This window comes from Oncorhynchus keta, chromosome 24 (genome assembly GCF_023373465.1).
Source record: "Oncorhynchus keta strain PuntledgeMale-10-30-2019 chromosome 24, Oket_V2, whole genome shotgun sequence".
NCBI lineage: Eukaryota > Metazoa > Chordata > Actinopteri > Salmoniformes > Salmonidae > Oncorhynchus > Oncorhynchus keta.
Window position 1 is genome coordinate 15163892 of NC_068444.1, and position 72089 is coordinate 15235980.

Below are 72089 nucleotides of genomic sequence, written 5' to 3' on the forward strand. Positions count from 1 at the left end.
TTTTGATTCATTTTGGCTTGCTGGTGTTTGTCTCATGTATGGATGGTACCCAGACAGTGGATTAAATATTGTTGATTTTAGACAGTGAGTTGCAAAACACTATCATTAAACCTTTTCTAGCCACATACTGTATTGATTTTATGAGTTGTTTCAGTTCTGGCAAGCTACTTGAAATAGACTGGCACTTATCTGGTATGCTGAGCCTGAGGCATTGGGGAGTAGTTGGACTCTGTAGCCTCCTCTGCATTCAGATATCATGTTTGGACTTTCAAAACAACCAGGACATAGCACTAATCCGCAGACGTGTATACTCTAATATCAATCAATATGACATACTATAGATAGACAGACAGTTATGTTACTACATGCATGATGACCCCGGTCTGCTCTGTGGCTACCTCCAGAATTAATTCCATTATTTTAATCAAATCTCATGAAGGAATAAAACTACCAAATTGAGGGCTAACCCAAAATATTATAATGCTATGCTACACTAATGCAGTAAATCGCTAATGGCTTTAACCCATTTGAAATGGAGAAGTTGATACCTGAAGGAATTGCCAAATGTCAGACTACATGGAATCAATAGTGCAATATTAACCCATGGGTTTAAGAATATTTGGCCACATGATGTCATTGTGGTTAAATCTCTTCACCCCTATCACTTAGAATGAATGGAGCCATTTGGCCGAAGGAGCCCATTGCAGACTAATGTCACTCCTATCTGTGTGCCTGTTCATTGTGTTCTGCATGTTCCTGGACCTCTTTTGAGTGAGGCTATATTTATAGGCTATATGTTATTGACAGCACTTCTAAAATCAGATGCTATTGTTTAAAGTGTGCATATGTGCTATCACAGCTGTTGTATTATACTGAAACGTCATACCCTACACTTTGATTACATTGTAGGCTCGTGCGCACATTCCAAACCGCTAGCTCTCCAATCACCGCCGGCAGCTCTGTTTTACGCACGCAGCCACTGGCAAGTCTGACAAAGTGCTGTGGCCATGAAGCGCATTTCAAAAATAGCAGGAGAGCCGGAGAGGGTCCTTGGACTTCACAACACCTGAATGGTTTTGAATTGCGATTTTTGTTCATGAAGCGGACATCGGAACTAATCATTCATTGCCCAAAACGCTAAAGGGATTTTGTCTAGTGTGATATAGAGATGGCTACAACGACGTCGGAACCGGTCAACCTTTCAACAACCATACATTTTCAGGGTTATGGAAACAAGACGACAAACAATCGTTTTGAACAGCCGGGTTGGCAAGTGGCATTGTGGGCAATTGCTTATTCACTGATAGTGATTGTGTCCGTCACAGGAAATGTCACTGTAATTTGGATAATTTTGGCCCACAAAAGAATGAGGACAGTGACTAACTATTTTATAGTAAATCTTGCATTCTCGGACTTGTCAATGGCTACTTTCAACACTGTCTTCAATTTTGTTTATGCTACACACAGCAACTGGTACTTCGGGTTGGGATACTGTAGGTTTCAGAACTTCTATCCCATCACAGCAATGTGCTCAAGCGTTTATTCTATGGCAGCTATTGCGGTTGACCGGTAAGAACATACGAGACTTGCTATTTACGTGAAACAGACTGATCTAGTCGGTAGAGACCACATAATTGTCAAGGGAAATTTCCACTCAAACCATGGTGAATGTCTTCAAATTACGCACGTTCCCAAGAAGACATATAATCAATCGTATCATCAATGTCTGTATCACTCATGCCAAATGAAGCTACTTGTCATTGAAGTGGACAATAATCCAATAATTTCACATGCAGATTTTTAAATGATATTTCTGATTTATATTAATATTTTTTTTCGATATAGCCTACAGATGATAAGAGTGCAATACATTATAATTCTGATACTGTTTTAATTTGCTTAACAACACGAGATTTTTTTTATATATTCAATTTATCGCTTCACCGGGTTTTATCGTCTTGTGCGTTCACCACAGTGCATGTCTGTGCACGCATAAAAGAGCGCGCTAGCCTACCTGTTGATATCGGGACAATTCGTATATTATTCTGCATATAACAATGGATATACGCTGTTTAACTTTTGTGTTATACATTAGCTTAACATCTCTCTCTCTGTTTCTCTCCCACTCAATGTGTGTGTGTGTGTTTTCACGATATTAACTTGTTAGGGAAGTGCTCCCGCTGTGGGGATCAAATCAGCGGAAATTTCAAGTGCGCCACGTATAGTGTGTGTGTGTGTGTTTTCACGATATTAATGACATTCAATCAGATATTTCGTTGACAGCTGGTTAATTCTGGTTGTAACATCACCCTGAAATCAGCACCACATCCTGTTTGTATTAAATTATAAATATGTTAATGAGTTCAAACAACAGTTGTATTGTAGACATTGCTGTTTTCAAAGCTCTCATGAACAGAAGTTATGTCATGTCATATAAACTAACATCCCTTTTTCAGGACCCTGGTCTTTCAAAGATAATTTGTAAAAATCCAAATAACTTCACAGTTCTTCATTGTAAAGTGTTTAAACACTGTTCTCATGCTTGTTCAATGAACCATAAACAATTAATGAACATGCAGCTGTGGAACGGTCATTAAGACACTAACAGCTTACAGAAGGTAGGCAATTAAGGTCACAGTTATGAAAACTTAGGCCACTAAAGAGGTCTATCTACTGACTCTGAAAAACACCAAAAGAAAGATGCCCCTGATCCCTGCTCATCTGCGTGAATGTGCCTTAGGCATGCTGCAAGGAGGCATGAGGACTGCAGGTGTGGCCAGGGTTAGAAATTGCAATGTCCGTACTGTGAGACGCCTAAGACATCGCTACAGGGAGGCAGGACAGACAGCTGATTGTCCTCGCAGTGGCAGACCACGCGTAACATCACACCTGCAGGACAGGTACAGGATGGCAACAACAACTGCCCGAGTTACACCAGGACTGTACAATCCCTCCATCACTGTTCAGACTGGGCGCAATAGGCTGCGAGAGACTGGACTGAGGGCTTGTAGGCCTGTTGTAAGGCAGGTCCTCACCAGACATCACCGGCAACAACGTCGCCTATGGGTACAAATCCACCGTCGCTGGACCAGATAGGACTGGCAAAAAGTGCTCTTCACTGACGTGTCGCGGTTTTGTCCTACCAGGCAGGGGTGATGGTCGGATTTGCGTTTATCGCCGAAGGGATGAGCTTGACACTGAGACCTGTACTCTGGAGCGGGATCGATTTGGAGGTGGAGGGTCCATCATGGTCTTGGGCGGTGTGTCACAGCATCATTGGACTGAGTTTGTTGTCTTTGCAGGCAATCTCAATGCTGTGTGTTACAGGGAAGACATCCTCCTTCCTCATGTGGTACCCTTCCTGCAGGCTCATCCTGACGTGACCCTCCAGCATGACAATGCCACCAGCCATACTGCTCGTTCTGTGTGTGATTTCCTGCAAGACAGGAATATCAGTGTTCTGCTATGGCCAGCGAAGAGCCCGGATCTCAATCCCATTGAGCACGTCTGGGACCTGTTGTATCAGAGGGTGAGAGCTAGGGCCATTCCCCCCCAGAAATGTCCGGGAACATGCAGGTGCCTTGGTGGAAGAGTGGGGTAACATCTCACAGCAAGAACTGGCACATCTGGTGCAGTCCATGAGGAGGAGATGCACTGTAGTACTTAATGCAGCTGGTGGCCACACCAGATACTGACTGTTACTTTTGATTTTGATTACCTTTGTTCAGGGACACATTATTTCATTTCTGTTAGTCACATGTCTGTGGAACCTGTTCAGGTTATGTCTCAGTTGTTGAATCTTATGTTCATAGAAGTATTTACACATGTTAAGTTGGCTGAAACTAAACGCAGTTGACAGTGAGAGGACGTTTCTTTTTTTGCTGAGTTTATTACAGAATGAGGACCCTCCCATTCATTCAGGGTTTTCAGAACATTTCAGTCTTCAGCGGTCTAAGCAGCCAATGACATGCACTGTTATAGGTCTCGGACTGTACCTGACCTTTGCTTGGTTCTCTTCCACAGATACATGGCCATAATCTACCCTTTGAAACTAAGGCTATCCTCCACGTCTACCAAGATTGTGATTGGTGTCATCTGGACGGTGGCATTCTCCCTGGCATTCCCCCAGTGTTACTACTCTGTCACCGAGTACTATCCACCACGGACTCTCTGTTTCGTCAACTGGCCTGATGACTATGGTGGGAAACACCATCTCACGTGAGACACCCACAGTACCGTTCTCAGTAATGTGTCTGTCTAGATCAGGGATGGGCAACTCCAGTCCTCGGGGGCCTAATTGGTGTCACACTTTTGCCCCAGCCCCAGCAAACACAGCAGACTCCAATAATCAACTAATCATGATCTTGAGTTTAGAATATAATTAGTTTAATTAGCTGTGTTTGCTAGGGATGGGGGGAAAGTGTGACACCACTCCGGACCCCAAGGACTGGTGTTGCCCAACTCTGGTCTAAATGTACACTCTTAGAAAAAAGGGTTCCAAAAGGGTTCTGCGGATGTCCTCATAGGAGAACCCTTTTTGTTGCCAGGTAGTACTCTTTTTTGGGTCCATGTAGATTAGAACCTTATGTGGAAAGGGTTCTATATGGAACCCAAAAGGGTTCTGCCTGGAACCGAAATGGGTCCTTCGAAATGTTCTCCTATGGGGACAGCCAAATAACCATGTTTGGTTCTAGATAGCACCTTTTTATTGTTTTTATTTTTATTTCACCTTTATTTAACCAGGTAGGCTATTTGAGAACACCTTTATTTAACCAGGTAGGCTATTTGAGAACACCTTTATTTAACCAGGTAGGCTAGTTGAGAACACCTTTATTTAACCAGGTAGGCTAGTTGAGAACACCTTTATTTAACCAGGTAGGCTAGTTGAGAACAAGTTCTCATTTACAACTGCGACCTGGCCAAGATAAAGCATAGCAGTGTGAACAGACAACAACACAGAGTTACACATGGAGTAAATAAATATACATTGTGTGCAGAAATACCTGCTTAATTTTTTTATGTTCAATACTTCAAAGTCTCTAATAGAAAAGGATGTTTCAAGCCCAAGCCCACGTTATCACATATTTGTGTCTGTAATACTTGACCTTCAACATTTGTCTCACAGATACCAGATAGCTTTGATCATTCTGATCTACCTGCTCCCCCTGCTGGTGATGTTGGTCACCTACAGCCTTATTGGCCAGACACTGTGGGGCAGTGAGATACCGGGGGAGGCCTCAGACCACTTCCAGAACCAGATCCAGGCCAAACACAAGGTCAGCTATGTCATATTGATGCAAAGCCTTGACTGAATAGTTTATTATAACCTGTGTTCTCTATGTATCTCTATTTACTGAAAGCATTGCATCCAGTATTCTACCAGTATGGTCATTGCATATGCATACCAAACAAAGACAAACACTTTAAATGCTCGAACTGCACTAAATCAAGAGTTTAGACCCAGGTCTGGTGCATGTAATGCCATGGTATCAGAGATGCTCTGCTGTCTCAGTGTGTTGTCTCAGTGTGTTGTCTCAGTGTGCTGTGTTGTCTCAGTGTGTTGGGCTGTCTCAATGTGTTGTCTCAGTGTGTTGGGCTGTCTCAGTGTGTTGTCTCAGTGTGTTGGGCTGTCTCAGTGTGCTTTGTTGTCTCAGTGTGTTCGGCTGTCTCAGTGTGCTGGGCTGTCTCAGTGTGTTGGGCTTTCTCAGTGTGCTGTGTTGTCTCAGAGTGTTGGGCTGTCTCAGTGTGCTGGGCTGTCTCAGTGTGCTGTGCTGTCTCAGTGTGTTGGGCTGTCTCAATGTGTTGTCTCAGTGTGTTGGGCTGTCTCAGTGTGTTGTCTCAGTGTGTTGGGCTGTCTCAGTGTGCTTTGTTGTCTCAGTGTGTTCGGCTGTCTCAGTGTGCTGGGCTGTCTCAGTGTGTTGGGCTTTCTCAGTGTGCTGTGTTGTCTCAGTGTGCTGGGCTGTCTCAGTGTGCTGGGCTGTCTCAGTGTTCTATGATGTCTCAGTGTGTTGGGCTGTCTCAGTGTGTTGTCTCAGTGTGTTGGGCTGTCTCAGTGTGTTGGGCTGTCTCAGTGTGTTGTCTCAGTGTGTTGGGCTGCCTCAGTGTGTTGGGCTGTCTCAGTGTGTTGTCTCAGTGTGTTGGGCTGTCTCAGTGTGTTGTCTCAGTGTGTTGGGCTGTCTCAGTGTGTTGGGCTGCCTCAGTGTGTTGTGTTGTCTCAGTGTGCTGGGCTGTCAGTGTGTTGTCTCAGTGTTCTGTGCTGTCTCTGTGTGTTGGGCTGTCTCAGTGTGTTGTGCTGTCTCAGTGTGTTGTGTTGTCTCAGTGTGTTGTGTTGTCTCAGTGTGTTGGGCTGTCTCAGTGTATTGGGCTGTCTCAGTGTGTTGTGTTGTCTCAGTGTGCTGGGCTGTCAGTGTGTTGGGCTGTCTCAGTGTGTTGTGTTGTCTCAGTGTGCTGTGCTGTCAGTGTGTTGTGTTGTGCTCCCTGTAGGTGGTGAAGATGATGATAGTGGTGGTGACGACCTTTGCCCTGTGCTGGCTGCCCTACCACATCTACTTCATCCTGGGCAGCTTCAACATTGAGATCTACATGCAGACGTACATCCAGCAGATCTACCTGGCCATCTTCTGGCTGGCCATGAGTTCCACCATGTACAACCCCATCATCTACTGCTGCCTCAACCAAAGGTAAAGCTAGGCCACAACACTACACTCATCTTGTGGAAGTGGTATGATACTGTATCATAGATTCAACAACCTAAAACCTACATTCAAGCTGAACTTTTATTAATGAAGCAGAAATACAAGAGTTAATTCTAAATGTTTATCAAAGTTAGCTGGCTAACTTGCTGATCTTGCTTTGTGATATTCACATTGGAATCTCTCTTTTCTAGGTTTCGCTCGGGGTTCCGTCACGCTTTCAGCTGGGTCCCTTTCATCAAGGTGTCAGAGGAGGACAAGATGGAGCTACAGCACACACGGACCTTCAGGATGACCCGTAGCTATCGCACTGACAACACCAACAGCACTGTGGTCCACCACAACTCCACCTAACAAGATGACCACACCCCAGTCAAGCTCATGAAAAGCTGAGGACATGAGGACATGCTAAAGCTCATGAGCTCAGCTGCTAGGAGAAGTGAAACAAATCATGTTATTATTGTGCACAGTCCATCAGTCAGTCGCACCAAACACCTTTATCGTCACACACACACCAGATAGGTGCTGTGAAATGTGTTATTTTACAGGGTCAGACAAAGAAGTACGGCCCCCCTGGAGCAAATTGAGGATAAGTGCCTTGCTCAAGGGCAGGTTTCATTTACTGGCCCAACACTCTAACCATTAGGCTACCTGCTGCCCCAATGCGAAGGAAGAATATGAAAGGGAACTCCCATGGTATAAGCACCAAGCCTTATCTGTTGCAGTATTAAGGTAGTGTTATTATTTGTGTTGTTTTAGTGTAATATTGGGTTTTGTTGTGTGACACCTGACTTTGTAGACCATATTGTGAAATGTGCAAGTGAACCCAGGTTATTATTCCAATAACAGCACAGGCAAACAATGAGCACTTGCAGAGCAACATAGGACAAGAAACACGTAGCAGACAGACAGAGCAACATAGGACAAGCATCATGTAGCAGACAGACAGAGCAACATAGGACAAGAAACACGTAGCAGACAGACAGAGCAACATAGGACAAGCATCACGTAGCAGACAGACAGACAGAGCAACATAGGACAAGCAACACGTAGCAGACAGACAGAGCAACATAGGACAAGCAACACGTAGCAGAGAGACAGAGCAACATAGGACAAGCAACACGTAGCAGACAGACAGAGCAACATAGGACAAGCAACACATAGCAGAGAGACAGAGCAACATAGGACAAGCAACACGTAGCAGACAGACAGACAGAGCAATATAGGACAAGCAACACGTAGCAGACAGACAGACAGAGCAACATAGGACAAGCAACACGTAGCAGACAGACAGGCAGAGCAACAGCCTAAAAAGAAACAAAACAAATTGATAAAAGCAGCAGAGTGTTTCCACACCTCACAAGCTACAGACAACAGATATCATGGAAAGCTACAGACAACAGATATGGAAAGCAGAAATACACAGCTCGGGATTATGGTCACAAGTCGGGTTGTCCTATAGCCATGTCTGCAACCTCTTCTACAGCCATATAACTGTCACCAAAATCAATATAGCACAGAACTTGACTTGTTTTGAGGCAACAACTTTTAAGTAGTTTTTAGATAACTCGAATTGGAAACCGTTGAGCAGACAGATTTTGTGGCAAGCAGATTGAAAGAGTTCTCAGGGACAGATGTCGTGTCCCATAGAGCCCATGTTTGCAGCTATGGTGTAAAATTTTGAAATGAGCTTTTCAACAAGTGTTTGTCAGTGCAAGGAAGTACAATTGAAATAGTCTTGGGGAGTATTCAATGACGCAATGAAGTCAGAGAAAAAACATAAATAATTGTGTACAACATGAAAACAGCCAATCACAAAGCATGTGAATTTAAAAAGGATCATGTGATATTTGGTAAGTATTGCCTTTGTTGGATGTCACAGTGTGTATTTAATTTTAGTTTTGTACCATAAAGAGTACTTTCAATGTGTCCTTGCGATGTGCTCAAAAAAGGTAATTTACATTTATATCCCACTACATGTTTTGCTGCTTATGTCAAATGATGTAGGTTTTGTTTTGTGTAGTGTAGCATAGAAAAGTCACCCCACTGAGGAATTGTTCAATTTAAAGTATTGTAAAATGTTACACTGTGCATTATTATAATATGCTGGTGACTTTAGAAATTAATTACTGGCTGTTGATAATAGACTATTAAAGTGAGATAACTTTCCACCTTAAGATAGTAGCATAATGCCAGTGTATTTCATAAATTATTTTTGAGTGTTAAGTTGGTGTTAAGTTATTTCTTCATAACATCTTGCTCATATACAGAATGCTATTTTAACGTAACCATAGCTGAAAAATATATATAGCTTTAGACATATTGTAAGTGAAATTATTTCACAAAATAACAAAAATATGGCTGTTGCTAACATAGCATCCTTGTCCATGAGCTTAACTGTCTGTATTATATTATCAATGTCCTAACTATAACATCACTGGAACATTTCATGAACAAAAGCTCAGAAAGGAAGTCGACCTTTATTGGAAAAAAGTATTGCCATGATAATTAACATAGATATTGAAAGATAAGTAAAAGCTTCATATTTGCTTGCACATCAAAATACAGTTTCATTTAATCCCATTGCATCATTTGGACCAGCTTTAGTGCATCTCTATAATTGTACAAAATAAATGTATTCTAGACATCTGACACCAAATAAGGCAAGCATTTATCATGTTCTATCATTTATCATGTTCTATGCATTTATCATGTTCTATCATTTATCATGTTCTGTCATTTTTGTACAGTAAGACTCAAACATTCAACTGCAGTATGCAAACCTATACTCCTATTTTGTTCCCTTTATTCTGTTATAAGCATCTTTTTTTTATTTTACATTGTACACTGTTGGAATTCAAGTCATTATCTTGTTCACAAAAGACACTTTTATTGATCCAGTTGCTTTAGAGAGCTGGTTTTCAGGAGGAGTTGTTAGGTAAAAAGCATGATTTTTTACATTTACTTAATATGACTAAACCTGAGAGGTTTCACAAAGACTGCCAAAGCAATGTATTAAGGAACAAATCCTACAGGGTGGCTGTATAGACTTTTGAACAAGCTTGTGCAATGAAAATATACTCAAAGGTCAAGGAACAATGGTGCATTCATGACAACCCTAGAAATTCTATCAAACAAAAGAAAAGTTGACATTTGACATTTTGGAAATACTTACAGAAGAATGCAATGTTAAAAATAAAACTCAATTTTGCAATAGAGATCTTTAACCTTACAATGACTATCCCCTATCACTCATTATGTCAAAACATCCACACTATAAAATAAATAACAGTTAACATACCTAGGCAAGGTACAAGACTTTCAAAGCAGAAATATTCCCTTTCTTCTCTTACATTAGCCCCAAATACCTACAGCAGTGTTCTAACATCACAAATAAGACTGAATCAAACAGAGCCCAGTTCCTTCCATCCGGTACAGCAGACCAACACAAACAGGAGAAAGGCTGGTAATAGCAGGTGTAAGATTTAAATGGTTTAGAAGCATGTGATGTGTAATGTTCCGTCATTGGTGCCCACAACAGGTTGTGTCTGAAGCAGAGTGGCAGACACTTGAGCAGCGTCATCGTTAAATCAAATCATAAAATCTAATTTTATTGGACACATACTGTAGCATACCTCTCTAACCATGTGTAAGGAGAGGAAGACGAGGAGGTGGAAGAGGACGAGGAGGGGGGCAGGCCAAACAGACTCAGCTCTTCTCCTCCTGCTCACGCATGCGACATCCCACAGCGGTGATGAGGGCTGCACCCTTGCCACTCCCGTCCTCAGAGAGAAAGAAGTTGACATTGCACTTAGGGGCCAATTCTTTCACTGTCTGGTTCATGATCCCCGAGAAGCTGTGAATGGATAGAAAAAGACATGGTTGGTCTCGCATAACACACTTAACTTTGTTCATGCTATTGTTACACTGAAAGTAAATCAATGAAGATGTAGAACTTGATAAACGAGAATAGAACGAAGATGAGCTATACAATTTTTATTTTATAACTGCAATAAAACTACACAAGCATTGCTGGCCCATTCTCAACATTCACCATAATATCATTGTCAAGTCGAATAACTCAGTCAATGACTGTGATACATGTTATTACAAGTCAATTGCAATCACATCATTATTACTCACTGTGGATGAAGCTTGTAGAGCGTTCCGTCCACCCCCACGGTGATGTCCATTTGGTCCAGCCCGCGGTTCTCTCGTATTTTGTCGACGACGGCGGCCATTCCAGCTCCACAGAGCTGGGCCGCCCGGTGAGACACTGTACCACACACCTCCTTGACAATGATACTGTCATCACATGTGCTGTCCAGACCTAGCTGCTGCAGAATGGACCTCACCTGCAGTAGCGCCAAGCGGTCACTGAAGGGAAAATGAAGACATTTTGTTGAGACCATTACACAACAAAAGGTAGTTATGACACAATCAGTTACCATTTCAATCGCAGATTCAATATGGCTGCCAACCTTTCAATCTGGGAGAGGAATTTAGTTTCGAAAATGCCTCTGGTCTTTAGGGTCTCTGATATCTGCCCTCTGAAGAGGAAGCCACGCTTCGTCAAGTCGATCAGGATGTTTCGCACAATCTCCCCTAGATACATACCGCTGCACATCTTCTCATACCTGAGATGAAAGAAAAACATAATCAATTAGTAAATCTAGATCTCTAATAACAAGACAAATTCAATATCAAATCAAGAGAGAGCAGCACAGTCACCTCTGCTTGCCAGGGTTGAGTGATAAGTCATCCACAGCTCTGTCATATTCTGTCCTGATGTCATCCAGACAGCCGTTGTCCCCGAAGGCGCCCCACTCCATGTTGACACACATCCTCCCCACATCTCCCTCCACCGTCTCAATGTTCCTCATCTCCTCCATGTAACAGGCGTTGCTGCCAGTTCCTGAAACCACAAACCATACATGTTGTTATGACTGTCCTGTGATGATCACAATGGGTCAGATCAGCTTGGCAATGATTAACAATAACCAGACCTTCTCTCACCCACAGATTAGGGTAAGAGGGAACTGGGCCGGTTTGACAGGTCACACACACCTGGTTGTAAATTGCAGGAAGAAGGGGGGGGCTCTGTCTCCCCTTTAGTATCAACCAAAGGAATGTCTTTGTTTCACAGACAGTTTTCATGCCAAAATTCAAACACGGTCAAAAGTGGATACTGGAACAATATTTCTAACATAACAATGTGGGGAATGGTCAGTGATTCCATAAAAATACTGTAACTTGGAAAGTGTATCCCCTTTATCTGTCAAGTTTCCATCCAATACGTTGTGCATATAATATTAAACATTTGTTAAGATTAGAATGTGATTTTAGAGGGGATAAGAGAATCTATCTCCTATAAACTGTTCATAGTATGTAGTCACGCCCCGAATGAGGTCAGAGAGCGTGTCAGACTGACAGAACCGTCCCCTTTTGACGGGAGTGCATAAAAGGATTGGCAACAGAAAGTAACATTAGGCCAAGAAAGACAGGTAGTTGCAGCCCACGTCTAAAGTGGTTTAAATGTTGAATCTCAGAGACCAGGAAATGTGAGCCAGGAGCTACATTTTTGAAATGGTTGGAATTTTGGACCTCAACACGAGGTGAAGAAATAATCTCACGAGCTGCAACTCTTGTCCATTGTGGTCCAAATCCTGAGTACCAACACAAGGGTAAAATAAACTCCCGTCTCAGACAATCACTGTTACATCTGATTAGCTGTCCTGAGTCAAATATCTCAGCCTTTCAGAGGAGGGCTGGTTCCGACCAAACACAATAATAATAATAATGTTCTGTAGTTGTCTAGATATAGGGACATTGTTACTCTCGCAATCAGCTGTTATTCTGATAATTCCTACTTTCACTTGTCCTCTCCGTCGCTCAAATCTATATTGCCATGGTCTAGAATTAGTTTTGAAAGTACTGCACTTTGCCAGGTGGAGGAAACAAAATGTACATTGTAGAAAATAAATCGATACACCTGGACACTGTATTTGGCTGAGGTCTATATAGACTGACACAATACTTTGCGAAGACACAGGAACAGTCAACAGTGTGTGCGTGTCCATTTCCTGCCCATGCTCTATCATTAGGCAGAAACCATTTCGAATCAGCATTATGGAGGTGTCTGAAAACAGATGACCAACCTGCAATTAGGCCAACCTCACAGGTGGCTTCTTCATATGCACATGTCATCATGGTCCCAACTGTGTCGTTCACTACTGCCACTACGTCCAAGTCAAACTCCTGAAGTAAACACAGATGTAAAATCACATGTACAGGACGTCTTTGGGAAACATATGCAAAGGGGAGATGAGCAGAACTGAATTTATAGAAATACCACTGACAAATATTGTATCACAACTTTATAAATCATGGTAAAAACAAACAAAAAGAGCTGCCTCCAGCAACTTTTGATTGTCAATATATGCCCATAAGATCTCAGCTTGTATATATTATATACCCAAAGAACAGCCACTTACAGCAGGGGCCTTCGTTATATCTAGGGCCAAGAGATTTTCCTGCTCAGGTCCGGGCTGAGGTTAAAGAATCATGCCACCTCTCCACTTACCTCTCTCCGTTTAATCCCCTCTCTGAGAAGCCCCACGACATTCTCTCCTTCACAGTCAGTGGCCTTGAATCCTTTGGTCCAGGTGACCAGGATGCCCTGAACAACGACACAGGGATGTTCTATTAGTGATTCACACACACACACATATATATACATATATATATATATACATATACATATATATATACATATACATATACATATACATATATATATACACACATACATACATATATATATATACACACACATACATACACACACACACAGTAGCTGAAGTCGGAAGTCTATATAGACCTCAGCCAAATACATTTAAACTCAGTTTTTCACAATTCCTGACATTTAATCTTAGTAAAAATCCCCAGTCTTAGGTCAGCTAGGATCACCACTTTATTTTAAGAATGTGAAATGTCAGAATAATAGTTATTATTTCTTTCAGCTTTTATTTCTTTCATCACATTCCCAGGGGGTCAGACGTTTACATACACTCTATTAGTATTTGGTAGCATTGCCGGTAAATTGCTTAACTTGGGTCAAACGTTTCAGGTAGCCTTCCACAGGCTTCCCACAATAAGTTGGGTGAATTTTGGCCCATTCCTCCTGACAGAGCTGGTGTAACTGAGTCAAGTTTGTAAGCCTCCTTGCTCGCACACGCTTTTTCAATTCTGCCCACAAATTTTATATGGGATTGCGGTCAGGGCTTTGTGATGGCCACTCCAATACTTTGACTTTGTTGTCCTTAAGCCATTTTTCCACAACGTTGGAAGTATGCTTGGGGTAATTGTCCATTTGGAAGACCCATTTGCGACCAAGCTTTAACTTCCTGACTGATGTCTTGAGATGTCGCTTCAATATATCCAACATTTCCCCTCATGATGCCATCTATTTTGTGAAGTGCACCAGTCCGTCCGACAGCAAAGCACCCCCACAACATGATGCTGCCACCCCCATGCTTCACGGTTGGGATGGAGTTCTTCAGCTTGCAAGTCTCCCCTTTTTCCTCCAAACATAACGATGGTCATTATGGCCAAACAGTTCTATTTTTGTTTCATCCGACCAGTGGACATTTCTCCAAAAAGTACGATCTTTGCCCCCAAACCGTAGTCTGGCTTTTTTATGCCAGTTTTGGAGCAGTGGCTTCTTCCTTGCTGAGCGGCCTTTCAGGTCATGTCAATATAGGACTGGTTTTACTGTGGATATAGATACTTTTGAACCTGTTTCCTTCAGCATCTTCACAAGGTCCTTTACTTTTGTTCTGGGATAGATTTGCACTTTTCGCACCAATGTGGAGACAGAACACATCTCCTTCCTGAGCGGTATGACAGCTGCGTGTTCCCAAGGTGTTTATACATGAGTACTATTGTTTGTACAGATGAACGTGGTACTTTCAGGCATTTGGAAATTGCTCCTAAGGATGAATCAGACTTGTGGAGGTATACCATTTTTTTTCCTGAGGTCTTGGCTGATTTCTTTTGATTTTCCCATGATGTGAAGCAAAGAGGCACTGAGTTTGAAGGTAGGCCTTGAAATACATCCACAGGTACACCTCCAATTGACTCAAATTATGTCAATTAGCCTATTATTTTCTGGAATTTTCCAAGCTGTTTAAAGGCACAGTCAACTTTAATATGTCTGTAAACAATTGTTGGGAAAATTACTTGTGTCGTCCACAATGTCCTAACCGACTTGCCAAAACTATAGATTGTTAACAAGAAATTTGTGGAGTAGTTGAAAAACTTCTGACTTCAACTTTATGTATGCATGTACACTAATGTACACACACACACACACACACACACACACACACACACACACACACACACACACACACACACACACACACACACACACACACACACACACACACACACACACACACACACACACACACACACACACACACACACACACACACACACACACACACACAGTAAAGGATGTAAAGGATGCAGTCAGCTCACCGCATCCAGGCTGGTTTGTCTACACGGGAACGAGAAGGTGAAGCCCAGAGGCAGGCGGGTGTTCTTCATGCCCATGTAGTCCAGGAAGTCAGATATGCACTGGACAATGTGGTCAAAGAGCTAGAGGGGGGGAAATGGAGGGTATGTTTCAACAAACACATGTAACATTTACTTAAGTTACATAGGTAACAAAGGTTGGCTGTTAGAATGTGCTTAATGCGTGTTCTATTGTTTCTATGGAAATATAATAGAAGCTGTTGCGTTTACCTTTTCTAATATGTGAGAAAATGTTTATTGTTTTGGTACAGAATGAGATAAGTCCATACTCTATTGAAACTCCATAACGAACTCACCTCCTCTCCGGTCCCCTGCATCACCTCCATAGGAATGGCATATATTTTGTTATGCATCTCTACTGTCCGCCGCTTGCCACTGCGGATCTTTACTAACAGCACTCTAAAGTTTGTCCCTCCTAAATCCAAAGCCAAGAAATCACCCTTTTCTGGAAAACAAAACATAAAAATACTATCTTTAATTAAACAAAATATTATTGGATTTTCCATTTAATTTATGAGGCGATTAGAAAACATAAGTGATTATAAATGGTTCATAAAAGCTTATGACAAGTCTTACAATGCATTGTACTTGTTCACTTTATGTAAAGTGTTACCACTGTCATAGCCAATTGAAATTAGGGCTCAGACAAGCAGTGTGTTATCAGAGTTTAATCTCTCATTAGAATTGGAGTGATTTACATCAAGGTGTGGGAGTGCTGTGCAGTAATTGTGCTAGTCTCAGAAACACATTAACCTTAATCAGAGAGGGGCTGAGTCCAATAAAATGCACAATGTAATGTCCTTACATGGAAAGAGGCCATCATTATACAGCAGTGTGGCAAAGCATTAAGGATCTGTCAACCTGTTAATGTGGTTTTAAACTGCATGGGGATCTGTCAACCTGTTGATGTGGTTTTATACAGCAGGGGAATCTGTCAACCTGTTGATGTGGTTTCATACTGCATGGGGATCTGTCAACCTGTTGATGTGGTTTTATACAGCAGGGGAATCTGTCAACCTGTTGATGTGGTTTTATACTGCATGGAGATCTGTCAACCTGTTGATGTGGTTTTTTTGGAGATCAACCTGTTGATGTGGGAGGGGATCTGTCAACCTGTTGATGTGGTTTTATACAGCAGGGGAATCTGTCAACCTGTTGATGTGGTTTTATACTGCATGGGGATCTGTCAACCTGTTGATGTGGTTTTATACAGCAGGGGGATCTGTCAACCTGTTGATGTGGTTTTATACAGCAGGGGAATCTGTCAACCTGTTGATGTGGTTTTATACTGCAGGGGGATCTGTCAACCTGTTGATGTGGTTTTATACAGCAGGGGAATCTGTCAACCTGTTGATGTGGTTTCATACAGCAGGGGAATCTGTCAACCTGTTGATGTGGTTTTATACCGCAGGGGAATCTGTCAACCTGTTGATGTGGTTTCATACTGCATGGGGATCTGTCAACCTGTTAATGTGGTTTTATACAGCAGGGGAATCTGTCAACCTGTTGATGTGGTTTTATACTGCATGGAGATCTGTCAACCTGTTGATGTGGTTTTATACAGCAGGGGAATCTGTCAACCTGTTGATGTGGTTTTATACAGCAGGGGAATCTGTCAACCTGTTGATGTGGTTTTATACTGCATGGGGATCTATCAACCTGTTGATGTGGTTTTATACAGCAGGGGAATCTGTCAACCTGTTAATGTGGTTTTATACAGCAGGGGGATCTGTCAACCTGTTGATGTGGTTTTATACACAGCAGGCAGACCAGAGGAAGTGTAAAATTCCCATTGAGTTATAACGCATGCCAAATGTAATTCATCTCTAAATGTTTTGTCACAGAGCTAAACCACTGTGTTCAACAGGTAGAATCACAGCCCGGCTAACTAGTTTCAATCCCAGTTGAACTTTTCTTACCTGATCCATCCGGTGTGCTGCGTACATATGTGGGCCACATCTTAACGGTGGCGCTGTCATGGGTCTTTTTCCCCAGGCCATTCTGGATCTCCGTTCTCATCCTCTTCTTTACCTCCAGCAGCTGGTCATTGGTCAGTCTGAACTCATCCAGGGTCTCTGTGATCTGACGACGCTGGTCAGCCAACCGGTAAGCCACGGCGGTCACCATGGCAGCGCCCTTGGAGCTGCCACTCTCTGAGAGCAGGAAGCGGACATCTGACTCGGGAACTAGGCGGCGGACGGTTTTGTGGAGACGCCGGGCATATCTGAGGAGATGGGCAGGGAGATTCTTAGCCAGACCAAAATCCTGACCTTAGACTCTCACGTGTAACTCAACCTTTCATGCAACTGAACAACTCAGACTTTTTGCACCTAGTACTTAAAATATAACGTTGATATCTGTATCAGTGTCTCTTTTTTCAAAGTTCATTATAGTATACCCCTAAACCATGACAGAATCACATATCTTCAAATCAAGATACACAATAAGAGCTAGGTACATTATGCCTTGTATCCAGAGGGCCCTCTAGTGGTATAGGCTAATCACTGTATCCACAGGGCCCTCTAGTGGCACATGCTAATCACTGTATTCGGGGGGCACTCTAGCGGTATAGGCTAAACACTGCATCCAGGGGGCCCTCTAGCGGTATAGGCTAAACACTGCATCCAGGGGGCCCTCTAGCGGTATAGGCTAAACACTGCATCCAGGGGGCCCTCTAGCGGTATAGGCTAAACACTGCATCCAGGGGGCCCTCTAGAGGTATAGGCTAAACACTGCATCCAGGGGGTCCTCTAGCGGTATAGGCTAAACACTGCATCCAGGGGGCCCTCAAGCGGTATAGGCTAAACACTGCATCCAGGGGGCCCTCAAGCGGTATAGGCTAAACACTGCATCAAGGGGGCCCTCTAGTGGTATAGGCTAAACACTGCATCCAGGGGGCCCTCAAGCGGTATAGGCTAATCACTGTATCTACGGGGCCCTCTTCTGGTATAGACTACTCACTGCGGGTGCATCTTGTAGAGAGAGCCGTCGATTCCCACAGTAGTGCGAAGACGAGGATTCCCTTTGTTGTCCTTTAGCCTGGAGAGGATGCCACCCAGAGTGGCAGCAATGAGGTTGGCTGATCTGTGGGAGACTATGGTGCATACGTGCTGCACGGCGATGCAGTCATCTGCAGATGGTTCTACACCTAGGCGACCTAGGATCTCCTTGGCTTTGGTAAGGCCTTCTTTACTCCTGGACAATGACAGGTACCGAGAAGGGATGAGCTCAGTGGTGGTAAATAACATTAAAGGTGTACAGTAGTAGTGTGTAGTCTTAAAACATGATACAAGTCGTCTGGACCCGAAGGAAAATAAAATTGATTGACACCTACTTTTCAATGGCAGAAACATGTTTTGTTTCAAATGTCCCTTTGGTAAGAAGTTCAGGGGTTATCCGACCCTCAAACAAGAATTCTTCTTTGGCCATCTTGACCAGGATGAGTCGCACAAGTTCGCCCATGTACATCCCACTGACCATCTTCTCAAACCTGGAGAGAAAAATATACAATACATTACTAAACACTGAGAGAAAAGGTAACACGTAAGACAACAACTACTACCAAAACACTAGACTGATCTTTTCAAGTCTTAAAGTCACTCGGGAAGATCTACTTTATAGTTTAAAAATAACAGCAGACATACAGCTGTTTCCCTGGATTCAGAGATCCCCGGTCAATCTCTCTGTCAAACTCTGTGCGAATGTCCTCCAGCATCCCATTGTCCCCGAAGGCTCCCCACTCTGTGTTGATGCACATCCTGCCCTCGTCTCCCTCCACCAGGTCAATGTGCCTCAGCTCCTCCATGTAACAAGCATTAGTACCTGTGCCTGAGATGACATACCGAAGCAATGGTGAGGAAGAATCTGCCTTCAACTATTTGCAACACTGATACACAATGTTACAACACTGTACACAACCAATAATATAACATTTGAAATATCTCTATTATTTTAAAACTTTTGTCATGTTTACTGATTGTTTATTTCCCTTGTGTTTGTTGTCTATTCCATTTGCTTTGGCAATGTAAACACATGTTTCCCATGCCAATAAAGCCTTTCAATTGAAAGACTGTTGGGTAGCTAGAGGTAAAGACTCATAATACTGACAATGAAACAGCCATTCTGAATGAAGGCGGCAAATGAATGCCAGGCTGACCTATGACAACCCCCACTTCACAAAGCTGGTCGTCATAGCCACAGGACATCATGGTTCCCACTGTGTCATAAATTAACAACAGCCAGGACATCCACTTCAATTCCCTATAAACAGTATTGGCTGCAGTTTTAATTTACAACTGCATGTTTTAAAATTCTGTTGTATATCCAGAAATGAAGGAGAATGAGGAAACACCAAGAGACAACATATTAGTAGCGAGAGTACTACTTCCTGTATATACAGCGTAGCTTTGTATATTCATGCTCCATTCTTGTGCGTTTTATTTTATTACTTGAGTTACTCTATTTTTTTTACTTAAAAAAATAATAATTTAAACCTTTAAAAACCTTTTTTAAGCGGAATATTTGTATTTTAAGCATTTCACGGTAAAGGCTACACCCGTTTTATTCGGCGCTTGTGACAAATAACATTTGATTTAAGAGTGTAACCAATGAGCTTCATCCCGGCTTGAACATAACTGGGGTAAAAGGATGACAAGAAGGGAAACACTGAAATCCAACAGACTGTATCTGTCTGTTGGGAGGTAAGTGGATGTCCTACCTATGATGATACCAACTTCACACCGCTGGTCATCAAAGCCACAGGTCATCATGGTTCCAACTGTGTCATTGACCACTGCCATGATGTCTGCGTCATAATCCTGAAAAAAAAGCACAGGGTTACAATTATACAACCGTGGTGCAACAGATTTCTTTCTAATCATTGCTTATGACTGAACTTCATTGTCATTGCATCAGGCAAGGATGCTTTAAAACATCAAACCTACCCCACGCTTTTTGATGGCCTTGTTCAGAAGTGCCACAACGTCCATTCCCTCAACTCCACTGGCTTTAAAGCGTTTAGTCCAATTGAGCAAAAAACTCTGCAACAGACAAACAGGAAGTTAGGCTAAAGATGAATGAGCTATAATATATGAACAGTCTTTGAAACTGATACTCTTAGGTGTACTGTCCTATTGGTGTGTTCATTTTTAATCCCAGCCCCCTGTCCCTGCAGGAGGCCTTTTGCCTTTTGGTAGGCCGTCATTGTTCTTAACTGACTTGCCAAGTTAAATAAAGGTTAAATAAAAAATAAATAAATAATTCTCTCACCTCATTCAGTTTGGTTTGTGCACAGGGAAATGAAAAGGTGAAGCCAACTGGAAGCTTCTTGTCCTTGATATTCTGCTTCTCCATGAAGTCACCCAGGCACTCTGCGACATGGTCAAACAGCTGCAAAAGGAAAACAATTCAGTGAGTGATATTTATCTCAAAATCAATGTATAGACAAGGAGAGACTGCAATACACACTTTGGTTGTGTTTCCCTTGCCACTAGGCTTTTAGGGCCTATACACACTGAAAATGATTAAAATCATTGAATAACGAAGTAAGCTTTAAACAGCATTTTTTGTTGTTGTGCGAACCTGTTACACCTTATTGTTAATTTTAATCCTGCCCACAGCACCCAAGTAATCATTTTGTAATGCCCATGGTCAACTTGGTTTGACATTCAATATCACTATGGGGCTAGTTAGGGACAATCAGTAAATGACATATTGTACATGGGACAATATTTTAAAATGTCAATAGCTTCAAATGTCAATGACTTAAAAACCTCAAACCAACTATAAATTGTAGAAATTCAAATATTGAAAGCATTTAATGAGACAACTAGAAGGTGTGCAACCTGAAATGATTGTCTCATTTACATTGTGCAATTTATTGACGGTCCCAAACTATCTCCAGGGATAGGCTATCCACAGTCAAACTAATTTTCGCACCCCGGCCGGCTGAAGCTAATTGGCAACATAATTGGACTAACTCTTCCCACCTGCGAACACACACAAGAGACACCGACATCAACCAACACCCCGAATTCACCGCTGTGAAATATATTTTCAATAACAACATTTTTTCCCAGCTGTTTGAAGCTGGTGTACAAAACCGAAAGTAAAAGACGCAAAAACAAAACTTAAGAACTAAGCATAGAAATAGCACACAAAGAACCTATCTACAGCCGCTTCGACTTGCTTTCAATTCAAATTACATATCTATAACATATTTCTGTGTGAATTTGATTGGGTTACCCAAAAAGTTGCATATTGCAGTTTTACGTCTACTTATCTCAAGTCTGAATCGGGCCCTTAGACATTTCTATATGGTTTGAGTTTGAATGGTACTCCGTACCTGAGTGCCGCTGCCATGGATGATGTCCTCAGGAGTGTCATAGACCTGGCTCTCCATCTGAACCGTCTGCTTCTTCTCATGGGACACCTTTACTCGCAGGATGCGGAAAGCAGAGCCTCCCAGATCCAGAGCAATGAAGTCCCCCTTCTCTGTAACAAGCAAAAACAATATGGATGTGTAACGTTCGTCGCACCTTCAAATGCATTTTATTATTATTCTGTGTTCCTCTGTTTTATGTACAGACGGGGTATCTTAATTTGAGCCAGTTTGCTACAGCTGGAAAATAATCCTGCAGCAACAGGAAATGTGAATTATTGTGTGGATTATAATGAATCATCATTGTTTTGTAGGGGTTGATGCATTGCAGGAAAGTTCTCCAGCAACAGGGTGTTTAAATTAAGATCCTACATCTGTACGTTGTCTTTCTAAGAACACAACCACATAAATGTTACCCTGGTGGGATAATAAAGTTAATATAATCTAATCTAATGTGGACACAGCAAGAACAGATGAGCCACTGGCACATAGTACTGATAGAGGTATGTAGGCTATAAATGTAGTTCTACAGTCACATTCCACAGAGACTGAACTCCTTGTGTTGCCCATGCCTGGGTTGACTATCCTTGTGTTGCCCATGCCTGGGTTGACTATCCTTGTGTTGGCCATGCCTGGGTTGACTATCCTTGTGTTGGCCATGCCTGGGTTGACTATCCTTGTGTTGGCCATGCCTGGGTTGACTATCCTTGTGTTGGCCATGCCTGGGTTGACTATCCTTGTGTTGGCCATGCCTGGGTTGACTATCCTTGTGTTGGCCATGCCTGGGTTGACTATCCTTGTGTTGCCCATGCCTGGGTTGACTATCCTTGTGTTGGCCATGCCTGGGTTGACTATCCTTGTGTTGCCCATGCCTGGGTTGACTATCCTTGTGTTGCCCATGCCTGGGTTGACTATCCTTGTGTTGGCCATGCCTGGGTTGACTATCCTTGTGTTGCCCATGCCTGGGTTGACTATCCTTGTGTTGCCCATGCCTGGGTTGACTATCCTTGTGTTGGCCATGCCTGGGTTGACTATCCTTGTGTTGCCCATGCCTGGGTTGACTATCCTTGTGTTGGCCATGCCTGGGTTGACTATCCTTGTGTTGCCCATGCCTGGGTTGACTATCCTTGTGTTGCCCATGCCTGGGTTGACTATCCTTATGGCCATGCCTGGCCCATGCCTGGGTTGACTATCCTTGTGTTGGCCATGCCTGGGTTGACTATCCTTGTGTTGGCCATGCCTGGGTTGACTATCCTTGTGTTGCCCATGCCTGGGTTGACTATCCTTGTGTTGGCCATGCCTGGGTTGACTATCCTTGTGTTGCCCATGCCTGGGCCCATTGACTATCCTTGTGTTGCCCATGCCTGGGTTGCCATGCCTGGGTTGATCCTTGTGTTGGCCATGCCTGGGTTGACTATCCATGCCTGTGTTGGCCATGCCTGGGTTGACTATCCTTGTGTTGCCCATGCCTGGCTTGACTATCCTTGTGTTGCCCATGCCTGGGTTGACTATCCTTGTGTTGCCCATGCCTGGGTTGACTATCCTTGTGTTGCCCATGCCTGGGTTGACTATCCTTGTGTTGGCCATGCCTGGGTTGACTATCCTTGTGTTGCCCATGCCTGGGTTGACTATCCTTGTGTTGGCCATGCCTGGGTTGACTATCCTTGTGTTGCCCATGCCTGGGTTGACTATCCTTGTGTTGGCCATGCCTGGGTTGACTATCCTTGTGTTGCCCATGCCTGGGTTGACTATCCTTGTGTTGGCCATGCCTGGGTTGACTATCCTTGTGTTGCCCATGCCTGGGTTGACTATCCTTGGTATTGCCATGCAAGAGTATATCAGTTTGGCTAAAGCTCCTGGCAACTCTTGCCAAAACTCCACTCTGCTGGGAATGAAAGACATTGTCAAACTGTCTTGAGAACATGTTACAATTAAAGCAGTAGTACTTTATGGGCATGACAACTTCTCCTTTGAAAACCAACAGAACTGAAAAGTAAAAAAACAAAACAAGAGGAAATGCAACATTTGAACCCTAAAGGCCTCCTGCATATATGATCTCTTACTCCATTCACAAGCTAATACCCTGACAGTGTGATGTATGCCACATTTGCTGTGATTTACTTCAAAGTGATTGTTTGACAGGAAATGCTTTTTTAAAATGTTTTTTATTTATTTTTTACATCCAATCCTAAAACACTGAGTGCAGACAGATTATCAACCTAATTCACCCTACTGATGTCGCCTGACAACAATAAATCATTGCTAGGTTGGCTATCCGCTTGTTTTCACAGTCTGACAAATTGGTCTGCTGATAGGGGAAAGTGAGAAAGCTTCACCAACCACTCATCTCTGAATTGCGCTTTCCTGATAGCACGTTAATAGATACTTTTTAGCCGACCAGTAGTTGATTCATTAGGTAATGATTGCACTAAACAGTTGCACTAACTTCAGTCAGTGTAGCGTTGCAACATTAGGCTATGTCAAGAGGTAGTCAAACCCATTCGACTTCCTTAACTGCTTGCTTCCTTGTTAATAAATTGACAAATATTTAAAGTGTGAATGACAGCAGAATTCAGCAGTCTGGATGTTACTTATTAACACAGAAACAGTAGGAGTCTTAAAGGAGCAACTATACTGTATTTACAATATCCATCTTTATTAGTATAGTATTACTTACAAATGAAGATGCTGAAAATCACATGAAAGTATAGATAGCCTCGTGAAAACCATTGCTTGAAATCTAATTCTCGACCCCTCCACAATTCCCTATGGAATAAATGATTGAAGGAAGTACCATGTCACTGACTGTAGGAAACATTTGTGTTGCCGTAGCTAACACAACACATATAGTTGATCATGTTGACCATGCTCACACATAGCTCCCCAAGCTAATGCCTAATGGCTTCAACTCCTCTAGCTCCACAATGAAATAGGGTGCAGGCCAGGCAGCAGGCTGTTAGCCAGCCTGTCAGCATAGTGGAGTCTGCCACTAGCACAGTCAGTGTAGTCAGCTCAGCTATCACCATTGAGACCGTGTCTGTGCCTCGACCTAGGTTGGGCAAAACTAAACATGGCGGTGTTCGCCTTAGCAATCTCACTAGGATAAAGACCACCTCCATTCCTGTCATTACTGAAAGAGATCATGATACCTCACATCTCAAAATAGGGCTACTTGATGTTAGATCCCTTACTTCAAAGGCAATTATAGTCAATGAACTAATCACTGATCATAATCTTGATGTGATTGGCCTGACTGAAACATGGCTTAAGCCTGATGAATTTACTGTTTTAAATGAGGCCTCACCTCCTGGCTACACTAGTGACCATATCCCCCGTGCATCCCGCAAAGGCGGAGGTGTTGCTAACATTTACGATAGCAAATTTAAATTTACAAAAAAAAATGACGTTTTCGTCTTTTGAGCTTCTAGTCATGAAATCTATGCAGCCTACTCAATCACTTTTTCTAGCTACTGTTTACAGGCCTCCTGGGCCATATACAGTGTTTCTCACTGAGTTCCCTGAATTCCTATCGAACCTTGTAGTCATAGCAGATAATATTCTAATCTTTGGTGACTTTAATATTCACATGGAAAAGTCCAAAAACCCACTCCAAAAGGCTTTCGGAGCCATCATCAACTCAGCGGGTTTTGTCCAACATGTCTCTGGACCCACTCACTGTCACAGTCATACGCTGGACCTAGTTTTGTCCCATGGAATAAATGTTGTGGATCTTAATGTTTTTCCTCATAATCCTGGACTATCGGACCACCATTTTATTACGTTTGCAATTGCAACAAATAATCTGCTCAGACACCAACCAAGGAGCATCAAAAGTCGTGCTATAAATTCACAGACAACACAAAGATTCCTTGATGCCCTTCCAGACTCCCTCTGCCTACCCAAGGACGTCAGAGGACAAAAATCAGTTAACCACCTAACTGATGAACTCAATTTAACCTTGCGCAATACCCTACATGCAGTTGCACCCCTAAAAACTAAAAACAATTCTCATAAGAAACTAGCTCCCTGGTACACAGAAAATACCTGAGCTCTGAAGCAAGCTTCCAGAAAATTGGAACGGAAATGGCGCCACACCAAACTGGAAGTCTTCCGACTTGCTTGGAAAGACGGTACCGTGCAGTACCGAAGAGCCCTTACTGCTGCTCGATCATCCTATTTTTCTAACTTAATTGAGGAAAATAAGAACAATCCGAAATTCCTTTTTGATCCTGTCGCAAAGCTAACTAAAAAGCAGCATTCCCCAAGAGAGGATGACTTTCACTTTAGCAGTGATAAATTCATGAACTTCTTTGAGGAAAAGATTATGATTATTAGAAAGCAAATTACGGACTACTCTTTAAACCTGCGTATTCCTCCAAACCTCAGTTGTCCTGAGTCTGCACAACTCTGCCAGGACCTAGGATCAAGAGAGACGTTCAAGTGTTTTAGTACTATATCTCTTGACACAATGATGAAAATAATCATGGCCTCTAAACCTTCAAGCTGCATACTGGACCCTATTCCAACTAAACTACTGAAAGAGCTGCTTCCTGTGCTTGGCCCTCCTATGTTGAACATAATAAACGGCTCTCTATCCACTGAATGTGTACCAAACTCACTAAAAGTGGCAGTAATAAAGCCTATCTTGAAAAAGCCAAACCTTGACCCAGAAAATATAAAAAACTATCGGCCTATATCGAATCTTCCATTCCTCTCAAAAATTTTAGAAAAGGCTGTTGCGCAGCAACTCACTGCCTTCCTGAAGACAAACAATGTATACGAAATGCTTCAGTCTGGTTTTAGACCCCATCATAGCACTGAGACGGCACTTGTGAAGGTGGTAAATGACATTTTAATGGCATCGGACCGAGGCTCTGCATCTGTCCTCGTGCTCCTAGACCTTAGTGCTGCTTTTGATACCATCGATCACCACATTCTTTTGGAGAGATTGGAAACCCAAATTGGTCTACACGGACATGTTCTGGCCTGGTTTAGATCTTATCTGTCGGAAAGATATCAGTTTGTCTCTGTGAATGGTTTGTCCTCTGACAAATCAACTGTAAATTGCGGTGTTCCTCAAGGTTCCGTTTTAGGACCACTATTGTTTTCACTATATATTTTACCTCTTGGGGATGTTATTCGAAAACATAATGTTAACTTTCACTGCTATGCGGATGACACACAGCTGTACATTTCAATGAAACATGGTGAAGCCCCAAAATTGCCCTCGCTAGAAGCATGTGTTTCAGACATAAGGAAGTGGATGGCTGCAAACTTTCTACTATTAAACTCGGACAAAACAGAGATGCATGTTCTAGGTCCCAAGAAACAAAGAGATCTTCTGTTGAATCTGACAATTAATCTTAATGGTTTTACAGTCGTCTCAAATAAAACTGTGAAGGACCTCGGCGTTACTCTGGACCCTGATCTCTCTTTTGAAGAACATATCAAGACCATTTCGAGGACAGCTTTTTTCCATCTACGTAATATTGCAAAAATCAGAAACTTTCTGTCCAAAAATGATACAGAAAAATTAATCCATGCTTTTGTCACTTCTAGGTTAGACTACTGCAATGCTCTACTTTCCGGCTACCCGGATAAAGCACTAAATAAACTTCAGTTAGTGCTAAATACGGCTGCTAGAATCCTGACTCGAACCAAAAAATTTGATCCTATTACTCCAGTGCTAGCCTCTCTACACTGGCTTCCTGTCAAAGCAAGGGCTGATTTCAAGGTTTTACTGCTAACCTACAAAGCATTACATGGGCTTGCTCCTACCTATCTCCCTGATTTGGTCCTGCCGTACATACCTACGCTATGGTCACAAGACGCAGGCCTCCTAATTGTCCCTAGAATTTCTAAGCAAACAGCTGGAGGCAGGGCTTTCTCCTATAGAGCTCCATTTTTATGGAACGGTCTGCCTACCCATGTCAGAGATGCAAACTCGGTCTCAACCTTTAAGTCTTTACTGAAGACTCATCTCTTCAGTGGGTCATATGATTGAGTGTAGTCTGGCCCAGGAGTGGGAAGGTGAATGGAAAGGCTCTGGAGCAACGAACCGCCCTTGCTGTCTCTACCTGGCCGGTTCCCCTCTTTCCACTGGGATTCTCTGCCTCTAACCTAACACAGGGGCTGAGTCACTGGCTTACTGGGGCTCTCTCATGCCGTCCCTGGAGGGGGTGCGTCACCTGAGTGGGTTGATTCACTGTTGTGGTCATCCTGTCTGGGTTGGCGCCCCCCCCCCTTGGGGTGTGCCGTGGCGGAGATCTTTGTGGGCTATACTCAGCCTTGTCTCAGGATGGTAAGTTGGTGGTTGAAGATATCCCTCTAGTGGTGTGGGGGCTGTGCTTTGGCAAAGTGGGTGGGGTTATATCCTTCCTGTTTGGCCCTGTCCGGGGGTGTCCTCGGATAGGGCCACAGTGTCTCCTGACCCCTCCTGTCTCAGCCTCCAGTATTTATGCTGCAGTAGTTTGTGTCGGGGGGCTAGGGTCAGTTTGTTATATCTGGATTACTTCTCCTGTCCAATTCGGTGTCCTATGTGAATCTAAGTGTGCGTTCTCTAATTCTCTCCTTCTTTCTTTCTCTCTCGGAGGACCTGAGCCCTAGGACCATTCCCCAGGACTACCTGACATGACTCCTTGCTGTCCCCAGTCCACCTGGCCATGCTGCTGCTCCAGTTTCAACTGACCTGAGCCCGAGGACCATGCCCCAGGACTACCTGACATGATGACTCCTTGCTGTCCCCAGTCCACCTGGCCATGCTGCTGCTCCAGTTTCAACTGTTCTGCCTTACTATTATTCGACCATGCTGGTCATTTATGAACATTTGAACATCTTGGCCATGTTCTGTTATAATTTCCACCCGGCACAGCCAGAAGAGGACTGGCCACCCCACATATGCTCTCTCTAATTCTCTCTTTCTTTCTCTCTCTCGGAGGACCTGAGCCCTAGGACCGTGCCCCAGGACTACCTGACATGATGACTCCTTGCTGTCCCCAGTCCACCTGGCCATGCTGCTGCTCCAGTTTCAACTGTTCTGCCTTACTATTATTCGACCATGCTGGTCATTTATGAACATTTGAACATCTTGGCCATGTTCTGTTATAATATCCACCCGGCACAGCCAGAAGAGGACTGGCCACCCCACATATGCTCTCTCTAATTCTCTCTTTCTTTCTCTCTCTCAGAGGACCTGAGCCCTAGGACCGTGCCCCAGGACTACCTGACATGATGACTCCTTGCTGTCCCCAGTCCACCTGACTGTGCTGCTGCTCCAGTTTCAACTGTTCTGCCTTATTATTATTATTATTCGACCATGCTGGTCATTTATGAACATTTGAACATCTTGGCCATGTTCTGTTATAATCTCCACCCGGCACAGCCAGAAGAGGACTGGCCACCCCACATAGCCTGGTTCCTCTCTAGGTTTCTTCCTAGGTTTTGGCCTTTCTAGGGAGTTTTTCCTAGCCACCGTGCTTCTACACCTGCATTGCTTGCTATTTGGGGTTTTATGCTGGGTTTCTGTACAGCACTTTGAGATATCAGCTGATGTACGAAGGGCTATATAAATACATTTGATTTGATTTGATTTGCTTCAGCTCAATGGCTTACCACAATCTTGTAGCACACAGGAGACCCGGGTTCCAACCCCGCCGGACACACACATAACACAGCCTTCCACCGAGTACAGACGGTAGAATCAGACACTGACTGCCTGTAAAAATCTGGAGGTGGGATTATGTGTAATCTATGATGTAATCACAAGCTTTTGATAGGGTGCTGGAGGGCTTGAATATAGAATGCTTACACGCTGCAGCAAAGGCAGATTCTACCATGATTACATGGCAAGCTTGTCGCTGCAGTAGGCCTACAGAAATTCAGATGACAACAGTTCATTCATCATTGAATGAATGCATTGATGAACCCACTGGATGCTTCATTTGTCAATTTGAAACAGTTGATCAAAAAAATGTATCAACCTTCTGCTACTATAGATTAAGACACACCAGTTGTCACCAAATTCTAGCAAAGTTTACAAGTGTTGGACACAATAAGATGCAATTCTTCATGAATCAAACATTATTTCAACTTGCTGTATCAGGAACATCAGATAACCCTTTTCATTAAAATGGTTTGATTTGAATGTTGGCAGATCGAATGTGCTGCCAACTCATATTGACCCGCCCTGAAAGATCATAGGAGAATTGATGAGGTGAGATGTATGAGATTGTGTCCTTTAATATTGGTAAAATTAAATGTAGGTTGTACTCAGGAAATCAGATCCTCAAATGTTTATTGTGACTGTAACTCTAGCCAATGGGAGAAAAAAACTGAAACAATGCCACTTGACCATCTGGGGTGTAAATCATTCCGCCGATTCTGTTGCAAAGCATTTCTTAAACGAAAGCAAATGGAATGAAATGGGGAGGGACTTATCTGAATTTGTCCAATAAAAACTCTAATTTTAACATCTCAGGCTAATGATTACACCCCAGGATTCTTTCTCACACCTAGATGTGTAGAGATGTACGATCTTCATTTCAGCAGTTTCTCACAGCAGGAAAGTAATTCTGCAGCAGAGGAAATGTGAATTATTAATGGACATTTTTGTAGGGGTTTCTAAATGTTTTGGTTGAGCTAACCTAACATATAAGGCGTAAAAGAAATGCCTTATGGTCTTGACAAGAAGAAGCAAAAAAAACTGTTGGGGGAGGTTCTCTTCTGCACTGTTCAACCAATCCAGTAAATGTGGAGGAGGAGTTAAGATGGAGTGTTGCCTTGTTAACGTCCAAAAGCCGAAGTAGCGTCACATATCTTACTACGGTTGTTGAATTATTTGTTACTTTCTATTTTACATTTTTTACTTAACACATATTTCTATTAAAACTTCACTGTTGGTTAAGGGCTTGTAAGTAAGCATTTCACTGTAAGGTCTGCGTTTCAAACTCATAAAAGACAGACCCTCCTCCACTCACCCTCGCCTTATGCCCTTTGGGGAATCCCTGCGGCCATCTTTGTCGTTGGTCCAAATGATTAGCCAAGCAAGGGAAGTTGGCAACATAAGCCCCTCAGCCCTCGTTTTTGATCGAGTGTACAATTATGTTCACTACGGGCCTGAAACACCCCATAATTCAATTCGTGATGACTGTACATCCGCTAAGAAAACTCAGCCAAAATGTAAAACCAACATTAATATGGAGAAGTCAACATACAAGTGTAAATAAGTTTGAAATTGTGTTACTAATGCACGATGACTCAAACACGTATGATAACAGTAGATGTTTTTGTTTGGTTTAGCTTTTGGAAACGTTAACTTGCGAACATAACTTTCCCTGACATCACACTCATACATCAATTTACCCGATATAGTAGGATGACTAACATTCGATGTCTGTGGATGCGTTGTCTTCTAGCCAAGATATGCAGTGCAATCATAATTGAATGTCGCGCATATAAGGCACACACACAACAGTTCCATAATGACTGAAAACACAACAGTGGGATGAACGAGTGACAAATTTCCAGGCAAGAGTGGTCCATTTAAAATGGATTTATTCTTCCCTCGCTCCTTTCCCTGCAAGTGTCAGCTCGTCAGACGTCATTATACGTTATCAGAGGTGTCCACTTCATTTGAGGGCTGAGGGGAGAAGGTGTGTCTTAAGTGTTTGGAATGCAGCTTGTTGGGGGACTCAGCAGAGGTCAAATCAAGTCTGACATTCTAAAGTGGAAATTACGAACTTTAGAAGCCTTTTTTAAAGTTTGAATATACTACAAGTTTGTATTTCCTGGTGTGCAGTACATGTCCTGAAACTAATTAAGATCCTACACCAGTAACTGAACAAATCTTTAACATGTTACATCTTGTCCCTTTTAAAGAAAGGCATACATTTCCCACAATTCTTCTTCATCTGAATAACCATGCTCACCTGAACCGTCAGGAATGGACCTGACGAAGGTGGGCAGCATCTTGACGGTTGCTGTGGGGTTGGTGTCCTGGCCCAGCCCATTTCCCAGCTCCATCCTGAAGCGCTTCATGATGTCCAACAGCGTCTCGTCGGAGAAACGCATGGCGTACAGGTACTTATCGATCTGAAAGACATCAACACATCATCATCATCATCGATCACTCATGGCTCACATCAACACCATTATCCCAGAAACCCTAGCCCCACTAATTTGCATACCGCTCCAACAGATCCACAGATGATGCAATCTCTATTGCACTCAACACGGCCCTTTCCCACCAGGACAAAATAAACACCTATGTGAGAATGCTATTCATTGACTAAAGCTCAGCGTTCAACACCATAGTGCCCTTGTTACGCCCCTGAAAACAGGGGAGAAATAATCACGAGAGTGATACGGTGTTGTATTCTCAAGTCAACATTTAGTTCAATGAGAAAAGACTGCGAATTTCCCCAGGAATATGCGTGGAGACCAGAGCAATCGATCTCCGGCTCATTAGCTTAAGAGCATTTCGTAGATCACAGATTAACACTTTTAGGCACCACAAAATAAAGTAATCAATATAACATTTACACATTACTCTCACAATTGCACCCTTTGACAGATTTGAACTGTAACACAATTATATGAATGTTATCAATCTCTATCAACTAATACTGAATGCATCTTTTTAACCTTAGATGTTTTAAGATCCTCACATACTATGAACTTACTAATACTTTTCAATGTATAACAGGCTATGAATATGTCCTTTAACCTGTCACACTCTCCCCGACAAAATAAATGTTGTCCCAACATTACCAACATTGTCTTCTTCAACAGTTCGTATGCACTGGACCTAGAAGATCCTCTTCTGTAAGGTAGTACTTGAGCAGAAGTCACGGGTCACAGTTCAAATATAACTAACAAGTTATATTCACAGTCCATATCTGTTGACCAGCTATATAACATAAGCAGTATTTTCTCATACTATTGATCAACAGTCCATCAATTTGAATGATCTATATGCATAGTCTGTAAATTGTCTCTTTTGACAGTCTGTGAAATCTGACAGTAGTCCATGGTCAAACATGTCAACTCTGTAGCCTCATGTTTGCTGAAGCCCATACATGTAAGGTGGCTGAAAGTAACATTGCTGTAGTGATGGCAGCCATGGAACCAGTCCTGGTGCAGAGTAGACAGGGAACAACTGTGGCTGTGGCTGTATACTGTAGCAGGAAGGGATACCAAGCTGATCATAGGTGATACGTCTTGGAGGGTGTCTCTCTCTTTGTGGCAGCTGGTAGGCTGGTTCCTCAGGTTCAGAAGCATCAGTATATGAAGGAAAGGCACTTGGTGGACGATCATCAGGCAAATTTTCAGCAGGCAGGTCTTTAACTGTTGTTGTCTCCTCCAGCCGCTTTTCAACAAGAGGCTGTGCTGGTAGCGTATCAGGGACTGGCACTGCAACTGTCTGTTTCACTGTTGAGGGCCTGTGTTCCCACTCTCTCGCTGGTTCAGCATTCCTCTCCTCAGGTACTGTAGGAGATGTGGGAACCTGTAGCGGCTCATGATGAAGGTCATATTCATCCCCACTATCTTCATCAGAATCTAGAGTCTGTGATTGATGCAGGCTGGTGTCTCCTCGTTTTCTGACTTTTGTCCACTTTGGTCATTTCTGGTTGTGTCTCAAAAGGTAAGTGGTCACAGGACATGAGCAGATTTCTGTGCAGGACCCTGGAGCGTCCCCTACCCTTTTCTGGTCTCAATTCATAAATCGGCAGGTCTGAACCCATTTGTCTCACCACTGTGTGAATTTCATCTTCCCAATAGTTACGGAGTTTTCCTGGTCCTCCTCTTGGTGTCAGGTTTTTAATCAGAACTCGCTCGCCAGGCTGTAGCACTGAACTCCTAACTTTAGTGTCATAGTACTTCTTACTTCTTTCAGCGGCTTTCTGAGCATTTTCATTTGCAATGGCGTATGCTTCTTCCATCCCTCGTTTCCAGTTCTCCACGTATTCTCGCTGGTTACTGGAACCTGCCTCTGTGCACAATCCAAAGAGCATATCAACTGGAAGCCTGGGTGATCTCCCAAACAGAAGATAAAATGGTGAATAGCCAGTCACTTCGCAACGGGTGCAGTTATAGGCATAAACCAGTTTGTTCAGAGACTCCTTCCAGTTTTACTTTTGTGTCTCGGTTAGTGTCTTTAACATTTGCAACAATGTTCTGTTCATGCGTTCCGCTTGACCGTTTCCCATCGGGTGATAGGGTGTTGTCCTGGACCCCGCCATGCCACTGAGTTTCTTTAACTGATGGAACAACTGATTTTCAAATTCTCCCCTTGGTCATGGTGGATGCGGGACGGGAACCCAAACTTCAGGGCAAAATCATTGAAGATGAGATTTGCAGCAGTTTTACCTGACTTTGATGTGGTGGCGTAGGCTTGAGTGAAACGTGTAAAATGATCAACAATCACGAGGATGTACTCATATCCCCCTTTGCATCTGTCGAGATGAAGGAAGTCTATACATACCAGTTCAAATGGCTGTGTTGTCATAATGTTTGTCAGAGGAGCTCTTGTTGCATGGGCTGGCTTTTTCTGCTTGACACAGCTACACCTTTTAGTCACATAGTGCTCGATGTCAGATTGCATATATGGCCAGAAGAAGCGGTCACGTACTAGTGATACAGTGCGGTCAGTACCTTGGTGTCCCATGTTATTGTGCAACTCTTCCATCACTTTACCTTTGTACTGCTCTGGTAGAACTAACTGCTTGCGGGCTGTAGTGATTCTGTACAAAATGCCATCACTGTCTATTGTCAATTTGTCCCATTCTCTGAATAGGCATTTTGTCTTTGGACTGAATTTCTTTTGCTCTTTAACTGGCGGTTTGGAACCCGACAGTTTGAAATTGAGCACAGGACGGATGACTGGATCAGATTCTTGTGCTTCTCTAATCCCATCTTTTGGGATCGAGCTGGTTGTTGCAGTGGTTGTCTCACCTTCAGCTGATACTGACATAGATGCAGCTGAAAATGACCAAGGTACAACAGCCTCTTTCTGTACCTCAACTGCTTGTATCGTGGCGGCGATGGTGTCTGGTGGAAGCTCCTCAGAACATTCTCTCATCAGTGACTCTACATCCAGTGGCATCCTTGACAAAGCATCTGCATCACCGTTCTCTCTGCCTGGCCTGTACTTTATTGTAAAGTGGAAATCAGCCAAGTCTGCAACCCACCTGGAAGTGGTTGCGTTCAGTTTTGCAGTAGACAGAATGTAGCAGAGCGGGTTGTTATCGCTGTATACAGTGAAGGTGGGAGCATAGTACAAATAGTCATGGAACTTATCAGTGATTGCCCATTTTAGAGCTAGAAATTCTAGCTTGCTCGAGTGGTAGTGATAGTTCTTCTCAGCTGCTGTTAAAGTTCGAGAGCCATAAGCAATGACCCTAAGCTTCCCCTCTTGCTTTTGATAAAGAACTGCTCCCAAGCCTTGGTGTGACGCATCAGTGTGTACAACAAATGGCTGAGTGAAATCAGGGAAACCTAGAACTGGTGGGTGAAGCAAACACTCAATCAGCTGTTCAAGTGCCTGTTGATGCTGGTCAGTCCACAGGATTGGCTTGTTTGAGGGCACCACATGACTTACTTTCTTTGTTTTTGTTTTCCGTGGGTGGTCAGGTAATTTCTCTGAATCTGCTTTCAGGAGGTCATACAGGCAGCTGGCACTCCTAGAAAAGTCTTTGATGTACTGTCTATAGTACGTGAGTAAACCAAGCATTTTTCTGAGCTGGCCCACAGTCCCTGGTCTGATTTCTTTCAATGCTCTTACTGCTTCAAAATCGGCTGGGTCAACTCGGCTGCCCTCTGCAGACACTATTCTGCCCAAATAACGGACCTGGGGTTTAAAGAGATCACACTTACTTGGTTTGAGTTTAATGCCATACTCTCTGAGACGCTGCAAAACTTTTCGCACATCATTCACATGGCTGTTGAATGTTTTACTGAAGACTAGCGTGTCGTCCAGATAAGGAATGCAGATGTTATCCCGGAGTCCTTCCAAACACTCCTCCATACACCGCTGAAAAGCTGCAGGAGCGTTCATGAGGCCGAATGGCATACGTATCCACTCATAGAGTCCCCACGGTGTCACAAATGCTGTCAGTGGTCTGCTTTCTTCAGAGATGAACCCCTGGTGATACGCTTTCCCCTGATCTAAGAGGGAGAACCAGGAATTACCACCTAAACTGTCCATGATGTCTTGGACCCGAGGGATGGGCTGGCGGTCGGGATGTGTCTTTCTGTTCAGATCTCTGTAATCTATACACAACCGGAGGGTCCCGTCCTTCTTACGAACGCACACGACAGGTGAGGAATATGAAGAGTTTGACTTCCTAACCCAGCCCTGGACTATGAGGTCATAAATGTAACCCTTCATCTCCTGATACAGTGGCCTGGGCACTGACATGTATGTGCGCTTTACTGGTTCAGAGTCCTTTAGAGAAATAGTCATTTTCAATCGTTCAATGCAGCCAATGTCATTGTCTGATCTGGAGAAGGAGTGACACTCTTCTCTAAGCATTTGCCTAACAACCTCTCTCTGTTCTTCGGTTAGGTGAGTTAAATCTACTGGTGGATCCCACTGTTCAGTAGCAGTACATGGGGTTCAAACGCTGGTGTGATTCACTGTGGCTGAGGTGACAGTTTTTTCAAAGACTTGGGCAGGTAACACAGTCATAATGGTTTGTACTGTACCGATTATTGTGCGTCCTAGCAGGGCAATGTCGTGGTCAGTGGGGTTAGAGACATCAAGCAGGATAACTGGAAAAACACCTTTACTGACTCTGACTAGTGTGTCAAAGAACTCAAGGTCATCTGGCCACTGCGGGTTCAGGTCTGGCTGGAAAAGCATTGTCATGTCATCTTTGAAAGGCTGGGAAGCTACACGGCACTCAATCTGAATGCTACTGTGTTTTGGTACAGCAACCTTCTCTTTCTTGGTTTTCACTGCGTATTCATCTGTCTGTTCTGCGCTAACAGCCTGTATAAAAGCTCTCACCTTGTTTCTTTTGAGGCTTGGGAAAGCTGTTTTTACTGTACTGTATCGTTTAGTCTTTTCGGTCATTGTCAGGATGTGCTCGATAACATTGAAACCTATGATGGGATGAGATAGGTGACAGCCTTTCATTACCAGCACTGGGATGATCAGTTCCTTTGTTTGGTCAATTTCAGAGGCTAGACGAAAAGTTGTTTCAATCCATCCCAGGTACGGCATTTCAGTCCCATTTGCTGCAGTCAACCTTAGATCATCAGGTGAGTCCAGAATTTCTGAAACATCTCTCAGCCTTGCGTTTGGGAGAGATTCCTCTTTCCATCGTTCATCAATGACCGATACCTGAGATCCTGTGTCCCATAGAGCTTGGAGGTGGTGGCGATTCAGGTGACACTCAATAAGGCACTGTCTGCCGACTAGCGAGGTGACCTTACGGGGGTGGCAACCTTGAGCTAGGGATGGTAAGGAGTGGGCATTTTTCTCTGTGCAGGAAAACCTTTCACTGGTAGAGTCAATTTTCAGGTGAGTGCATTTTTTCTTATGTTTAGTCCAATGTTGGTTTTGACATACTTTGGAACAGTACAGTGTCTCTTTACATGATGAACATTGTTTCAGGTTCTCAAATGACTCTTCTCTGGCACAATTTGCACATTTCTGGGACTTTTTGGTAGCTACGGTTAACACTCGTCCCTCAGTGGTAACCCGTTTCCGTTTAAAGGGGCCTCCTTGATGGTCTGGCTCCCCGGATTTTACATCCAGCTTGAAAATGTTCTCCACTCCCACATCGGAAGCAGTGTGTGCAGCGTGCATCTGTTCTGGCCTGCTGGCAGACAAAACACCTCCTTGGAGCTTGAGCAGAGTGGTTGGTATACCGGTTAGGTGCATATTGATGCTGTGCAGGGTCAAGTGCTTGGGACCGACTGTAGTTGCTGTAATACTGCTGCTGGGAAACAGGTGGCTGGGGGTCCCTATCTGGCCTCCTAACTGGGGGTGGGGCATAGGCACAAGGCTGTGACTGAAACATAGGCTGCTGTAATGTCTCCTTAATCTGAGCAATCTCTGCACTGAGACCTTTTAGAGAAGCTACACCTGTCTTAAGTTCAGCTAACTCTGTTAACAGTTCTGCGGGTATCGTAGCTTTGGCTTCCTTCACAGGACACTTTGCAGATGGCATATCCTCTAACTGGACTACACTTACAGTTGTAGCAGGCTGTGGGGCATTAAACCGCTTTTTGTTTCGTCTTTCTCTCTCATTAGCACAAGCAATGTTAAGCTTCTCTAGCAAAACCTCATCTGATGTTTCGCTCTCTAGCAGGAGAGGCTGCATGTCTATCCTGATACTGTCACTCTGGAGACCCGTAAGGACTGTGTGTAAACACATGCTCTGGACTAGAGCAGGGTCATACTTAAGCCCTGATTCTGACTCCTGGGATGCAAACAGTACTTTTTGCCTCAAATCTAAAACGCGCATCAGGAAGCTTTGAGGGGTCTCCTTGCTATGCTGTGCTTCTGAAGCTAGCTGTTTGTAAAGCTCTGTTGCACTCTTCTCTTGGAAGTGGGAACGCAGGATACATCTAAGTGTGGGAAGAGTTAGCTGGGGTTTACCTTCCAAGTAGCTGCGTAGCTGTGAGCCTGGAGAAATAGCCCTGACTACTGCGTCTACTATTTCTACCTCAGGATATCCTCTGTTAAGTCCATTTTCAATCTGATGGGCAAGGCTGGAAAAATCAGTTTTTCTTTTGGCCCGGTTCACCTATCTGACCAGAAATTTTAAACTCTTTGCGCCAGTATGAGCTGGGCTGTGCATTGGGTGAGAGCGGCACGCTCCCCTGAAGATTGGCATGGTGTTGGGGCTGACGCAGAGAATCACTGACTTTGGCTGCAGTAATCTGCTCAGTTCCCGCCCCTTGTTGTGGGGTTACAGTTCTCAGTTCCTCTATTCTGTGATGTGTTCCGGCTGGTTCACTATCATGGTCAACTTGCCCTGTTTTGTTATCTCTGCCACTGATCATCTCTGTCATTTCGTCTCTAAGTAGCAACAATTCCGACATGCCGCCATCTTCTAACTCTGTGACTTCCTCTCTCTCAAGGAACATCATAATGCGAGTCATTAATGCTATGCGGGATTTGTCTTTAACATCTCTTCTCTGTTCGCCTGATATTTCAAGGAAATCACATATCTCTAGTAATTTGTCTTTAGTCAGGGTGTGTAATTCTCCTACTACCTCTTCCTGTAGTTCTTCCAAGGCGCTTGTCATGTTGACAGAACAGGAGGAACTTTTACTGTGCAGGAGTTGACTCTGAATTAGATGGTCCTTACTGTCTCTGATGGTCGATCAATGGCATCAGTTGACACGTACTTAACCACTAACTTCCAACTTCCCCCAAACAGCAACACTTTCCTCACTGCAGCCTGCCTGAGTTGTTATGTGGAGATTTAGCTGGCTCGGAATTCAGCGACCAGAGTGTGGAAACTGGACATCTGAGCAGCTATCTCAGCGGTGCCTCCAAAAATGTTACGCCCCTGAAAACAGGGGAGAAATAATCACGAGAGTGATACGGTGTTGTATTCTCAAGTCAACATTTAGTTCAATGAGAAAAGACCGCGAATTTCCCCAGGAATATGTGTGGAGACCAGAGCAATCGATCTCCGGCTCATTAGCTTAAGAGCATTTCGTAGATCACAGATTAACACTTTTAGGCACCACAAAATAAAGTAATCAATATAACGTTTACACATTACTCTCACAATTCGTACCCTTTGACAGATTTGAACTTTAACACAATTATATGAATGTTATCAATCTCTATCAACTAATACTGAATGCATCTTTTTAACCTTAGATGTTTTAAGATCCTCACATACTATGAACTTACTAATACTTTTCAATGTATAACAGGCTATGAATATGTCCTTTAACCTGTCACACCCTCAAAGCTCAACACTTAAGCTAAGGACCCTGGGACTAAACACCTCCCTCTGCAACTGGATCCTGGACTTCCTGACGGGCCGCCCCCAGGTGGTAAGGGTAGGCAACAACACATCCGCCACGTTGATCCTCAACACGGGGGCCCCTCAGGGGTGCGTGCTCAGTCCCCTCCTGTACTCCCTATTCACTCATGAATGCATGGCCAGGCACAAGTCCAACACCATCATCAAGTTTTCATATTACACAACAGTGGTAGACCTGATCACCAACAATGATGAGACAGCCTATAGGACAACAACCTCAACGTGATCAAGACAAAGGAGATGATTGTGGACTACAGGAAAAGGAGGACCGAGCACGCCCCATTCTCATCGACGGGGCTGTAGTGGAACAGGTTGAGAGCTTCAAGTTCCCTTGGTGTCCACATCACCAACAGACTGTCATGGTCCAAACACACTAAGACAGTTGTGAAGAGGGCACGACAAAGCCTATTCCCACTCAGGAAACTGAAAAGATTTGGTATGGATCCTCAGATCCTCCAAAGGTTTTACAGCTGCACCATCGAGAGCATCCTGACTGGTTGCATTACTGCCTGGTATGGCAACTGCTCGGTCTCCGACTGCAAGGCACTACAGAGGGTAGTGCGTACGGCCCAGTACATCACTGGGGCTAAGCTTCCTGCCAACCTGGACCTCTATGCCAGGCGGTGTCAGAGGAAGGCCCTAAACATTGTCAAAGACTCCAGCTACCCTAGTCATAGACTGCACGGCAAGCGGTACCGGAGCGCTAGAATCTAGGTCCAAAAGGCTTCTTAACAGCTTCTACTGCCAAGCCATAAGACTCCTGAATAGCTAATCAAAGTGCTACCCAGATACCTCTTTACGCTGCTGCTAGTCTCTGTTTATTATCTATGCATAGTCACTTTAACTACATGTACATATTACCTCAATTACCTCAACTAACCGGTGCCCCCGCACATCGACTTTGTATCAGTACCCTGTGTATATAGCCCCGCTATTGTTATTTTACTACTGTTGTTGAATTATATGTTACTTTCTATTTTACATGTTTTACTTAACACATATTTCTATGCTTCTACACCTGCATTGCTTGCTGTTTGGGGTTTTAGGCTGCGTTTCTGTACAGCACTTTGAGATATCAGCTGATGTACGAAGGGCTATATAAATAAATTTGATTTGATTTGATTTGATATTAAAACTTCACTGTTGGTTAAGGGCTTGTAAGTAAGCATTTCACTGTAAGGTCTACCTACACCTGTTGTATTCAGCGCATGTGACAAATAAGTTTTGATTTGACAACCACCTTCTTCTCGAGGGAAATGTTTCATTCAGTTTAATCCACTCATCATCAACATTCAAAACATTAAGATTATTTTATCTGCTTTGTCCTTGAAATGAAACACAAATGGTCTCACAAACGACACCAAAAGTTACAAAACATTCAAGTAATACTCGTAATTAAGCTGTCCTTTTACATACTGGGCCTAGTGACATGAAGGCCACACCTCTGACCCTTAATCTTGGGAGAGTGAGCCGTTCTCTCTAAAGCCTTTCCACATCTGTCCATGTGAATGAAGGCAGCACTAGTGAAATAAAACAGGAGTTTATTTGAGGACAGAGCTCTATTGAGCTACCTCGAGACATTCCAGTAAAGAGCTAGACAGTACCGGTCTGTAACAAGAGGAATAAAACTGAAAGGAATTTATGTGAGATATAAAATGATTGGGTTAGCACTAACTGTATAAACTTTACTATTCCAATGCAGGAAATATAAAAAGCAAGTCATGATGATTGTCATACAGTACATACAGTCAGCATTGCTATAAAACATTAGTAACACACCATACAGTGCCTTCACACCCCTTAACTTTTTACACATTTTGTTGTGTAACAGCCTGGTTCAGATTGAGGAACAAAAATTAAAACACATATATGCAAATATTGTACAATCCAGGTGTGCAAAGCTCTCAGAGACTTACCCAGAAAGACTCAAAACGGTCATCGCTGCCAAATGAGATTCTAGCATTTATTGTCTCAGAGATGTGAATACTTAAGTAAATTTTCAATAAATTTGCTGAAATGTATAAAAACATGTTTTCACTTTGTCATTATTGGATATTGTATTTAATACATTTTCAAATCAGGCTGAAACAAAATCAACATTGTGGAATAAGTCAAGAGGTATGAATACTTTCTGAAGGCACTGAATATATAAGTCATTTATGAAGAATGCGTGGGGTTCCTGTTCCAGGGGTTAAATATTACACATATTTCTAACCATTTCATCAGCCTTGAGATTAGGCTGATGAAATTTGGTAATACGTTTTTTTTTACAAACATGTAGTATTATTTATAGTAGTTTTGTAGACACAATTAACCCTGTAAGGAATGCTTGGTATTGACTGAAAATGGCTGCCCGTTGAACCTTCATTGCATTGTGTTCAGGACACCGTTTGAGAGTTTAACCTGATAACAAAATGTAATATGGGTGTGTTTCTCTAGCCACAAGCTAAAAGCCTTCGAGTATGCCAAACAAATATTTCGATATGTCAATGTTTTTTTAACTACCACAGCACACATCGCAATAAAGGAGTGAGGATATGTAAACTTAGCTTTCACTGGTGACTTTTTACAGTCATCACATTGTTTCCTGTTTCCTAAAGATGTGGAATTGGAGTGTGGCCTGTTAGCACGTAGGACATATTAATCACGTAAATGAGTCAGTACAAATACACACAATCTATGTGATACCTATGCCGCATTCCTTATCCTTGATCATATTGCACATACTGTTAAAAAAAAGTGAGAGGATATTGCACAATTAAGGAAGGTTGGATTGTACAACACCTAAATGTTTTAGATTCCTTTTTAGAGTTGCGTCAATTGAGAACACATGGGTTCTCTTTCTAGTAGTTTCCTACTTGAACTGAGTTGATGAGCAAAACAGCAGACTTAGAGGGGGAAATAACTCTAGAAAAAATGTACTTGCAGCTGACCAAACACGTAAAAGCACATACATCTTTTGATCGCTGTTTTGGCCTGTTACAAAACACTAGTTGAGCCCAACAACTTGCAACGGAATGTTTCATTCATTAGCACTACAAGTCATGCAGCAGCACATCTCAGACATCCACACAGATAACCTTCAGAGAATATATAACCTGTACCTCGCTGTAATTTGTGTACACGGATGTGCCAGAGAAATCTAAAGATGTTTGATACTTCTGAATAATTGCTGGTTTTAATCTAGTGACATTACCTTTACCACAAAGATATAGGCTTGCCAGCTAGAGTATGTACTTGCTAGCTTTTCTTTAGGCACATTTGCCACTAACACATCCTAGGCAGTAGTCCTACAACAGCCAAGAGAGGAGGTATGGGGCAGTTCCAACATGCACATTCTCAACGTTTGCATTCCTTTCTCTCTCAACAATGACAGAGTGAAATCATTACAGCAAGGGCCTCCAGGAAGCTGGTGGAGGCAATGTCATTCGGCGGCTGAAACCTGACCCTCTGCTCATAAGAGGTGGGTAGCTTTAGATGCTCCTGACCTCTCACAGGGTTAGAGTTACCACACCCTACACATTCATTCACAACAGACGTGGAAAAACCCGTGGCCCACTGCTCAGGGCAGCCCACATCCTGGTTTCAAGGACATTGCATTGGTACAGACAAGATGCCCTGACCAACCCTGTAAACGCTGCTGCACGCTATCACAACACAGGGAAACGTAACCATGACTAGTCAGAGAGAATTTACCGACTTCGGGGCACTTGATAAGCCCAGGGCTTCAGATTATGTCACATTTTGTCACATGGCCCTGAGCTCTGTGCCTCAAAGCTGTCCTATTTTTAGGAGGAAGGTAGCAACGGCTCTGCCTGCTGTAGCAAGGTCCCTACAGGGCACTCACCTTTTTGACTTTATCATCCTTCAACTCAGTGAAGAAGTAGGCCAGAAGCTGTGCTGCTATCATCCTGTCCACCGATGTGGTGAGGGAGAAATGGAGAGCTAAAAAAAAGGGAAATCCCTATAGTCTCTTCTCAATGGTGAGGAGGTTAAAACAAGCTCACAGTTTCAAACAAAGCAGTCATGTATGGGGCTCCTACACAGATCAGTACTATCGCAACACTCTCTCCCTGGGTCCAGGAAGTCAGACTATGTGGAGTAAGTTTAGCTTGCATGAGATGCACGCAGTAGGGGGGCTGGGATGGGGACTGGTTTAAGCCCTTCCTTCTGCCTGTGCTCTGATTGGCTGAACTGCTGAAGCCAGGGCCTCCCGGGCAGAACCCAGCTGAAAGGGTGGCTGGCTGGCTGCCTGCAGTACACACTCTCTTTCACAAGAACATCGGGTGGGGGAGGAAACGAGGAAGTAGAGGAGAGAGGAGGAGGGGAAAAAGAGAACCGGTCTCAATCCTTTTTTTTAAACCAACAGGCATGTTCAGCACGTTGCTGTGGTGATGGCTCATAGGGGTTAAACAGTAGGCAGGGAGGGGTTAGGTTACGTTGAATTGTCCTTGCTCTTGGGTTGAGCCTGTATCACTCGAGTGTCCTCCTCTGACCCCCGAAGCGCTTTTTCTCTTTTTCTCTTTTCTCTGCATGTTGTCAGGGAGCTCTGTAAGCTGACTAATATATTTCTCTGGACTGCCCCCACTGGAGGCTGCTGCTGTCTGTTACTGCACTGCTGCCTACAATGGGCAGTGGTACAAACTGCCTGAAGGACACTTGTAGGGTGTTGTAAAGGTTTAAGATGTGGCTTAGAGGTCCAGTTGTGTTGCAATGGCAAAGCAACTGACTGTATGACCACTACAAATTAATAATACGTTTGATTTTCAAATATACACAAAACAGAAAAAAAAGAGTTTTGTGTATTTTGGTAAGTCTGTTGTTAACAATTTAGAACGTCCCCCTGTTAAATAAGGAATTCAGGCTGAATCTAGGTTACGTTTTGTTCTCTGTCTCACACACTGTGAGTGGTGTGTATAAATGGATGTGCTTCAGCTCACGAGGGTCAGATGACACACCCCTGACGTGAGCTATTCTCTGAAACACGAGTCCTCTATCCAACCTCTCCCCCACACCTCCCTGCTCCCCTCCCAACTGCTGTAATTGAGCAGGAGGGATTGTCACTGCATTTGTCTGGTAATTGCAGAGCTACCAGGGGAAGTTAAGTCATCAGGGGAAGTTAAGTTCTCTCTTACTCACTTCTTTTGAACAAGGTTCAGGGTTTTTGAACAAGGTTCAGAGTTTGCTCACACTTTCTTTGGACACTGTGCTAACAAACCTTTAAACGAGCTTCAATGCCCTACAATGCCCTACAACACTCCTTCTTTGGCCTCCAACTACTCTTAAATGCAAGTAAAAGTAAATGCATGCTCTTCAACCGATCAAGAGCCCGCATCCGCCCACCCGACTAACACCACTACTCTGGATGGTTCTGACTTAGAATATGTGGACAACTACAAATATCTAGGTTTCTGGTTAGACTGTAAACTCTCCTTCCAGACTCACATTAAGCATCTACAATCCAAAATGACTAGAATTGTCTTCCTATTTCGCAACAAAGCCTCCTTCATTCATGCTGCCAAACATACTCCCATAAAACTGACTATCCTACAGATCCTTGATTTTGGCGATGTCATTTACAAAATAGCCTCCAACACTCTACTCAGCAAATTGGATGTAGTCTATCACAGCGTCATCCGTTTTGTCACTAAAGCCCCATATTCTACCTACCTCTGCGACCTGTATGCTCTCGTTGGCTGGCCCTCGCTACATATTCGTCGCCAAACCCACTGGCTCCAGGTCATCTATAAGTCTTTGCTAGGTAAAGCCCGACCTCATCTCAGCTCATTGGTCACCATAGCAACACCCACCCGTGGCACGCGCTCCAGCAGGTATATTTCACTGGTCATCCCCAAGGCCAACAGCTCCTTTCTCCGCCTTTCCTTCCAGTGCTCTGCTGCCAATGACTAGAACAAATTGCAAAAATCAGAAGCTGGAGACTTAATATCTCCCTCTCTAACTTTAAGCATTTGCTGTCAGAGCAGTTTGCCAATCACTGTACCTGTACACAGCCCATCTGTAAAAAGAACACCAACTACCTCATCCCCATGTTGTTTTTGTTGCTGCTCTTTTGCACCCCAGTATCTCTACTTGCACATCATCATCTACACATCTATCACTCCAGTGTTAATGCTAAATTGTAATTATTTCACCACTATGGCCTATTTATTGCCTTACCTCCCTAATCTTACTCCATTTGCACACACTGTACATAGATTTTTCTATTGTGTTATTGACTGTACATTTGTTTATCCCATGTGTAACTGGGTTGTTGTTCTTGGTCGCACTGCTTTGTTTTATCTTGGCCAGGTTGCAGTTGTAAATGAGAACTTGTGTCAACTGGCCTACCTGGCTAAATAAAAGTGAAATAAAAATAGAATTAAAATATATTTCAGAATTTAGAAATAGTGGAAGAAGAACAGGTTGACGGGGGAAAATGTGTGTGTGTGTGTGGGGAACGTTAGAGAGAGACAGAGACTGAAAGCAGGGTAGAGAGAGGGCTCCAGCACACCTGCTGAACTCAATCATCGGTTTACAATTTTAAAGACAATGAAAGCAGATCTGTTACCATGTAGTTAACGCTTCAGTATTCACAGAAACCTAAATCCACTAGGTGGATAAATAAAACAGGGAATTCATTCAAAATGTTAAAAACTTATTACTCAGCTATAGTATACTATAGAGGCTGAGGTGTGATTGTTACATATTGGATATGCATGCACAGACACACAACCAATCAACAGACTTTACAAACATAAAGTGATTTCCTGTCAGTGGCAGTTTCAGTTAGAATCACCATGGTGACAACCTAAATGATGTTTACACAGTAGATAACGGAGAGGAAATGTTCCTCCAAAGAGCTGGGATGAGTAGGAATTCACACTGAGCAATAGAATGTGATTTTGATCATGTGCAATGTATGAGTCACGTTTTATGAGGTGACCATTCAAATATTCACTTTATTTTACAGCCACACATAGAGTGAACAGTTTGAACCTGGTGGGGAGAAAATCACAATAATATGTGTCCCCCTATGCTGGGGTATTCATTTTAGATTAAAAAATATATATATTATATATATATAATTAATTATATAATTATCCAGCTCCCAACTTTTCTATCTATCACACAGCTAATGCCTTATGTTCCTGTCCAAGAATCCAATTAACAAACACTCACTACGATATTAAGCAATGGCTTCAGTTGAATTTGCTTTATTCAGCTAACTATAACGCACATTCACGATAAGCCTAGCATATCCCTCCACTTAATGAGATAGTTGAGTGATACGTACAGTAGGATGTGGTAAAATATCTGCATCATCTCTCACTTCGTCTATCTTCAATCTCTTCATGTTCTCCGTGGTTGAAGGAAAAGGGAAAGTCTTCTCCTCAATAAGATTAGGTAATCTCAAAGTAAATCAGTGCTACCAACTTGTTCCTCCAGATAGGATTGGCCGGGATTTGAGAGAGGGTGATTCATTATATAATCAAATGGTGACTATGCTACTTCGCCGGGGCCAGTGTGTCTGCAGTCCTTCAGAATCACATATCTATGCTGATTCCCCTTGTGATACTGTATTTCTAACTGAAAGCTCTTATTGTTACAACATGAAAAAAACAAGACTACTGAATGAATGCACCCAAATATCTTCAGCCAAAGGAGCAACAAAGGCTTCATTAAATCTGCCAGACAACTTGCCTCTCTTTAGAAATGCAGAAAGAAATCACAGGTTGGCCCAATGCCATCTAGGGGACCATCACAATTCTTAAAATAGCCATAATCATCCTATACATTGAGGGGGCATGTACAGTATGTCAGTACATAGTGCTGTTTATATACTGGTTTTGCGAGTGTGACCGACAGCATGCAGCAGCCCCTAAACCTGAATGAGCTGAATCATTAACCCAGGAGGCTAGGTCGTTACTAGGACAGAGAGGGATTACCGTGAGCAAGGTTTTCCCTCTACTACTGTGTATGGTCTTATGACGTAGCATGCAGCAGCCCTGGTTTAACTCTTCTATTTAATCCCACTAGGGGTCTAATTTAGCCAGCATACAGATGAAGTCAGAAGTTTACATACACCTTAACAAATAGATTTAAACTCAAGTTTTTCACAATTCCTGACATTTAATCAGAGTAAAGATGACCTGTTTTAGGTCAGTTAGGATCACCACTTTATTTTAAGAATATGAAATGTAAGAATAATAGTACATCAAAGCTGAAATAAATAATTATATTTATTTCATCACATTCCCAGTGGGTTAGAAGTTTACATACACACAATTAGTATTTGGTAGCATTGCCTTTAAATAGTTTAACATGCGGTGAGCCTTCCACAAGCTTCCCACAATAAGCTGGCTGAATTTTGGACCATTCCTCCTGAGAGAGCTGATGTAACTGAGCTAGGTTTGTAGGCCTCCTCCCTACTTTTTCAGTTGTGCATTTTCTATAGGATTGAGGTCAGGGCTTTGTAACGGCCACTACGATACCTTGATTTTGTTGTCCTTAAGTCATTTTGCCACAAAGTTGGAAGTATACTTAGGGTCATTGTCCATTTGGAAGACCCATTTGCGACCAAGCTTTAACTTCCTGATGGATGTCTTGAGATGTTGCTTCAATATACAGTGCCTTGCGAAAGTATTCGGCCCCCTTGAACTTTGCGACCTTTTGCCACATTTCAGGCTTCAAACATAAAGATATAAAACTGTATTTTTTTGTGAAGAATCAACAACAAGTGGGACACAATCATGAAGTGGAATGACATTTATTGGATATTTCAAACTTTTTTAACAAATCAAAAACTGAAAAATTGGGCGTGCAAAATTATTCAGCCCCTTTACTTTCAGTGCAGCAAACTCTCTCCAGAAATTCGCAAGGCACTGTATGCACATCATTTTCCTACCTCATGATGCCATCTATTTTGTGAAGTGCACCAGGCCCTCCTGCAGCAAAGCATTTCCCACAACATGATGCTGCCACCCCCATGCTTCACTGTTGGGATGGTGTTCTTCGGCTTGGAAGCCTCCCCCTTTTTCCTCCAAACATAACGATGGTCATTATGGCCAAACAGTTCTATTTTTGTTTCATCAGACCAGAGGACATTTCTCCAAAAAGTACAATCTTTGTCCCCATGTGCAGTTGCAAACCGTAGTCTGGCTTATGGCGGTTTTGGAGCAGTGGCTTCTTCCTTGCTGAGCGGACTTTCAGGTTGTCAATATAGAACTCATTTTACTGTGGATATAGATATTTTTGTACCTGTTTCCTCCAGTATCTGCACAAGGCTCTTTGCTGTTGTTCTGGGATTGATTTGCACTTTTCACACCAAAATACGTTAATCTCTAGAAGACTAGAGCGTTATGACGGCTGTGTGGTGCCATGGTGTTTATACTTGCGTACTGTTGTTTGTACAGATGAACGTGGTACCTTCAGGCGTTTGGAAATTGCTCCCAAGGATGAACCAGACTTGTGGAGGTATACCATTTTTTTCCTGAGGTCTTGGTTAATTTCTTTTGATTTTCCCATGATGTCAAGCAAAGATGCACTGGGTTTGAAGGTACGTCTTGAAATACATCCACAGGTACACCTCTAATTGACTCAAATGATGTCAATTAGCCTATCAGAAGCTTCTAAAGTCATGACATAATTTTCTGGAATTTTCCAAGCTGTTTAAAGGCACAGTCAACTAAGTGTATGTAAACTTCCGACCCACTGGAATTGTGATACAGTGAATTATAAGTGAAATAATCTGACTGTAAACAATTGTTGGTAAAATTACTTGTGTCATGCACAAAGTAGATGTCCTAACCGACTTGCCAAAACTATAGTTTGTTTACAAGAAATGAGTGGTTGAAAAACGAGTTAAACTGACTCCAACCTAAGTGTATGTAAACTTCCGACTTCAACTGTAATAGGGGACATTCCAATGTTGTAACACAGGATATGAATAAAAATGAATCACTTTACCTGACTGTGTAATTTAATCCTACAGGAGGTGAAAATTGAATATAGATTTGTAAACCATTGGTAAGTGTCAATATGTCTTACTCAACACATGCTAAATACTAAGAAATTAGGTTTCCTCAGAGGTTCTTTGGGAAGGGTGATGGGTCAGTGTGGTTCCACAAAGAACCCTTTGAGTACTTGAATGGTTCCTTGCAGTTCAAAAAAAATGTTCTTTCCTCTTTTAGTGGTATTTCAAATGTAGGGGTGGCGGCTCATTGGAATATTTTGGGGTATGGTTTGAGCACTGCTCGTTTTGTGCAACCATGAGTGAGCGTGTCATTCCAGTTTATCAATTCTGTTGTGTTATGCAATTATTACATGTTAGATAAAAGACAATGGCCAGTAATGGTGTCTTGTGAAAGACTCACAAATGGCCTTGTGTCTTGTGTCACTTGAAAATGGTTGACTACTGTAAATCTAATTCAATAGTTCTCAAGTATCTCTGTTCCGGAGCTAGCACATCTGAGGCTATTAATCCAGAATAAAAAAGCTTGTATTGTTCTTAAAAACGTTTTAGATTGAGAAAGGTTATTTATAGAACCATTTTCCATAAAGATTGTATAAAGTGCTATAAAAAGGGTTCTATATAGCACCAAAAAGGGTTGTAAACCATAGCGGAACCCTTTTTTGGTGCTATATAGAACCTTTATGGTTCTTTATAGAACCTTAGGTAAGGGTTATTTATTGCTCAATACAGGTTCCATTTAGAACCTTATGAGCATGGTTCTTTACAGAACCTCAAAAAAAGGTTCCATATAGTGTTACCTTCTTTCAAAATCGAACCCAAAAGCAGACCAGGACAAGGTATCCGTACAGGCATTGGAAGGGGGACATCCCAGTGGCAGATGAAGGAAGGGTATTATGGGCATACTCGACCCAGGGTAATTGAGATGACCAAGAGGTGGGATCAGAGGAGACAAGACAACGCAGCATGGACTCCATCTTCTGGTTGGCTCTCTCCGCCTGACCATTAGATTGTGGGTGAAATCCAGAAGTGAGACTGACTGTAGCTCCAATGGCCAAACAGAAGGATCTCCAGAGAGCAGAGGTAAACTGACGACCACGGTCAGAAACAATGTCACTGGGTGTTCCCAACAGAAGGGGGCAATCCCGTGACAAAATCCAGGGCCAGATGCGAACAAGGTCGCCGAGGAATAGGTAGGGGGTGAAGAAGCCCAGAGCTGGGCCGATTGGTACTTTTGTTCTGAGCACAAACAGGACATGCGGCAACAAACCTCCGGGTATCTTCTCCCATGGAAGGCCACCAAAATCGTCTGCGCAGGAGCGCCATAGTCCGAGCAACGCCAGGGTGACAAGCTATCTTGCTGGCATGGGACCACTGAAGAACAGCAGAACGGACCGACTCAGGCACGAACAACCGACCGGGTGGACCGTTACCGGGGCCGGGCTGCATCCGAAGGGCCGCCATCACATCCCCCTCAATCTTCCATGGAACGGCTCCCACGACAAGGTTCTGGGGAAGAATCGTCTCAGTCTTGGCCCCACTCTCATCCGTCTTGGAGAACATCCGGGACAAGGCGTCCGCTTTGTCGTTCTTCGACCCAGGTCGGAACGTCAGGGAAAAATTGAAGCGTCCAAAAAACAAAGCCCACCTGGCCTGACGGGAGTTGAGACGTTTAGCCGATTGCACGTAAGCCAGATTATTGTGGTCAGTCCAGACCACAAACGGTTGCTCCGCTCCCTCCAACCAGTGACGCCACTCCTCCAAGGCAAGCTTCACAGCGAGAAGCTCCTGGTTACCCACATCGTAGTTTCTCTCAGCTGGTGAAAGACGACAAGAGTAGAAGGCGCAGGGATGGAGTTTATACCGTCAGTGGAGCTACGCTGGGACAGGATGGCGCCCACCCCCACATCAGACGCGTCCACCTCAACAACAAACTGACGGGAAGTGTCAGGTTGAGAGAGAATCGGCGCGTTGGTGAATCGGCTCTTCAAGTTCAGAAATGCTCGGTCTGCCTCAGGAGTCCAACAGATAATGCTGGTGCAAGACGTCAGAGCAGTTAAAGGGGTGGCCACCCGGCTGTAATCACGGATAAACCTCCGATAGAAGTTCGCAAATCCCAGGAATCTCTGGAGCTGCAATCTCGTACCGGGCCGGGCCCAATCCCGAACCTCCCGAACCTTCTCTTGGTCCATCTTGATCTCACCCCTGGAGATGATGTACCCAAGGAAGGATGTAGTGTGGGCGTGAAAATCACACTTCTCTGCCTTCACAAACAGACGGTTCTCCAATAACCGCTGCAGGACCTGCTTAACATGCTGGATGTGGCTGGAAAGCTCCTTGGAGAAAATCAGGATGTCATCCAGGTAAACGAACACAAACAGACCGATCATATCCCTCAGCACGTCATTCACCAAACTTTGGAACACTGCTGGAGCGTTGGAAAGTTCAAACGGCATCACCTGGTACTCGAAATGTCCCATAGGTGTATTGAATCCAGTCAACCACTCGTCCCCCTCTTTGATCCGAACCAGATGATACGCATTGCGTAGATCAAGCTTCGTAAACACAGTAGCACCCTGTAAAGAATCGAAAGCGGAGCTCATCAACCCCCGATAATCAATACACGGTCGAAGAGAGCCATCCTTCTTACTCACAAAAAAAATCCAGCTCCCAGGGGTGATGACGAGGGACGAATGAGACCTGCAGCAAGAGACTCCTTTATGTATGTCTCCAGGGCTTCCCGCTCAGGTCGAGAAATACTGTATAACCGTCCCTTGGGAAAGGCAGCTCCAGGGAACAGCTTAATTGTACAATCATAAGGTCGGTGGGGAGGAAGTGACTGAGCTTTCTGCTTATTGAACACCTGTTTCAGGAACCAGGGACAAATCAGGAGGAGCAGACTCACTGACCCGACTGGGGACAGCATGAGAACACGCAGTCCTGAGGCAGTTAGCATGGCACTCAATGCCCCAACTAGTTACCTTACCAGTCACCCAATCGAACGAAGGATTGTGTTCTCTTCGCCAGGGGTATCCAAGAACCAGAGGAACATGGGGGGGAAGGCAAAATGAAAAAAGAAATAACCTCTGAATGATTCCCCGACAACAACATCTTAACCGGTTCAGTCCTCATAGTGATCCGTGCCAGACTACTGCCGTTCAGAGTGGTTGCTTCAATGGCTTCCGGTAATTGCTCCTTGGAAAGCCCCAGCTGTTCCACTAAGTCGGCATCAATGAAGCTGTCATCGGCACCTGAATCGATGAAAGCGTTAATCTCTAAACTCTGATTCTTATTTATGAGGGTAGCAGGAAAACAAGGTCTAACAGGGCTCTTGAGAGGTTGAAACTGGCTCGCTAACAAACCTCCCAAACTTAACGAGCCGAGCAGTTTAACGGGCGCTGAGGACAACCGGAGATGTAATGTCCCGAGCTACCACAGTAGAGGCAGCTGTTGGTCTCACGTCTACGTTGGCGCTCGTCCTTTGTTAACCCGTGCCGCCCCACTTGCATAGGTTCAGGATCTGGCGGCAGGACTCCTCCACTAATCCCGTGTGAGGGAAAATGATCAACCCGTTCTGGTCCACTTCCTGACCCGAATGGTAACCGAGTCTCAGATTGATTAGATGGACCCCACTGCTTCTCCCTCCTTCTCTCTCGGACTCTATTATCTACCCGAATAGCTAAGGTGACCAAACTATCTAGATCACTCGGCTCTGGATAGGAGATCAGCTCGTCCTTGAGTTGCTCCGACAACCACTGGTAAAAAACGTTTGTAGTGATTCCTCATTCCAACCACTCTCCACAGCCAATGTCCTGAATTCTATCACAAAGTCTGCCACACTGCGAGCTCCTTGGCGAAGAGAGAACAAACGTTTAGCTGCGTCCTTACCTCGGACTGGATGGTCAAAAAGCTTTCTCATATCTGCCGTGAAACCCTGGTATGACGTCATGCATGTGTCCCGTCGTTCCCAAACAGCTGAAGCCCATTCCAGAGCTCTACCACGCAGCAGCTCAATAACAAAAGCTATCCTAGCCTTATCTGTGGCGTAAGAGTAGGGCTGCAGATCAAAAACTAACCCACACTGTAAAAGAAATGAACGGCATCCTCCCAGATCTCCCTCGTACTTCTCCGATGTCGGAACCTTGGGCTCACGGAAGGAACCCGCTCCCGAATCGGCAGGTGATATGGGTGAAACAGGTGGTGGATGATCCGCCGGCAACCTGAGCTGATCCTGGATACTCGTTAATCTATCCGATAAGTTCCGGATTGAACCCGCTATCTCGTGTAGCGCCGTGTTGTGTTGTCCCAACATCTTCTCCTGCTGGGTAATTGTATGGCAAACGGAGTCCAGGTCCGCTGAGTTCATCACTGGCCGGATCGTTCTGTCACGTTCTTTCAAAATCGAACCCAAAAGCAGACCAGGACAAGGAGAGTAGGAAGAAGGTGAGTATTTATTTACAAGTGAATGTGACTGGGTAGATATATCCAGGTGGCGTAGCGGGCAGCGGTGGCGAGTTGATGGGAGTAAATAGGTGGATCCAATGGGGTAGCGGAATCCTCCGACGACCAGGCGGGAATGGGGTAAATGATCCGGGTGAGTAATGTTCATGGCTAACGATCCGGCAGGGAATGGATGTCAGGTCAGAGCTTTTGAAGGGGAGAGGTGATGATCAGGACAGGTGTGCAGATTACTGATGGGATACAGGTGCGGGTGAACATCGATCTCCCAACAAGCTAATTCGCCCGGCAAACAGACAGTGTGCGTTCCAGGACACAGGAAACACACTCCAGGACAGAAACACAGGCAAACACAGACTCAGGAAGCGGGATTCGTGACATATAGATCCTTTGATAGGACAAACTCCACGAGACACTGCGGTGCCAGAGCCTTGACTGTGCCCTTGAGGATTCTGGAGAAGCTGAACAGTTCAAGAGGTACTGTGTAAGATGTGTTCTGTTGTGCTTTAAAACTGTGCCAAAGTCTGGACTAGGTGTTAGTTTGACTCCAAACTACATGCTGTCAAAGTATGGACTTGGTGTTAGTTTGACTCCTGACTACATGTTTTAACTGGCTACGAGACTATTGCAGCATGTAACATTTATTGACAATTTAGATAGCTTCTGGAAACAAACCTTGTTTTATAAGGAGGATGGGATCCACCCAAATCATTTGAGTTAATGGATCCTTTCACAGCATTATAAGGCTGTGTTGAGACAATGACTTATCAATGACCTAAACCCAGCTCAGTTAATCCCTGCCATTGTGTCACTGAGTTGTTATAATCCTTCAGCAAATGTACATTATCCCGGGTACGTTGGAAGACACAATGTAAGGAACCTAATTTGTCCCCCTAACTGCACTGAATGCCTCTGCTAATCCTACAACTATTGTATGCAGTAATCATGTGCTTATGACCCAGAGTTATACTGTTAGCACTGAGGCGGTGTGCCCTAGTAGGAAGTCCACTGTGTGCAGCTCACCCTGCACTAACATAAATAACATCAGCATGTCTACTTCTGCTAAGCTTCCCAGTAAAGCAATGAAAACAATCAAGCATCCCAGAAAAGCTTAAGAAACGAGAATAGCTTAAGAAACAAGGCTCATGAAATCAATACTTTACTAGTAACAGATGACATTCATATTCTGACAATCTCTGAAACTAACTTAGATAATACTCTGATGATACAGTGGTGGCAATACATGGTTATAACACCTACAGAAAAGACAGTAACTCCAAAGGTAAAGGTGTTGCCGTTTATATTCAGAACCACATCCCTGTAAAGCTTAGAGAGGATCTCATGTTAAATACGGTTGAAGTAATATGGCTACAGGTTCATCTGTCTCACCTAAAGCCCATTCTGGTGGGAAGCTGCTATAGACCACCAAGTGCTAACAGTCAGTATCTGGATAACATGTGTGAAATGCTTGATAATGTATGTGACATCAACAGTGAGGTATATTTTCTGGGTGATTTAAATATTGACTGGCTTTCATCAAGCTGCCCACTAAAGAAAAAGCTTCAAACTATAACTAGTGCCTGCAACCTGGTTCAGGTTATCAGTCAACCTACCAGGTTAGTTACAAAGAGCACATGAATGAAATCATCAACTTCACATCTCATCTGGAGGCTCGATTTTTATGATCTGTCCACACAATGAAGGGAAGAACTGAACCCTCTAACCAGTGACACCACTCCTCAAGAGCCAGCTTAACAGTCAAGATCCCGGTTGCCAACGTCAACATTTCTCTCTGCAGGTGAGAGCTTGCGGGACAAGGCACAAGGATGAAGCTTCTGATCCACGGGAGAACGTTGAGACAGGACTGCACCTACCCCGGTATCGGAAGCATCCACCTCGAGGTCAAACTGGAGTTCTGGGTCTGGCTGGGTAAGGATTGGAGTAGAAGTGAAGCGGTGCTTCAGTTCCCAGAATGCTGCCTCTGACTCAGGGGACCAGAGTCAGGGGACCAGAGTCAGAGGACCAGAGTCAGGGGACCAGAGTCAGGGGACCAGAGTCAGAGGACCAGAGTCAGAGGACCAGAGTCAGAGGACCAGAGTCAGGGGACCAGAGTCAGAGGACCAGAGTCAGAGGACCAGAGTCAGGGGACCAGAGTCAGAGGACCAGAGTCAGGGGACCAGAGTCAGAGGACCAGAGTCAGGGGACCAGAGTCAGGGGACCAGAGTCAGGGGACCAGAGTCAGAGGACCAGAGTCAGGGGACCAGAGTCAGGGGACCAGAGTCAGAGGACCAGAGTCAGGGGACCAGAGTCAGGGGACCAGAGTCAGAGGACCAGAGTCAGGGGACCAGAGTCAGGGGACCAGAGTCAGAGGACCAGAGTCAGGGGACCAGAGTCAGAGGACCAGAGTCAGGGGACCAGAGTCAGGGGACCAGAGTCAGGGGACCAGAGTCAGAGGACCAGAGTCAGGGGACCAGAGTCAGAGGACCAGAGTCAGGGGACCAGAGTCAGAGGCAGCATAAACCAGGTTTGCTGTTTATTTGAGCAATATGAGACAGAACGGAGAGATTGACTTCATCACTACTTGTTTTTGTAAAAAGTGTAGACATGCTGAATGCACCGAGGTGTCTGTTTAAACTACCAGCACACAGCTCAGACACCCATGCATACCACACAAGACATGCCGCCAAAGGTCTCTTCACAATCCCCAAATGAAGACTATGGGAGGTGCACAGTACTACATAACGCCATGGCTATGTGGAACTCTATTCCACATCAGGTAACTGATGCAACTAGTACAGTTATTCCCAAACTGGGGTGTGTGCAATGCCGTCGGGGGTAAGCCAAATAAAAAAATAAAGTCAATTTATATTTTCCAACTGGGCTATACATTTGGGTGAGGTTTTTTTCTTGCCCGAGTAGTCTCGTTTCACTGCCAAAAATAAAATTAAACCATCTAGTGTTCAGCGAAATAACAACACAATGTCAAATACAGCTAGTGTAGTCAAATAATTAACATCTAATCACATTAACCGTTACTCTCTCGAGGGAATTCCACTAACGGTCGGTATGTAGCCAAACGTAGCTGCTGCTCATTCCGTTTGCTCGAAAGTTGATAAATGGTTAAAAAAAAGTAAGGCCCGCATCCATAGCGACACATACCAGCTCTACTGGTAGTACTGCTACTACCCTCAGTACTACACCTGCACCTGTCGACGACAAAAGTTGTTCTGCTTCCACGAGCACATCCAATGCTAGCATCAGTAATTCTACATTTGTTGTTAGCACAGCTAGCATGGACACTGACAGTTGTGAATCTGATGCAGCCAAAGAGCTACTGCCCCCTTACCTGGGAAAGCACCAAACAACAGAGAAGGACGTTGGGCCATCGAAGAGGCGCAAATATGATGACAACTACATTGATTTGGGGTTCACTTATATTGGGAGTAGTGCCTTTCCTCAGCTACAGTGTGTACTATCTCACAACTCGATGAAACCTTCACTCTTGCACAGACATTTAGAAACAAAACATGCCAATTGAAAAATAAAGTACTACTACTTTCGAGTAGTAAGATGTATAATACCATAAATAAGAAGGGGCTAGAAGCATTTTTATATGCGAGCTATATGTCCATTACATTTTTGTGAGGGCCAATTAAGGAAGACATCCTCTTCTGCAAACCACTGGAAACCAGTACAACAGGAGAAGATATTTGTAAAGTACTGGAAAGCTTTGTGACATCAAATGGACTTCGGTGATCAAGATGTGTTTGTATCTGTACTGATGGCACAAAAGCCATGACAGGGAGACATAGTGGAGTGGTAACGCGCGTGCAAGCAGTTGCTCCCGATGCCACTTGGGTACACTGCAGCATCCACCAAGAGGCTCTTGCTGCCAAAGAAATGCCTGACAGCTTGAAAGACATTTTGCACACTACAGTGAAAATTGTTAACTTTGTTGAAGCAAGGCCCCTGATCTCTCGTGTATTTTCTGCACTATGCAGTGAAAGGGCAGCGACCACGTAATACTTTTACAGTATACAGAAGTGCGCTGGTTATCAAGGGGCAAAGTACTGACATGTTTTTTTGAATTGATAAATGAGCTTAAAGTTTTCTTTACTGCCCATAATTTTCACTTGTCTGACCACTTGCATGATGATGAGTTTCTCACACGACTGGCCTACCTGAATGATCTGAATCTAGGATTACAGGGACTCTGCAACTATATTCAATGTGCGGGACAAAATTGAGGCTATGATTAAGAAGTTGGAGCTCTTCTCTGTTGGCATTAACAAGGGCAACACACAGGGCTTTCCATCATGGTCTCATTTTTTGTGTGCAAATGAACTCAATCTTATGGACAATGTCAAATGTGATAAAGCAAAGCACCTGAGTTGGGTGCGCAATTACCCAGGTACTTTCCTGAAACGGATTACATGAACAACTGGTTTCGTTATCCCTTTCATGCTCTGCCTCCAGTCCACTTACCGATATCTGAACAAGAGAGCCTCATCGAAATTGCAACAAGCGGTTCTGTGAAAATTGAATTTAAATTAGAAGCCACTGCCAGATTTCTGGATTTGTCTGCGCTCAGAGTATCCTGACTTGGCAAATCGCGCTGTTAAGACACTGATGCCCTTTGCAACCACGTACATACAGTATATCACAAAAGTGAGTACACCCCTCTCGTTTTTGTAAATATTTGAGTATATCTTTTCATGTGACAACACTGAAGAAATGACACTTTGCTACAATGTAAAGTAGTGAGTGCAACAAAAGAGAGTACACCCCTAAGTGAAAATGTCCAAATTGGGCCCAAAGTGTCAATATTTTGTGTGGCCACCATCATTTTCCAGCACTGCCTTAACCCTCTTGGGCATGGAGTTCACCAGAGCTTCACAGGTTGCCACTGGAGTCTTCTTCCACTCCTCCATGACGACATCACGGAGCTGGTGGATGTTAGAGACCTTGCACTCCTCCACCTTCCATTTGAGGATGCTCCACAGATGCTCAATAGGGTTTAGGTCTGGAGACATGCTTGGCCAGTCCATCACCTCTCATTCAGCTTCTTTAGCAAGGCAGTGATCGTCTTGGAGGTGTGTTTGGGGTCGTTATCATGTTGGAATACTGCCCTGCGGCCCAGTCTCCGAAGGGAGGGGGATCATGCTCTGCTTCAGTATGTCACAGTACATGTTGGCATTCACGGTTCCCTTAATGAACTGTAGCTCCCCAGTGCCGGCAGCACTCATGCAGCCCCAGACCATGACACTCGCACCACCATGCTTGACTGTAGGCAAGACACACTTGTCTTTGTACTCCTCACCTGGTTGCCGCCACACACGCTTGACACCATCTGAACCAAATAAGTTTAGCTTGGTCTCATCAGACCACAGGACATGGTTCCAGTAATCCATGTCCTTAGTCTGCTTGTCTTCAGCAAACTGTTTGCGGCCTTTCTTGTGCATCATCTTTAGAAGAGGCTTCCTTCTGGGACAACAGCCACGCAGACCGATTTGATGCAGTGTACGGCGTATGGTCTGAGCACTGACAAGCTGACCCCCCACCCCTTCAACCTCTGCAGCAATGCTGGCAGCACTCATACGTCTATTTCCCAAAGACAACCTCTGGATATGACGCTGAGCACGTGCACTCCAACTTCTTTGGTCGACCATGGCGAGGCCTGTTCTGAGAGGAACCTGTCTAGCACGCCCAATTTTTCAGTTTTTGATATGTTAAAAAAGTTTGAAATATCCAATAAATGTCGTTCCACTTCATGATTGTGTCCCACTTGTTGTTGATTCTTCACAAAAAAATACAGTTTTATATCTTTGTTTGAAGCCTGAAATGTGGCAAAAGGTCGCAGAGTTCAAGGGGGCCGAATACTTTCGCAAGGCACTGTAACTGCTCTGATGTTGCTGGACCCCAGGAAGATTAGTTGCTGCCTTGGCAACTTAAGGTGGATCCATAATAACTATATATTATGGACTAGGTCTTGGTTTGACTCATGACTACAAGTTGTCCAAATCTGGACTAGGCCTGCAGTTCAAACTCATAAAATACACACCCTCACCTTATGCCCTAGGTGGGATCCACGTCATCTTGGAGAGCGGTCCAAATGATTAGCCAAGCAAGGGAAGTTTGAAACGTAAGCCCCTCAGCCCTCGTTTACAGTCGAGTTTACAATCATCTTCACTCCGGGGTCTGAAACTCCCCATAATTCAATTCGCGACGATTGTACATACGCTAAGAAAAAAGTCTGCGAATACTTAAAAACAACATCAATGGAGAAGTCGACATACAAGTGTAAGTAAAAACGAATGCAAATACATTAGAAATTGTGCTAATAGTGCACATAACGGCACAAACACGTCTCGTAAAAAGTAAATCGGAAATTTCGGAAATTGTAGAAATAAAACATATTCCTTCTTCAGAAGTTCCAGCTAGGCAGGCTAACGTCAGATAGTTAATTAATTTGCTAGCTATCATACAGTAGTCGTATATTAATAATTATATATGTAGTATAAGTAGACATGCACTCATAATTGACAGTAGTGCATATAAAGCATCCACCCTGAAAACAATCATCGCGGGATGAACGAGTGACGAATTTCCTGCCAATGGTGGACCTTTTAAAAATTATTATTTCCTTCACATTTCATAGGCGTCACAATAGCTCTTTCCACTGTTTTTACAGAACAATTTAAGAAAATAAACAATAGAACAAATGATTAAGTTCACATTTTTTATTTTGTGTGTTGACCTAATACAAGTTAGTGATTACTTTCAAACGGTGTCTTTTGTCTCCTGAATGAGAAGATCTGATGTTGATTCAAAACATTTGGTATGTAATTAATTAATATTACTTGTACAATAAAAAACTAAAAGGAGTGGCAAAAACCCTATTCCTCTTAAACATTTTAGAAACACACTTTAGCTGCCTTTAATGTTTGGATTTATGTAGGAAAATAACATTCAGCAGTATAAAATAAATAAAAAAACAGGTTTAGAAGTTTTTTGTTGTTGGTTTTTAAAACTGACTGGATATGGACGGTATTCATTTAACCAAGGTATTCATTTAACCAATGCATATGAACGTGGCAACCCCTTGGAATAGCTTCATTTACGTCAAATGTAAGCCCACAATGAACTATAAATTATATATTTTAATATTACAAAAACAACTTGGTAAAAAATACTTATTTTTCAACTGTACAGTCACCAAGTACACAGAATGATCACAACTTCAAACAGTTCTTCATTTGGCGTCTCCAGCGGCTTCAACCTTCGCCTCAAGCCTTGGCATCACCGTTCTCAACTGCCTTCTTTCATTTGACTGGCTTTTTGGGCGCGGCTCTTTTTTGGGGTTTGGGCGCAGGTCTAGATGACAAACGTGCTGAACGTCTTGCAGGCTCATCTCCCTTGGTAGCACTCTTTCTTTTAGACATGTTGATGATTGTTCGGGAATTGCAAACCATTTTTTTTATGTGAGTTGTTGGTTATCTCACTAAGCTCTACTAGCCACGTTAGCAATGCAACAATGGTGAATGTAAAATAATGACCGAATCAATTCTTCCTCGCCCCTTGCCTTGCAAGTGTATACTTGTCAGACGTCATGATACGTCATCAGAAGTCTCCACTTAATTTGAGGGCTGAGGGGATCGGGTGTCTTTTTTAAGTGTTTTACTGCAACCTTCGTGTTAGTTTGACTCCTGACCACATGCTGCCCCTGGAGGTTTGATTAGTCTTTCCTTGCTGTGTCTCATCTGACCAGAAATATTATATCAGCTTCTTTCTTTATACCAATTAAACGACACAAGTATAATTTATAATCCTGTGAAATCGAACATTCCCTTGCCCCTGGAGATTACACACTGTGGATGTAATTTGTAGCGCGTTCCGTTCACCCCCACAGTGATGTCCATTTGGTTCGGCCCACGGTTCTATCGGATTGTGTCGATAACGGTGGCCACCAGGCGGAGACAATGTACCACACACACTTCCCTTTCTCAGAGGTCCCCAGCCGACCTCTCTGGGAGGAGAAGATGAAATTGATTGAGTTGCAAAATAAACTGGATAATATATATAGATTAAATAAACTGGATAATATATAGAGATGAAATCAAATTGATAATATATAGAGAAACTGGATAAACTGGATAATATATAGAGATTAAAAGCAGGAGACATTATTAGATCTAGGAAAAAAATGGATTGAGGAGGGAGAACAGAATTCATCCTATTTCTTTAGACTTGAGCAATTTCACTCTACAAGTAACACTATCCACAAGTTAAACATTGATGGTGTTATTACACATGACCAAAAATGAATCGCTAAATATTGTAGCAATTTTTACAGGAAATTGTATAGATCTACTTGTAAAGTGGCTGTTCCACTGGATGTCATAAGGTGAATGCACCAATTTGTAAGTCGCTCTGGATAAGAGCGTCTGCTAAATGACTTAAATGTAAATGTAAATGTACTTACTATCAGGAATCCACAGATATGTTTTTTTGACTCACTAAATAATGTTCTCTCTATCAGTGATAAAGAATCTAAACAGTGTGACGAACCCATCAATGTTGAAGAGATTTACAGAGTCTATCAAACATCTAAAGAACAATAAATCACCAGATGTTGATGGAATTACAAATAATTTTCTGAACAAGTAGCTCCCTTCCTATTTGAAGTCTTTTTTTAGAGAGTATTAAAAACAATGTTCTCCCTTCTATAATGAGTCAGGGGTTAATAACACTGATACCTAAGCCTAAAAAAGAAGTGCTGTTCATCGATAACTGGTGTCCAATTTGTCTTCTTAATAATGACTATAAGATATTAACCTTACTACTTGCAAAAATAATTAAAGAAGTCCTGGATGCAATCATTGATGAAACACAGTCTGGCTTTATGAGGAACAGACATATTTCTAACAACATCAGACTAGTATTAGACCTACTTGACTACTCAGACCTAATAACTGAGGATAGCTGGGGATATAAACATTGAGTTGTTATTTTATCTGAAATGCACAAGGTCCTCTACTCCGACAATTAATCCACACATAAAAAGGCCAACCGAATCGTTTCTAGTCATCTCTCCTCCCAGGCTTTTTCATCTTTGAACTTATATGGTGATCGGTATCTACACTTTCATAGTATTACCACGACAACCGGCAAAACATTTAGTCTTTCAATCACCCACATGGGTATAACCAATGAGGAGATGGCACGTTGACACCTGCTTCTATAAACCAATGAGGAGATGGGAGAGGCAGGATTTGCAGCACGATCTGCATCAGAAATAGAAATGATTTATATTTTGGCCCTTGGCATCATTATTATTATAAAATAATTTTTGTGCATGAAGTGTTCAGTCAGATCTGGTAACAGGGTGTCCTCTACATCAGAGGTTATTAAACCTTTTCAGCGCAAGACCCAAATGAGAAATTCACCTTCGTCCCGTGACCTAAATCGTCCTCCAACAACCCAAATGAAGAGTAACTCGCAACCCACCTCCCACATGCCCAGGGCCCACTTTGGGTCCTGAACCAATAGTTTTAGAAACCCTGGTCAGTCTGATCTGGATATTTACAACTTGCCTTTGTTTGACGTTGTTCAATGACCCCTCATCTACTTCTCTGTCAAACTTGGTCCAGATGTCCTCTAGGGAGTCATTCTCCCCTAAACCGACCCACTCTGTGTTTACACACGTCCATCCCTTGTCCCACTCCACCATCTCCATGTTTCTCAATTCCTCCATGTAACACATGTTACTCCTCGTCCCTAGGGGGCAGCATTTCACTCTGAGCTCATACACATCTCACTGTTTTGTTAGTGTAGTGCAGTATAAAATCACCAGGGCTGAGAATAGCTAGAACCTACATACCAGCAATGAGTCCTATCTCACACTTGGGGTCTTCATATGAACACATCATTGTGCACGCTGTGTCATTCACCACAGCAAGAATATTGAGATCAAATTGCTGCAGGAAACAAAATATTACATTTGGCCTATGGATACTTTTATAATTGGCGATAGTATAGTTATTTCCATCCAGACTAGCTATTACAGAGCACAGTAGGGCTTGTTCCATTTCACTCACATTCCTTGTTCTTATAAGCTTCTCGCAGCATTTCCACCACATCACGTCCTTCACAGTCTGTGGCTTTGAACCCTTTTGGTCCAGCTAACCAAACTTCCCTGAGGAAGGAAGTATTACAATGGAGAGCGGTTACGTACTCAACAAATAATGGAATGTCTTACCCTGATTAAGGAGACAGGACATTGAAATAACTGCCATTCTTTGGCATTAAGGTTGCTGATCTTTATCATGACGATTCTACTTTTACCTTTATCGATTCCTGTCGGTCTGCAGGGGAAGGAGAAAGTGAAACCAAGCGGGAGGCGAGTATTCTTCACCTCCATGTTGTCCAGAAAATCTGAGATGCACTGGAAATCGTGGGCGAACACCTGGAAACAGAGAATCAGGTCAGGTTAAGGTTAGGCACCACAGGGGTATCCTGCAAAGCAGGATAAATGAGTTAGCCAGCTAACTTGCCTAAATATTCTGAAATAACATTACTTTTTTAGAAAGATAAGCTCGAAATGGGCATGGGCTGATCGACTCAACAATCAAAACACATATCTACGTTTTGATTTCTTCTACGTTTTGATTTCTTAATGAAGCAGAAAATCTATAGTTAATTCGGGTTGTTTATCAAAGTTAGCTGGATAACTCATTGATCCTCCAGTACACCCCTCAGTGGGGTGGTGGCAGCCTCACCTCCTCTCCTGTGCCCTGCATGATCTCCAGAGGGATGGCGTAGATATTGTTGTACATGCGGACAGACTTGCTTATTCCACTCCGGATCTTCACCACCAGGACCCGGAAGTTAGTTCCTCCCAGGTCCAAAACCAAGTACTTTCCTTTCTCTGCAATAATAAACGTGTAATCACTCGAATTTGAATGAAACAACTTGAATCTAATTATATGATTTTAAACCGCAACGTCTCATAAACTGTTTCAGTGACGGTTCAGAATAAAGTGTGATAAAGGATATTAGCATGGTAATAACATGATCATGTTCCGCATTATGAATAACAAGGAAAACCTTCAATCTGTAGCCAGTCCTCTCACCTGTCCCATCAGTTGTCCTGTACACGAAGGAGAGCAGCATTTTAACGTAGGCCGTGCTGTGGGAATCCTAAGGCCTCTTTCTAAGTGTACCTGGGAGGATGGCGGAGAGAGTGAGTGAGTGAGAGAGAGGGGGGAGAAAGAGAGAAAGAACTAGGGAGATTTAAACTATCATTGTTCACAGGCAAAGAGGAAAACTGCCACTCTGAGCAGAAACCTTACACTCTGAATATATAGTCACATGATGACCATGTTTGTCAGTGCAGTTCACACCTACTGTTAAGTCACATGTAAGTGGCTTTGCAGGTAGCTAGTTCTATTGATAATTCATTGGAGACTGTCTGATGTTTTTGGAATGATAAAACTCATTAAGAAAAGACTCCCATTTAAGGTGTCTAGAGTAAACATGGATTGAATCATGAACCTAGGCTGCATTGCTAAATACTTCAGACTAAATACCTCAGCTACTTCGGACTGTCCACAAGTGAAAGAGAAGGTGAAGCCCAAAACTGTCCTCTTGACTACAGTATTTATGTTGAAAATTATGTAAAAGTAATCAATTATGGGGATAGTTTCAGAACCAAATAATAATTCAACCCCTGATGACAACCACACAGCTGACTATTTGAAATTACAACATACTGTAGTTAATGTACACTACCGTTCAAAAATTTGGGGTTACTTAGAAATGTCCTTGTTTTTGAAAGAAAAGCACATTTTTGTCCATTAAATTAACATCAAATTGATCTGAAATAGTGTAGACATTGTTAATGTTTAAATTACTATTGTAGCTGGAAATGGATGATTTTTTTAAATGGAATATCTACATAGACGTACAGAGGCCCATTATCAGCAACCATCACTCTTGTGTTCCAATGGCACGTTGTGTTAGCTAATCAAAGTTTATAATTTTAAAAGGCTAATTGATCATTAGAAACCCCTTTTGCAATTATGTTAGCACAGCTGAAAACTGTTGATGTTTAAAGAAGCAATAAAACTGTTCTTCTTTAGATTAGTTGAGTATCTGGAGCATCTGCATTTGTGGGTTCGATTACAGGCTCAAAATGGCCAGAAGGCGGCCAGCATCCCGGAGTCGCCCCTTCACTGTTGACATTGAGACTGGTGTTTTGCGGGTACTATTTAATGAAGCTGCCAGGTGAGGACTTGAAAGGCATCTGTTTCTCATACTAGACACTAATGTACTTGACCCCTTGCTCAGTTGTGCACCGGGGCCTCCCACTCTTTATATTCTGGTTAGTGCCAGTTTGCGTTGTTCTGTGAAGGGATTAGTACAGAGCGTTGTACGAGATCTTCAGTTTCTCACATGGAATAGCCTTCATTTCTCAGAACAAGAATAGACTGACAGTTTCAGAAGAACGTTCTTTGTTTCTGACCATTTTGAGCCTGTAATTGAACATACAAATGCTGATGCTCCAGATACTCAACTAGTCTAAAGAAGGCTAGTTTTGTTTCTTTAATTAGAACAACAGTTTTCAGCTGTGCTAACAATAGCATAAGGATTTTCTAATGATCAATTAGCCAACATCTGTATTTCTATAGCAACTACGCTACTTACAGTATGTACACATAACCAACAAAACATGTTTCTTATCAAATACAATCCTTCACACATCAGAAATGTGTCACATTCTTGATTTGGTCCTCCTGAAGCCTGGAAGAATGGAAAGAGAGCAAGTGCACAGCAAACATGTTCACTTCTGGTACCTGTAAATTCTATCCTGCAACTACAAATGTGTCTACTCAAACTAATACAACCTTAATCAGAACAATCTCATAAACTTTGAGAGGAAACTGTTTCAGTCCTTGAGCTTGTGGCTCTGTGTCCCCTCCACTACAATGTGAGTGTTGTATGAGTGTTTTTCTTCCTCAACTAGTTGTTTTCCTAATCCATGGCCCCTCCATTGGCTCAGTAATGAGTAGCCTAGCTCTAGTCTTTCTCTCTCACCACTCCTAGCAATGCCTTGGCTCGGGTTCCAAAGAGCACTTTGCTTTGGAACCATGGGACCTTTTACTGTGTCCAATTCAAAAGCAAAGGATGGGTTCAACAACAGAAATGGAAGCCTAGATCTATATACGGTATCAAGCCCATGTTTTCCTAGGAGGACCTTGGTTGGAGGATCCAGGGTCATCTCCGTCACAGTATAAGAGTGATCACTGCTTTAATTTCTAACAATTCAGAAGGTTGAAACATCATATCCCCTCTCTCAAATAACAGCTTCAAATCAGTTCACAAATGTGATTGTTTTGTAACAAATTATGAAATAATTCAATTCTGTCTCCATTCCCACTCTCAGTGGCTCTTGGGTTTTGAAAGTGGCTAAAGCTAATCCCAGTGGCTGTTGTGTTTTGAAACTGGCTAAAGCTAATCCCAGTGGCTGTTGTGTTTTGAAACTGGCTAAAGCTAATCCCAGTGGCTGTTGTGTTTTGAAACTGGCTAAAGCTAATCCCAGTGGCTGTTGTGTTTTGAAACTGGCTAAAGCTAATCCCAGTGGCTGTTGGGTTTTGAAACTGGATAAAGCTAATCCCAGTGGCTGTTGTGTTTTGAAAGTGGCTAAAGCTAATCCCAGTGGCTGTTGTGTTTTGAAACTGGCTAAAGCTAATCCCACTGGCTGTTGGGTTTTGAAACTGGCTAAATCCCAGTGGCTAATCCCTAATCCCACTGGCTGTTGGGTTTTGAAACTGGCTAAAGCTAATCCCACTGGCTGTTGGGTTTTGAAAGTGGCTAAAGCTAATCCCAGTGGCTGTTGTGTTTTGAAACTGGCTAAAGCTAATCCCAGTGGCTGTTGTGTTTTGAAACTGGCTAAAGCTAATCCCAGTTCAGAGAACACTTAGAACGCAGCACAAGGTCTTAGCATGGTCTAAGTGTCACATAACCTTTATCATGTGGTATGAAGTGTTCATTATAATCAGTGTCATAAGGCAGGAAAATCACTGACATGACATCTTATAACCATTTGTTATAAAGCTTGAGGACATGTTTACATTGTCGTTACGAGTAAAATAAAGAATTAGAGATTTGTCACCTCACGTCTCACACAAAATACATACAAAGACCTTGTCAAAAGAAAAATGATACTTTTATTTTATCAATCATATCACTTATACTGTCAGTTTCGCAAATCATACATAGGAGCATATAATTAGTGGTGTAAAGTGCAAGAGACGATGTCTCATAACATTTGTTTCTGTTACAGTGGTCTAGCCCAAGCATAGGATGGGCACAAATTGCTCAAGGAATGTTGCCTCAGTGTAAAGATTTGTCATTGCTTGCTGCATGAGACGGACTATCTACGTGATGCAGTCAACCATTTTACTTTTCAAGTGATAAAAATAAAATAAGACTACAAAAATGACTTTGTAATAACATTTATTTACCCTTTGGCTCACAAAATGACTGTTTTTGAGCAGTTATAGACAGGAGCTGGGACACACACAGTCCAATTGGTCAACAGCTGCATAATGCAGCCTGGAATGAAGTCCCGTCAACATAACAGGAAACAGATCCTGTTTTTCACAACTAAGTCAGAGACTGGAGCGGTCACTTTTTCTTCCTCCCTTTCATTTTATTATTCAAAGTTTCCGCAACCAGTTTGACTCCTACTTCCTCTTGACGGTGCTCCTTGGACCACTCCTTCTGCAATTGCCTTAGGAGGTCGGGAGTCAGTAAGCCCTCCTGCACTAGGCGGGAGCCTAGGGACTTGTCCAGCTGCCCAGCCTCTACTCCACTGTCCTGGGCCTTGGGAGCTCCTCGAACCCTCCTTGGGGATACTGGGCTGGGCCCCGGCCTCCTCTGGCTGGAGAGGGGGTCTATCCCAGGAGTGGCGCTGGTCTCCGTTGCTCGGATAAGTCGTGTGATGTTGCGCACGCCCAACTGAATGATGCTGTCCAGCTCCTGCTGGATCTCCCGGACATGATTGGCATCCGGAAACATGTCCATGAAGCGGTAGCTGGAAACAAAGTCATAAAGAGAGTGTTATTAATATCTGATTGAGAATAATTGCAATAAAGCCAATCAATGACCTCATTAGGCACATTGTGTGACTAAATTCGGTGATGACCTTTAGCACAACAAGAGCACGTGGTCATTTTGATTGGTGAATGGTTTTGGTCAGGTAGAGTGGTGAGAGATGGGATCACCTGAGCCAGAGGTAGAGGTCTAGCACATCATGGACAGCCTCCAGGTGCACCAGGTCCTTGATGTTCTTGGGTGGGACCAAGGGCCAGCTGACGAGCCGACACACCCAGTCAAAGGTCAGAGGCTCATCTCTGCTGAACTGTCTGGCAAACTGGAGACGGAGAGAGCGTCACCTCAGACACTCAGTGCCTCATCATCCAGACCCAATTACCATAGGATTACCTTTAGACCGTAGTCACCGTAATGTTTCACCCAACCCACAATAGACCTTATCAATACTGCTGCCGTAACAACACTGATGTCATGTTCCTTAAAGCACAACAAAAGCTTATCAATGGTGCTATAGTTACTGTACGACCAGAAGACAGCTCATATCAGAGGCAAACTGGCAACATACTGATCATGCCAGAATATGGAGTGACTCATGCAAGGACGTGTGCCTCCCATGACAAATTCTATATTCCAAACGGTAGACCCATCACTGAATGACAGGAACATTCAGAGGTTAGAGCCCGTATTCACAAAGCGTCTCAGAGGAGGAGTGCTGATCTCGAGTCAGGTTCCCCCTGTCCATACAATCTTGTTAACTCTTTACACTCTTGGGAATTGGCCTGTAGGGCTACATTTGAAATGTTTCTTACAGAATAAATATGGAAAAGAATATGCATTTACACGGCAGAAATAAAACATTAACAGTTCAGGGATCATGGGAAAATAATTGTAAAAGTTGAGGACAACAGTTCACCTGACAAGATTGAATCCAAACATTATAATGTTGATTTTGCCACATTTTATAATGAAATCTGAAAATATGCTGGACATGGAGTTACATAATAACAATATCCATGACAATTTTGGGGTAGGTGCAACATAAGACAAAATAATTACAAGAGTTTGAGTGTGATGTTTAACTGGTGTCTCCAAGTGGACACACCTCTCCAGACTGGGCACAGTTCATATGGAATTTAAATGTACTTTTATGGCTCAAGGAAAGAGCCTTCAGCTATAAGGTGCTTTTTTTGATCTCTCCTAGCTTTGCCATCGAGGAACTGAAGCAAACCCATTTGTAGTTGTTTGTTTGGAACACAGCCCTGCATCCCCACCTTTACACAATTACTGTTGTTGTTTAGGCAATCCAAAAAAAAGTCCATTATAAATAGCATGTTACTGTACAGCCAATGCATTCCAATTTAGGGCACTTATCAGTGTCCAAATTTGCCATGTTCAACCTGTATACGGGTACGAGTGTAAAGGGTTGATAATGGCCTAAAAAGGTGATACCGTATATGACCACTCCTACATTGTGAATGCGGGCCCAGATGTTTTAACCAGTGTTGCTAATGGAATGGGGCTGATTCTGCTGTAAAGATGTCTCTGCTCCTACCTTCAGGAAGGAGGTGCACACGAAGGGCTGCTTCTTGTTGATGGGCGCAGTGCAGAACACATATCGAGAGCGCAGGTTGAGGGGAATGTGCTGGATCATGTCAGCCAGGAACTTGAAGTCATCAATGTTGCACACAAAGTACATACCATCAACTTGTGAGAGGCTCACAAATATATCCTGGGGATAGAAAGAAAAAGGGTTACTTTTAAATTAACACAAATAATTGTATACTAATCTATGAATTTAACAGTAAATCTTAATTTTCATTACAGAGTCATTTGTAGTGAAGTAAAGTTACTTACTATCAGATTGGACAAGGTGGCATCAGGTAAGTGGTAGGCAAACATTTCAATCTGCTCTGCTGTAGGGTGCAGCCCAGCTATCTAGGATTCGGAAAATTAACATAATGTCATACTTCATTGTCATTAAATTAAATAAAGGATATTAAATAGTCAGATATACCACACACAGGAGATCAAAGTTCAGAAATGGTCCATATTCCTCACCTCGATGGCGTGGACGGTCCTGCTGAGTATCTCCTTGAGGATAGGCAGGTCGTCGCGGTGCATGGTGGTGACCTCGCCCTCTTTAAAGATGGAGCTGAAGCGTCCGGCCCGCCCGGCGATCTGGAGAGCCTGAGACGTGGAGATGGTGTTTAGCTCCTTCTCACCCTTCTCATTGATGTTGGGTTTCACCAAGGAGTTGAAGATGATTCTCTTGATACTCCTAATGTGGGAGGGGCATGGTAGACAGAGCTTATACAGCTGTAGGATCTTAATTTGAGCCAGTGGGCTACAGCAGCAAAATAATCCTGCAGCAAGAGGAAATGTGAATTATTACATGGACTATAATTAATGGACATTTTTGTAGGGGTTGATAGATTTTTTTTGGTAAAGGAAAAATAAATGAAAATTCAAAGTAAAAATGACAAATGTCGTACATTTCAATTACAAGTTGTACATTTCGTGCATTGCAACAACTACAATGCTGCAGCAAACTGAAATCAACTTATTAATCATGCAAGAAATTTGTTTTTTTTCTTCTGTTTTAGTAGTTTTATGACAATGTGTAGAACAATGTACTTCAAACATAATATGGATTGTCAGAGGTCAATTAAAACAATAAGCTAACAAGATCAGCTTCAACGCTCAACTCACAGGTTTAGTCCCATCCCGATGGCATCCGTTGCAACCAGGATCTTACATGGGTCCTCTGGGTCATTGAACTTCTTTGCTTGAGATAGCTTGGTCCCTGTTTAGCGGACGATTGACAGTGCTTTAATGATACACACTATTACACCTCAAGG

General features: G+C 43.2%; 3 protein-coding genes and 1 long non-coding RNA gene across 8 annotated transcripts in view; 1 reads left to right on the top strand and 3 right to left on the bottom strand.

Annotated features, from left to right (window-relative positions):
* The first annotated feature begins 944 nt into the window (after positions 1-944).
* On the top strand, positions 945-9289 carry LOC118402738 (neuromedin-K receptor-like). Its single transcript, XM_035800939.2, has 5 exons — positions 945-1569; positions 4024-4218; positions 5126-5276; positions 6484-6680; positions 6887-9289. The coding sequence occupies exons 1-5, from the start codon at positions 1169-1171 to the stop codon at positions 7044-7046; spliced, it is 1104 nt and encodes a 367-aa protein (XP_035656832.1). The 5' UTR covers positions 945-1168; the 3' UTR covers positions 7047-9289.
* On the bottom strand, positions 9154-47119 carry LOC118402739 (hexokinase-1-like). 2 transcript variants are annotated; one of them, XM_035800941.2, is made up of 18 exons: positions 46981-47119; positions 31599-31761; positions 21637-21785; positions 20562-20681; positions 20237-20332; positions 20011-20110; positions 18938-19121; positions 18628-18783; positions 18255-18488; positions 17213-17517; positions 15590-15738; positions 15237-15356; positions 13276-13371; positions 12851-12950; positions 11424-11607; positions 11174-11329; positions 10836-11069; positions 9154-10548 (listed from the first exon to the last, which is right to left on the bottom strand). In XM_035800941.2, the coding sequence occupies exons 1-18, from the start codon at positions 47038-47040 to the stop codon at positions 10401-10403; spliced, it is 2754 nt and encodes a 917-aa protein (XP_035656834.1). In that variant the 5' UTR covers positions 47041-47119; the 3' UTR covers positions 9154-10400. The 2 variants fall into 2 exon arrangements, with proteins under 2 accessions (XP_035656834.1, XP_035656833.1); XM_035800940.2 differs by lacking the exon at positions 46981-47119 and adding an exon at positions 43534-43797.
* Positions 16063-17201, bottom strand: LOC127911388 (uncharacterized). Of its 2 annotated transcripts, none has more exons than XR_008078171.1 (3): positions 16563-17201; positions 16407-16484; positions 16063-16232 (listed from the first exon to the last, which is right to left on the bottom strand). It is a non-coding gene; the product is annotated as an uncharacterized LOC127911388 (long non-coding RNA). The 2 variants fall into 2 exon arrangements; XR_008078172.1 differs by lacking the exon at positions 16063-16232 and adding an exon at positions 16246-16310.
* A 21200-nt stretch (positions 47120-68319) lies between the features above and the next one.
* Positions 68320-72089, bottom strand: part of LOC118402741 (ATP-dependent RNA helicase SUPV3L1, mitochondrial-like) — a 7875-nt gene continuing 4105 nt past the window's right edge. For all 3 annotated transcript variants that reach the window (XM_035800943.2, XM_035800945.2, XM_035800944.2), the window contains exons 10-15: positions 71941-72034; positions 71290-71509; positions 71086-71166; positions 70784-70960; positions 69402-69550; positions 68320-69211 (exon numbers count right to left, since the gene is read on the bottom strand). In XM_035800943.2, coding sequence (XP_035656836.1) covers positions 68803-69211; positions 69402-69550; positions 70784-70960; positions 71086-71166; positions 71290-71509; positions 71941-72034 — 1130 coding nt within the window. In that variant the 3' untranslated portion in view covers positions 68320-68802. The remainder of the gene's footprint in view (positions 69212-69401; positions 69551-70783; positions 70961-71085; positions 71167-71289; positions 71510-71940; positions 72035-72089) is intronic.

Coding starts and splice junctions, on each gene's coding strand:
- LOC118402738 (XM_035800939.2), top strand. CDS start 1,169: ATGGCTACAACGACGTCGGAACCGGTCAACCTTTCAACAACCATACAT. Junction 4,219..5,125: donor GGTGGGAAACACCATCTCAC/GTGAGACACCCA, acceptor TTTGTCTCACAG/ATACCAGATAGCTTTGATCA. Junction 5,277..6,483: donor AGATCCAGGCCAAACACAAG/GTCAGCTATGTC, acceptor TGCTCCCTGTAG/GTGGTGAAGATGATGATAGT.
- LOC118402739 (XM_035800940.2), bottom strand. CDS start 43,596: ATGATAGCAGCACAGCTTCTGGCCTACTTCTTCACTGAGTTGAAGGAT. Junction 17,518..18,254: donor CTCTACAAGATGCACCCGCA/GTGAGTAGTCTA, acceptor CCATCTCCTCAG/ATATGCCCGGCGTCTCCACA. Junction 15,357..15,589: donor TGCAGGGGACCGGAGAGGAG/GTGAGTTCGTTA, acceptor CCCCCCCTCTAG/CTCTTTGACCACATTGTCCA.